The sequence below is a fragment of the Dama dama genome, chromosome 9 (assembly GCF_033118175.1).
Source record: "Dama dama isolate Ldn47 chromosome 9, ASM3311817v1, whole genome shotgun sequence".
NCBI classification, from domain to species: domain Eukaryota; kingdom Metazoa; phylum Chordata; class Mammalia; order Artiodactyla; family Cervidae; genus Dama; species Dama dama.
Window position 1 is genome coordinate 104,007,441 of NC_083689.1, and position 72,089 is coordinate 104,079,529.

Here is a 72,089-nt window from a genome sequence, read left to right on the forward strand (position 1 = left end):
CAGGTGGCCAAAGTATTGGAGTTTCAGCTTCAGCATCAGTCCTTCCAATGAACACCCAGGACTGATTTCCTTTAGGATAGACTGGTTAGATCTCCTTGCAGTCCAAGGGACTCTCAAGAGTCTTCTCCAACACCACAGTTCAAAAGCATCAATATTTCAGTGCTCAGCTTTCTTCACAGTCCAACTCTCACATCCATACATGACCACTGGAAAAACCATAGCCTTGACCAGACTGACCTTTGTTGGCAAAGTAATGTCTCTGCTTTTTAATATGCTGTCTAGGTTGGTCATAACTTTCCTTCCAAGGAGTAAGCGTCTTTTAATTTCATGGCTACAGTCACCATCTGCAGTGATTTTGGAGCCCCCAAAATTAAGTCTGACACTGTTTCCACTGTCTCCCCATCTATTTTCCATGAAGTGATGGGACCAGATGCCAAGATCTTAGTTTTCTGAATGTTGAGCTTTAAGCCAACTTTTTCACTCTCCTTTTTCACTTTCATCAGGAGGCTCTTTAGTTCTTCTTCATTTTCTGCCATAAGGGTGGTGTCACCTGCATACCTGAGGTTATTGATATTTCTCCCAGCAATCTTGATTCCAGCTTGTGCTTCTTCCAGCCCAGAATTTCTCATGATGTACTCTGCATGTAAGTTAAATAAGCAGGGTGACTATATACAGCCTTGATGTACTCCTTTCCCTATTTGGAACCAGTCTGTTGTTCCATGTCCAGTTCTAACTGTTGCTTCCTGACCTGCATACAGGTTTCTCAAGAGGCAGGTCAGGTGGTCTGGTATTCCCAACTCTTTCAGAATTTTCCACAGTTTATTGTGATCCACACAGTCATGTAATCAAAGAAACAGAAATAAACTGTCACTCAGACTAATGTTAGTATAGAAAGGTTCTCTCTCCCCAACCATGTTCTTAGATTGCAGAGAATCAAATACAGTTCTTGTATTCCAAAGAATATTAATTCAGCTATGGATGGGATTGCATATATATAAAGCATAAAGTTATGAGCTAAGTTATGAGCTTAATTTACTCACTTTCTTATTCATATGTATCATGAATCCAATACATGAAACATGGAAAATTAAGCAAAAGACAAACTAGGCAATTTGGAGGGAGCAAATTAAAGTGTAATGACAACTATGTAAATTTATTTTATTTGTAAGTTTTGCATTAACTCTCATTACCATTTGTAATATAGCAATCCCCTTAAAACTTTACCTAACCTTGTTATGAGTCTCTGGAATATATATTAATTTATCTTTAAAAGATATTTTATCTTCTGAGTTTTAAAACAAATATGAAATAGAACCCACTCTTCTCTGGTCTTCCTAAAAGTTTAGCCTTCTCTTCTATAAGTGATTAAAAATAGTTTTAAATAACAAAGCTGACCCAAATAATTCATCTTTTTACATGCCAAGTTTCTTTAAAGCTAAATTGCTTTTAGTAACAGTTGATTTCAATTACAAATTAACTTTGATTTGTTGCTGTTCTTGTCTATGGCATTTGACAGGAATGAATAACTGGTCTATAAATTCTAGTCTCAAATCTGCATCTGTCAAATCATTAGACATTATCTTTAAGAGATTCAAGAAAACCTAAGAAGAAACAAAAATAATTCTTCCATGAAATCATTCTTAATTCCAAAGGCATAGTTCAGAAACAAATTATCTTTTTCATATTTTAATTTTAACTAAGAAGTGATTAAAGTAAAAACATATTCATTTTTTGTCCTTTTAGTACTAAAATAGAATTCCATTTAAAAAAAAATTGTAAAGCTAAAGTGCTTTGCACAATTAATAAATATTTTAGTCATTTATACCTTATAGCCTTTCCCCACAAAAACTGTCACCAGTTGACCTTTTCAGCTTCTCATTTAAAAAAAAAAAAAAAGAGAAATGCAGCCTTGCAGTCTGTGTTAGAATAAAAGTAGTTGAATTCTAAGTTATATCTTTAGGTTGGAAATAGAAACTATCATGTAGGGATTATTCAGGGAAGTTCACAGAACTATTTTTATTTCTTTGGACTTATCTATGTGATTATCTTCACAGGTTTAGAATCCCTTTAAGGGCAACAAGCTAGGTTATAGAGGACAGTTTATGTGGGTATATGCACTAATACTAAAACCTGCAATGTAGGCCAAGCATTCCCATGTACTGGTGGGAGCACGGAAGAAAACTAAAGTCAGCATCAACAATGTCATATGCCTATATTTAATCAATGCATTTTCCTTGCTGTCTGAGATTTAGAGATTCTCAAGAACTTCAGCTTCAACTATCATGGCCCCTCTTCTTCAGTAAATCCTTCCCACGGTGAATTCTTAGATTTGCCTGTACATGGAAGTATCTTAATTCTATACCCTTATAGCCTAGTAAATAATTCTGTGCCTCAACATTATACTCTCTTCACTCATGTTGTTGCAAATTACAGATGATTATAAATCTTTGAATATAAAGTTCATCCAATCTCTCTTTTTAGGATTACATTATCTTGAATGGTTTTAGTCTTCTTTCTATACATCCTAGATAATCAAGATCTCTTAGCCAAGAAGAATCATAAAAGTGGTCCTTTTGTTACATTAATCCTATAGATCATTAAATTTAGAACAGTAGAACACTGCTTTCTCTGTTCCTACATTTGTGATGCTAAGCTGTAATAAATAAAATCAGCCGGCATGTAGATTGCTCTCATTATATTTTACGGTCTCCAGCCTTCGCAGAGTGAGCCTTCAGCCCCACCGGTCAATCCTTTCAAGAGCTGCTTGTCATCCCTTTCTGATTATTCAAAGAAAATCACTAGACTGGAGTAACTGAAGGATGATTACCATGCTCTGGCCCTTTTGTATCTTCAATACACAGGAATGCTTGGCCTATACTATATGAATGTACGAGTTTTCCAAAAGTAAGATCTCTTTCCAATTTTCCAAGTCTTCATTTCTTTTTCAAGCACTGTCAATCTCAGCAGCTGAAATGTGAGACTTTTCAAGGACACTTACCAACAATAATCGGGTACTACTTTTTCCTGGCAATGCCTTAAGTATTTTGATATTGCTTAATACTCAACAGTATTTCTCATGAAACATAGCCTATTATTCACTTTTACACTTGAGAGAGATAATTGGGCTTTTGAGTAGCCTGCCCATGTTTATACAGCTAGAATCGGGCCTGATGACATGTCTGGGACACCAGGTATGAATGAGATAAAGTTCTGAATCTTAACCAAGAAAATGTCTCCACCTCCTGATCACTCTCTTACCAATTATTTTTCTTATATCGTGAAAATTTCATTTCAAATTTAAGATTATTTTGTAACCCTGCTGTAGTGAAAATGTTATTTTCACGTATGGAATGTTACTCAATCTTAATTGTGTACATTATGAAGTGGAGAGGTGTTTTTCCTTTTCCAAGTAGATAATTAACTGGCTAAGCACCATTTTTTGACTAGTCCACTAATATAGAATGCTAAATCTCACTCAATTAAGTCTTTCATATTTATATGGATCTGTATGTTCTCCATTATGTTTAATTTATTAATTTGTATATTCATATCTTAACACCCTGCCATTATAATTATTAAGCTTTATACTATTTATTTATATGTGGTAGAATATATTCCCTCATATTGTTAGACCTCTTCAACATTTCTTGGCAATTAATTATTCAAAAAGTAATTATTGCATTGAAACTTAGCCAACTCATATGGGACATCTTCTAGCACTAGGGATGAGAAGGAACATTATTTTTTCTAAGTTTAGAAACTACAAAAATCTCATGGATTTCAAGATTCAAATTAAACTTGAATCATCAAAGATTCAAGTCTAATTTATTCTTACTAAATCACAGCATTTTAGACATGGAAGGACTTTTAAGGATCATTTGGTTGAACTCATCTCTTTTATCTGAGAATACTGAGACCTGGAGAGGTAAAGTAATTTGCAAAATACCACACATTGAGTGGTAGAGAATATATGAAAATTATATCTCTTAGGTAAGTAAAATAAAAAATATTCTAATTCTCAAAGTATTTAAGCTAGCTTTGATTTTTCCTGATTCTAGAATTTATCAATCAAAGTCAGTGATAATTTAATGTATAATCACAAAATGACATTGGTTAGCTAATAATTCAAAAGTATACCATTAAAATAGGTTGTTGTGTATTTGAATATTTGATTTTGAGTAGCTTAGTGTGAATTGAACATCATAGAAGGGAAAATATAGTAGGAATTCCACATCTAGCAAAGGAGGACTAGCTATTTCTAGACCAGTATTTTGTGTTTGCTTTCTGTTTTTGTCTTTGCTTTTGTTTATAGCACAGACTAATATTGTCAATCAATAAGAAAAGTTATATTTGGATAAATGAACAAAGAACACATCAAACAGAAAAAATGAAGGAGCTAAAATACAATGTGAACTTGAGGGGCCAAATGTACTACAGGGAAGAAAAGGAGAGAAAGGTAAAATAACATTTTAAGTCACATTTCTTGGCATCTGCTGAGTCCAAGGGAGCAGTCGAAAGACTAGAGCCAAACAGAAAGTGGCTGCTCAGGAACTTTAGTTAGAGCAGAGTTTCTGACATTCTTAACAGGCCAGGATGTAAATTTTCAAATTTATGGCCCTGCATGAAGGAGGAACATTGGTACAAAGCCCAGGATTTCACAAGTAATCCCTAAAGTGCTGTACTCTGTAAGGATGAATTTGAATTAGACAACTCTTCTCCAAGACTGACGCTCAGCTTCAAATCAGCTCAGCCTCTGATCAAATGAAGGCAAACTGCCTTTGCTTGGCCAGAGGAAAAGTAAATTGTTCCTGAAGGAAGATGACACTAAAATCGGCTCTTCAAGTTTTCATGTAAGCTGGAGAAGCTCAAATACAGACCACCAAATGTGTAAATAGAAAAATAATGACTCACCGAATGGATAATAGAGATATTAGAAATAGACTCACAGGAGATTCGTAGATGTTATTAGATTCGGATGTAACTAATGCCTTAAAAAAATTGAGTAAAAGCATAGAGAATTTTATCAGACAACAGAGAACCATAAAAATAATCCTAAACAAAATTATAATAACAGTATAAGTAATCAATGTATCATCTTAACAGCAAAACAGATATAGCATAATGAAAGATTAGTTAATTAGAAAGCTGAATAAAAATATTCAGACTGAAACATGGAGAGAAAAAAGAGGAAATCACTCAGAAATACTAGAAGTAAACATAAGATTCAGTGAAAACATCTAACTTTCCTTTAAGCAATGCCCCAGAAGGAGAGAACAAAGCAGAACTGATACTTCAAGAACTTGTTTAGTCACTAATCATGTCTGACTCTTTGTGACCCCATGGACTGTAGCCCACAGGGCTTCTCTGCCCTTGAGATTTCCCAGGCAAAAATACTGGAGTGGGTTACCATTTCTTCCCCAGAGGATCTTCCTGACTCAGAGATCAAATCCACATCTTCTGCATTGGCATGTGGATTCTTTACCACTGAGCAACTTGGGAAGCCCCACTTCAAGAAACAGAGATGGATGATTTTCTAAAACTGATACAAATAACTCTAGCAACAGATTTAAGAAAGATTACAATTCCAAGCAGTATGGATTCAAAAGAAACATGATAACCATTGATGGTCAATTTGCTTAAAGATAAAATCTAAAACATGTTGTAAGAACCAGAAAAAATCAAAAGACATGACAACTTAAAACAGGACACATTAATGCCAAGTTGATTCTTCAATGCAGTTAATAGAAATTAGAGAAAAGTGGAATGAAATATAACAGGATAAAAGAAATGGCTGCTAGTCAAAAGTTCTTTTTCTAGTGAAAATTTCTTTCAGTGATGAAAATACAACAGTTTAGAACAAACAAGTAAAAAAAAGAAAATAACTGTCAAAAGATCCACAGTAAATGACTTCCACGTGTAGAGGAAAAATGGTCTGATGAAAACATGGAGATATAGGAAGGAAAAAGTGGTGACTTAATAATTTTTTTTAGTAATAACTTAATGAATGCTGAATTTATAAAGTAAAAAAATTCTTATGGAATTCATAAGTTTATAAAAAAGTAGAGGATAAAGTGCAGAAGGGAGTAAAATGGAAGAAATATAATGTATTTTCTCAGTGTTTAAATTATATCTAACATTATAGCATCAACACTTTTGTATTTCTATAAATGAAAAAAAATGAAAATCTATGGTGGGAGATTCTAATATACCTCTGTTAGTAACTTAAAAGTATTGCAAGGAAGTTGAATATTTACTTCACATGATTAACAAAAGGGGATAATAGAAAAAGAGATCCTCTCAAAAAAGAATAAAAAGTGGAAGAGGCATTTTATTTGGGAAATACATTTATAGTATTTCTGAACTCTGCCTAGGTCGTTCTTGGAAATTGGGGTTGCAGAGTCAGAAATTGATTTAGTCCTTTAAATTCTATGGAATAGCACAAATTCACTGAGAAGGTCTTTCTCCATACTTGGCCCTGAAACACTAAAGAGCAAGTCCTTGTGATTTTTCCTGTCAGCAAGCGTCCCTTTAAAATAATGCCTTCTACCCCTTGAAAGTATACCCTCTTCCTAAAGGCAGCTTGCTTAATACTTTTCACAGTTGGCTTTGAATGAGCGCATAGCAGCTCTATTCCTTTGCTCCTCTATGAGTGTAAAACGAAACACAGAGTACTCGGAAAACTATTTTTAAATAAAATTTCACTACTTCAGCAGCCTTTGGATTTCTCTCCTGTATAAGTTGCAACTAGCTGATAGGCTAAGGTTTGCAGCTCTTGTTTTATATACTGCTTTTTCAACCTTAGCCATGTTGAATTTAATCACTCTCTTTGCAAATTGGTGTATTTATCTTGTTGAATTCCCTTTAAGGTTTAACTCAAAATTTTATACACTTAGAAAAATTTCATTTAATAACCTTTTATATGCATATATGTGTAAAAGGAGTATAATTTGGGGAGCATGAGCTAATTTACTTTATGCTTAATAATGCCTAATTCAAAAATCATTTCAAAATGTTTAGACAGGAGACATTATTACCTGATTAAGGCCATAGCAATCCTTTTATACTGTAAAGAATACTAATTTTGATGGCTACTTCATGTCTCCAGAAGCGAATGTGAATTAGCAGAAATCAAATATCACCTCGCCTATACCGAAAGATAGAAAAGAATAAAATTGTGAGAACGATGTTCAGCTTTAAGAAACAAAAGTATGAGAGACATGCGGTGTATCAGGTGTGGTGGGATAAAGCAGTAAGTTTCTATCATACATACAGCAACTACAAATATTGCACCAAATGCTAAAGAAACTAGCAAACAGTCACCCCCACCCCCATCCCTAAACACTCTGAAAGAGCTCTGGAGAAAGAACAAAAACAGGTACATTTTGGAAGTGAGTTAAAACCGAAAGAGGATAGCATGGGGTAAGGTTTTTATAGCTTTACGTTGATGGCAGTAGAAGACATACCATCTTTCTGGCCTGAAGAAATATACTGAAAAGGAGCTGAGCCAAACCACAGCAGCTATAGCATCAGAGGACAGGGGCATCACTGAGAAGAGAGAGGCTGATAAGGGAAATCTCAAATTCTCTGTATACATTTTACCCCAGTTTTTCAAGCCGGTGAATCACTTGTGTACCGAAACAGAATGGACCTACGTTAAAAGAACTGAACTGAGATCGGAGTTGATGCCTATTGCAGTTGTGACCAAGTTGGCAGTTTGCATCAAACTAAGTTAATTGCTTCCTAAAATGCAATTAACAGGGACTAAGACACAAAGAATCTTGTAAAGAAAAAAAATATTCATAACTAATGTAAAGATGGAGATATAGGAAATGTGCTTTTTAAAATGGAAATCCTAGAAATGAAAAATACAAAATCCTAAATAAAAATTGTCTGGAAGAACTTAATAGTGTAATGAAGGTAATGGAAAAAAAATCATAAATTTGATTTAGATCATCAAAAGTTATCAGAGAATTAACAGGAAAAAAAGATTGGATAAAATAAGCAGAGCTTCAAGGACTGTGCAACAGTAACAAAAGTCTAACATATGTTAGCATAGATATCAATATTGAGGTAAATAAATATTTGACAAAATGATGGCCAAATACTACTGAAACTGGTGAAATTGTGTTTTATACAGTCAAGAAACTTTGTGAAGCCAAACAGGATAAATACAAACATATTCACACCTAGGTACATCAAAGTTAAAGTACTGAAAAAACAACAATATAGAGAAAATCAACTTTGAAATAAACCACAGAAAAACAACAATATTGTGTACATCACATCTTAAGTAGAAAATACAAAGGAACCTACAATGTAACCTCATGAGTAAGTGAATTCACTGAAATACATGCTTGATCTATAAAACCCAGAGTAGCAAAATTTGAAAAAAGAAATTTCCAAGAATTCTATTTACAATTGTGTCAAAAATACACTTGTAGGAAAAAATGTGAATGGATGGTATGGTAAACCATAAAGCATTGCTGTACCTTATTAAAGAAAATAGAAATAAATGGAAAAATATTTTCCTGGATTGGAAAATTGAATATCAGTTAGATGTTAATTACACCTAAATTGACTTGTAGGTTTGCATATAACAACTGACAAAATGACACTAGACTAAAAAAGAAATGACAATCTATTTTAAAACTTATATGGACAGTCACACAAATAGTAGTCAAAGAAATTTAAAAAAGAAAAAAAATCAGTACTCAGGATACTTGATTTTATGAGCTACTAGTAAAAGACATAACCAAGACAGTGTGATTGGTGCAAGCTTAGGCATATAAATCATTTGAAAATAATAGATTGTCTAGAACTACAACTGCTTGTATAAATATATATATATGTATATATTTGATTTTTCAAAGATGTCAAGATAATTCATTGATGAAAAGGAAGTCTACATCAAATTTTGTTAGAAGCACTGGGTGCCTGTATAGAAAAATTTTAACATATAATCCTAACTGAAAAGAAAATGGACCAGAGGCTTAAATATAGAGGCTAAAATTATTAAACTTACAGAAGGAAGCACAGGAGAGAGCCTGCGTGACCTTTGGATTGGCAAGTACAAAAACACGTCACCCACAGTAAATGCACAATAAAGGGAGAAAATCGATAATTTGGACTTCATCAAGATGAAAAACCTGCTCAACAAAAGGCATCATTAAGAAAAAGAAAAGTCAAAGTACCGATAGAGGAAATACTCACTATTCATATATGAGGCAAAAGACTCGTAACTGGAACATAAAATATGTTCTTAAAACACAATAGGAAGACTAATAAGCCAGTTTTGAAAAGTCAACAAAACCCTCGAATGCCACTTACTAAAAGAAGATACATGAATGACCGATAGTCACATAAAAAGCTGTTCCACGTCATTGGTCATCAGCTAATTGCCAGTTAGAACCACATGAAATAATTCTTTATGATCATGCCTGTATGTGCACCCCCCCACCCACACACAAACACACACACATACATGCAAGCTAAAATAACTACATTTTTTAAAAAATTGAATATCTTAAATATCACAGAGCTCTTTGAATAACAAGAAATTTGAAAAATTATTGGTAAAAATATGAAATATAATTGCCACTTTAAGTATGTATATGTATGGAATATATGCCACTTTATGTGTATATATAGTATGTAGTAGGTGTGTGTGTGTGTGTATATGTATATATATCTTCCACATACACTAGCTATCAACCCTAAATATCCAAGATTTTAAAAAGTATATATGGTCCCAAAGACTTATGTATCAATATTTACAGCAGTTTTAATTGCAATACCCCAAAGTTCTAAGGTCCATCTAGTCAAGGCTATGGTTTTTCCAGTGGTCATGTATGGATGTGAGAGTTGGACTATAAAGAAAGCTGAGTGCCGAAGAATTGATGCTTTTGAACTGTGGTGTTGGAGAAGACTCTTGAGAGTCCCTTGGACTGCAAGGAGATCCAACCAGTCCATCCTAAAGGAGATCAGTCCTGGGTGTTCATTGGAAGGACTGATGCTGAAGCTGAAACTCCAATACTTTGGCCACCTGATGCAAACAGCTGATCAATGGAAAAGACCCTGATGCTGGGAAAGATTGGGGGCAAGAAGAGAAGGGGACAACAGAGGGTGAGATGGTTGGATGGCATCACCTACTCAATGGACTTGGGTTTGAGTAAACTCTGGGAGTTGGTGATGGACAGGGAGGCCTGGCGTGCTACAGTCCATGAGGTCACAAAGAGTCAGACACGATGGAGCGACTGAACTGAACTGAAAGTTCTAAGCACTCCACATGTTCGTCAAAACAGAAACAGAGAAACAAAACGTGGTACAAGAGAATACGAGCCATCTAAGAGGAGTGAGGTGCTGACATACACAACCTGAATCAACATCACTGAGATGAACGAAGCACATACAGTGAGCACATACGGTAGGATTCTATTTAAATAAAAACTCTGGAAAATAGGTACCACTCTGCAGTAACGAAAGGCATATCGGAAGTCCAGAGTCTTGAGGAGATGGAGAATACTGGCCAGAGTACCCTTTTGGGAATGATGGTGATGCTCTGGACTGTAATGGTGGATGTGAATTCATGGGTGTCTATTTTTGTCAAAGTTCATGAAATTGAATGATTTAAATGGGCATGTTTTCTCGTATGCTAACTATAAAATCAGATGTATTGATATATCAATATCTGCCTTAATACGTGACTTAAAGGAGTGATGATAAAAACATATTGTCCTTAAACTCCTGATAGTTTAAGAATATGTGAGGCTTGAAGTCCCATCTTTTATTTTATGGTGTGGTAATGACACATTTACAGAAGAAAATATGTTGTGGACTGCATGGACTTTGACATCAAAGAGACCCATGTTTCAGTTTTATTTGGATAAGTTCTTCTTAGACTTTGTAAGCCTCAATTTCCACACCTATAAAATAGAGGTAGATGATACTACTATGCTGTAGAATGATGTTAGTTCAAACAGACCTCAGTTTTAATCTTTAAACTACCATCAGAGCCTGTGCAAATTTCTTCATCTGTCTTTTTCTTGAAAATAAAAATGGCCATAACTCTGAGTCATAAAATTAGTCCAAGGATTTATTGAGCTGGCAAATGAAAAACAACTAATAAAATGTCTGGCACAATGCAAGGGCTCAATAAATGTTAGTTTTCCTCTTCGCTTTTCAGTAATACCAAGAGAACTAAAATATGATATGAAACAGTTGGCAAGATGTTAATGTTGGAAAGAGATTTCTCATAGTGTAGACTAATGTATTTTCATATTTTCAAAGAATAACAGCTAAGGCTTCAATTGTTGAATCTCAAATTACTTTCCTAATTTACCTAAAGGTTTGAAGAGCAGACTTCAAAGGACACACATTCCCTAAGATCAAATATTTAAGTAAAGGTTATCTGAAATACCTAACCCTTTGAAAATATCTCGAAGGGGAATTCCATTTCCAGCAATATGACAGAAAGATATCCTGAAGGGACTTCTTACTATAATACCACTTGATCCTAGATAATTTACAGCAAATACACTTTTAAAGCACTGTTGTAAACAAACGAAATGTCCAAGGACAAATAATAGTAAAAATAAGCCAGTGAGGTAAAACTGACACTTGAAAACTGGTGCACTAAAAACAAGGTTGCATGCATGAAAAATGGCAATGTCAGATCGGAAATGGAGAAACTCAGACTGGTATTCTCCAGTAGACAGACAGCTGGCTGACTCTGAAATTGTCCCATGGATCTACAAACATCCAGGAGAGTTAAAGTAGGCTCAATTACTAGCTTTCCCTGGAAGAGAAACTTCAGATGCCCTCAAGAGTGAGTGAGTAAGTGAGTGTGCTCAGTCATGTCTGTCTGACTCTTTGCTACCATATGACCTGGAGTCAGGCAGGCTCTTCTATCCTTGGAATTTTCCAGGCAAGAAAATGGGGATGGGTTGCCATGTCCTACTCCAAGTGATCTTCCCAACCCAGGGACTAAACCCACATCTCTTGTGTCCCCTGCATTAGCAGGCAGATTCTTGACCACTGCACCATGTCACGAGAATGGCACCACAATTTGACTTTTTAAAAATCCGATAGTTTCAGCAAAGCCCGAAAGTTGACTCTGGCAAAAAGACTAGTAAAAAGAGAAAAACATTTCTGATGAGAAATGAAAGAAAGGAAAGAAATAGCACACAAAAATAATACTTGGAATTGAAAAGAGGACATACTATAGAAACAGCATGGATTAAAAAGTTATTGAGAGTCTTAAAAAACCTTAGTTCCAATAAAGAGTAAAATGTTAGACTTAAATGGACAAGTACCCAGAAATAGGTAATTTCATAGCACTAAATCAAGAATACAGAGGAAACATAAATTATCTGTATTGACTATGTAAATAGAATCTGTGGTTTAAAATTTCTAACGAAGAAGACACCAGGCCCAGATGGTTTTACTGGTGAGTTCAAGCAAAAGTTTAAGTAATTTATAGTTACAACCTCCAGCAGGTTCTTAAAGAGAATAAAGGGGCGGGGGGAGAGATCCAGTTTAATATTAAGTCCTGTTGTCATAATCAAACCTTGATGTCAAAATTAAATAAGGACTTTGAAGAGATACAAAAATCTAAAACAAAACACTAGCAGCAAAATATAAAAAATTAGGAGTATATCCTAGGAATTCAAGAAGGCTTTCACATTATAGAATCCATAAATACAATCCATCTCAGTAACAGGCTATAAAAGAAAAATCCATGCTATCACTTCAACAGAATCAGAAAAAGTACATGATGAAATTTATGACTAATCAGTGCATAATCGCCTATCAAACTGGTAGTGGGAAGAAGCTTAACTTTGCAAACTCTATCAAAACACTCAATAAATGTAATTTCCTCTGGCAAAATGCAACAAGTATTCCTTTTAGATCAGGAGCAAGGCAAAGAAGACTATCATAACAAGTTCTATATCAAGAAGTACTAGAAGTCTTAGATGGTGCAAGAAAAAAGAACTTTGAGAGGATAAAGCAACTATTTGTGAATTATATGGATATTTATATAAAGGCTCCCCATATATATATATATATATATATATATATATACAAAAAAAAAATTGTCATTGAGTTTTGTAAGAACTTAGTGAAGTTGCAGATACTAGTATAAACAATGAAATGTATCTGTATGTATCAATAAAATAGTTATAAAACATTTTGAAAACTATGTTTAACAGGAATAACAAAACTGTAAGTAATCAAAAGATGTGCAAGAACTTTGAAGATAAAACATGGAACATACTGAAAGATATTAAAAGTTCTAAATAAATGAAGCAACGTAACCTATCAAAGACAAGTATAGTCAACCCATAAAGATTAATCTATTAGTACATTTATAGCTAAACCAAATCTAATAAAGTTGAGACAATGGGTTATCCAAGTAGAAAATTTGAAATGTAATCCATACATCAACTATCCACAAAAATTTGATATGGACTAAATATTTCAGAGTGAAAAATGAAATATTTCACCATTTTGAGAAATTCAGGAGAATATTTTTAACCTTCATGTTAGGAAACAGTTTATTTTATTGAAAAAAGAAAATAAATATAAACTATAAATGAAGATTAACAAAATTTAAGTTCATCAATAAAGTGAGGGACATGCAAAATATATTATGGAGTGGTAGTTATCTTAAATTTCTAGACAAGCTTAAATTTATAAATTTAAATTCCTACAAGCTTTATCAATCTACCACTATCATTCATTTAATTTTTCACACTGAGTTTGCATCTTGAGTTGCGATACTGAGTTCCTGTTTACTTTTCAGCATGCATGCTCAGCTTACATCCAATCCAGTGATGTCTCTGGGCTAAAAGATACAACATTTGGCATGTGGATATCCATGCACAGAATACATTGCCAGCACCAGCAGCTTGCACAATCTGTGCTTGGAAGTTTACATTGATCATAATTACTATTCCACCTGTATTAAATAATGCCCTGCTATCCTTGGGAATTTCAAAAATGGTTTCTCAAAGTTGTCTGTGGTAACACAGTAAGCGCATGTAAAGAAATGTGGAACAATAAAGCACTTTTCAGCACAATTTCAATGAAAATTGTATAACCTGTACCTTGGTGAGTTTGTAAAGAAATAATTTGGTTCTTGAATTATTTCTGGTGCCCATATTCAGTCATGCAATCAGCACTCATTGGGCATCTCTTTTGTTTCCAATAATCAGGGTGCTATGTACTAATATAACAGATACGAAAACCTGGTGTGCACTTTTGAGTACCCCTTAATCGGACAAAGGGCATGAGCACAAACTACTTTTGTTTTTCTGAGTAGAGATTAAATAATAACTTACCGTAAGTTATAAGAAAGATTCAAATCAGGGCAAATTTCTCATTAGATTTTCAGTGCTACATATAAAGACATATATTCCAAAATATTAGTTGTATTCTGGATGAAACTCAGTGCATATGTTCTCATTAAAAAGTTAACATGTTGGTAGATTATGCTTATTCTAAAAGATCAAAGAGTTAGAACTCATGGTTGCCTAATGCCTGTTTTTCCTCTATCTTATCTATGTTTTCTGGCTTTGAAGTAGGCCAGGAATAGCCAGATAATCCGTGGGTGGTACAGATCCCCTGAGGAAGGGCGTGGCAACCCACTCCAGTATTCTGGTCTGGAGCATTCCATAGACAGAGAAGCCTGGCGGGTTACAGTCCGTGGTGTTGCAAGAGTCATACATGACTTAGTGACTAAAATCATCAACTACTACATCAATGATTAAGTAGTTTACAATTGCATTGTAATGTCTGTTTTCACAAATATGCAGCAAGCTTCCTTAAAATAGTGAACAATTTGCTCATTTCTTCTTCTCTTGTGATCTCAATGCATGAAACATAATGGATATTCACTAAATACTGATTGATTATATTTTTCCAAAGTCATGCATAAAATGATTATATATATATATATCTTTTATATCCTCCTTGCATAGGGGTTGCTATTTAAAAGTAAATGGTGGATTTTGTTGATGGTTTTTATCTTTACAGTGCTTTGGAAGGAGAGTGGATGCTTTCATTATGAGTTACATCTCTAGAAAAAGTGTTCAAGTCACACAGATTAATACCTCAACATAGGGATACCACTGAATCGCTATTCATAACAAGTACCTTATTTCCAACCTTTAAAAAAAAATGAGCAGAATGCATCATTTATTTATTTATATTATCAAATAACAGTCATACAAATGTATCTAGTTTCTAGTCATACATTGTATGTAGTTTCACCAAGGTAGGGGAAGAGATTTAGAGGACAAATTTTCTTTGAAGAAAGTACCTTCAAGGACCCAGCAGCAATTACTGGGTTAGGGGTTAGACAAAAATACAGAAGTCAAGAGGCTAGGTGTTACTAATTATGTTTACCATTCCATGCTGTGTACAGCTTAGATCTCAATTTCTTTGCCTCAGAAGAAAAACAACAATCATTATTCAAGTAAATAATACTTATTATGATAGATTCACAATTTTTCATATAAAGATCCTTAAAAAAATACTTATTCTTACTAACTAGAACAGATCCCTGGGTTGGGAAGATCCCCTGGAGAAGGGAAAGGCTACCTACTCCAGTATTCTGGCCTGGAGAATTCCACGGACTGTATAGTCCATGGGGTTGCAGAGCCAGACACGACTGAGTGACTTTCACTCACTCACTCAGAACAAATCAGAAGATGAGGTATTTTTTCCTGAAAGTTATAAAATTCTAAAGGACTTCTTAGTGGAACTTCAATGGATACAGTTGAACAGAATTTTGTAGGTAGTCAGTCACTTGATTGCTTTCTCAACTAAAATTGTTACTCTCTTATAGAATATTTCTCCTTCATTTTCTCTGATTTTGTTAAGTAATATGCTGTAGCTGTCTATTGTGTCATAAAGAATAACTAGTTTGATAGAGTATCTTTGGGTAGGTCACCAAAGGTTGAGTTCTCTGTATATTTGGCTTTAAAGTGAAAAATTCATGAACTAGAACATTGCTATGTTCTATAGGAAGTTCCTATAAATTTTCATACTTGTAAGAAATTTTTGCATAGCCACAATAATAAAAATAAAATATGCCATTGAAATTTTAGGTCCTAGCATATAATTATGTTTCCTCATCCCATGAAGTAAGAAAGTTTATAATTCCATTTACTGCCTTTGGGTTTCAGACTCCTGCTGCTGAAAGCAATCAAGCAAACAATGCAGGTAGTGCTGGCATTATTAATCTTTTCTTGGCAAAGGCACTTTACTTCCAATATAACAGGAAATATCACTAAAGCTACTTAGTTTGGCCAAGAATGCAAGTTTTTCATGTGTTGTAAATGTTTTAGAGATTAGATTTTTTTCAAAAGCAGTTTTTGTTTGTTCAGATGAAAGCACTCGAAATATAGTTACTACCAAGAGTAAATTATCAATTAAATTAAAACTCAAGTAATCTCACCATTTTGTCACTTTAACATTGTTATCTTCAGTCTAGGCAATGCCTTTCAGTCTGAAAGGACCCCAAGTTCTTCATAAAATTTCCATGGTATACAAACTGCATCATGACATACAGACAGCCATTGAACAGGAGAGAAAGACAATTATAGTCACTATAATCAGGCTCAGAAGATTTGGTAGAGAAGATGATATTTGATTCATAAGAACTGTAAGGCATTTACTGAGAAAAATGGTAATTAATGATGCTGAATTCAAGTGAATACCTTAAGTTATCTAGATGAAAGTGTTCTGGACTCTTCCTTGATTCCATCATTATCCAGACTTTGTCTCTTTATATACACCAGGTATGCACATTCCAAGCTATCTTTTCCAGTGTTAGACCTAGATTACACATGTAAACTTTGTATTTGGCCATGAGCTTCTCATTTATGCAGAAACAACTTCGCAGTTATTTGTTACACAAACCTATTGAGAGCATGCGAGCCTGCTGGCTTGTGTGAGCATTTTGCTGAACAGCTGCTCTGGCTTTAAAATTTGGACTTTCCAAGCAGTGTTTGAAATACCAACAGAAAATGTGGAAGGTTCAGGAAAGAATTTTTGCTTACATGTCATCATTTCTAACTTGATATTTATATGGTTTTTTTTTTTCTTAATTATATTAGGAGAATAGACACTCAAGTCAAAATACAAAAATAAAAGATACCCAGAAATCTTTGGAATCATAACATTTAAAACTGTATGAAAGGATTGTGTGTGTATACATAAATAATAGGAGTAAAATTAGAAATGCTAACTAGAAAATAGTAGAAATTGCACATTTGAATGATTATAAATTATTAAAATATTGAAGACTATAAATTAGCAAACATCCTTCTGGATTTTTGTGAAAATATCTATACAGAAGGATGTTGCAGGGTTTTAAAAAGTCATTTGTATAACCTGAAAGTTTATCAAATCAGGTTTGTTTAAACCTTCAGTGCTTTTTTTTCTAATAACAGAAGTAGGCTATTGTGCATCCATACAATGGAAAATTGCGTAACCATTACAAGCAGTGTTGTGAATCCATTTTTATAGGTGTGAAAAATTTCCACACTGAATTATTGAGTGAATGACTAAGTTACAAAGAAGTGATTCTAATATGATGCCATCTATATACCAGCACTAAAGCCCTCTGTGTGAATGTATGTGTGAAGATGTAGTGTATTAATTAGGATTTGGAAGTAGCAAAATGACCCTCACATTTCAACGGTTTCTTTATATTCATTTCTTGTTCATGCTCTGTGTAGGTTGCCATGGCCTGGTCCCTGTAGATTTGTGTCATTTCACTATTGCTATGTAACACATTACCACTAAAGTAGTGTCTTAAAACCATACTCACTAAGCACGTCACAGTCTGAGGTCCCAGGGGGCTCTCAAGGCCCAAGTCAAGGTCCTGGCTAGTTTGGGCTCTCATTTGGAATTTAGGGGAAAAAATCTGCCTCCAATTTCATTCAAATTTTTCGTGTTATTCAGTTCCTTGCAGCCAGACAACTGAAGCCCCCTTTTTCTTAAAGGCCGTCAGCCTTTTTCTTACAAAGTATCAGGGATCAGTTACCTCCTACAGTCTGCTCTTGGGTCCTTTCTCTGCAGCCTCCTGCATCTCAGCAACAACGAATCTTCCTTGCAATGAATTTCTCTCCTGTTTTCAGTATCTCAGATTTCTTCTACTTCTATGTCAGAAAAGAAGCGTCTTTGTTATTACAACACTCATGTAATCTAGGTAATCTGGATAACTTCCCTGTCTTAAAATCAAGTGATTAGAAGCCCTAATTACATCCACAAAATCCCTTTTGGCTTGAGATAAAACACAATCCTGGGAGTAACGTGAGGAGATGGAGGTCATAGGGTCATTGTAGAATTCTGCAGGGCACAGGCTCTGTTCTATCTTCTCCGTAGACCAGCCTCAGGGACCCAGGCTGAAAGAGCAGCCCTCGTACAAGACGCTGATGTTCCCCTCACAGGCCACGGACCCAAGCAAGTCACGTGGGCCAGCATAGTGTCAGTGAGCAAGGAGGTCTACTTTCTCTCAGGAAGAGTGCAAATAACATGGCAATTTGACTTCTACAAGGAGGAAGATAAGTAATACTCAGAAACAGTAATTCAGCCTACTGGCCTAGGGAGAGAGATCTAGAAATATGGTTACTATAGTGGTTTGGTCTTCAGTCATGATGGTATAAACATGATTTTGTTTTTATTTTCTGTTACTATATTATTTACATTTTTCAAAAGTTATATGACTTTCTCATCATTGAGAAAAAGAAAAACATTTTATCTTGAAAGATTGTAAAATATAAGTCAGAGAGTTTGGGATTTTTCAAATCTGCTTTATAGATGAGCAGAGTTAGTCAATGAGAACCTGTGTCCATTTAGTTAGAAGTAGTATTGATAACCTGCATTTTGCTTTTAAAATATTTCAAAATATATTTTTAAAGTTCAGTCTTTGATTAATCTTACATAAGAGTTGCTATTATCTTTGTTTTATTTATGGGAGAAAATGAGGCTCAGTGATTTTTAATGAAACTTCCATGCCCAGAATTGGAAACCAGGATTTTTAGACTGTGGATTGATTATACGCCCTCTGAAGTGCCATGATACCTCTTACTTATATATACATCAATAACAGCTTCTAATATTTATGAGTACTTGCTACATTCCAGAATGTACCATGGTATCTAGTCCAATAATAAGTAAGAGGTCCGAAATGCTCAAATATAAGCAACAACATTTTGCTTTGTACTTCAATTACAACTTAAATAAAAGGCTACAACAGCATGAAATGTATATGTTGGTTATAAAGCAAGAAAAGTTGATATTATTTTTTAACAGAATGCATACATACTAGTTATGCATCCTGATGGATGCTACACCCCTACCTTTACAACTGTCTACAATCTATACCAAGCCAACCATCTGATACACTTGCAAGAAATGCAAATTATATTATGCTTTGATGATGACTTCCTTTCTTCTCTTCTGCTAAAACCTATGATTCTTATATTTCTCCAAATATCAGGGGCATCTCTGTGGTCTTCTAAATTAAAGAGCCCCACCTTTTTTTTTTTTTTAAATCAAAACTTTCATATGAGTTGTTTTTGGTGATGATCATGGTGGTGATTTGGTTGAGGGTACTATCAATTGAATTCCCAAATTCATGATAGTCCTTAAAATATATGGCTCTGTAAATGTGTAAATCTATTCTCACTAGCTTCTTCCTGAAACTTGATTAATACAGGGCTAAAACTGAGGTAAGTGTGAATCAACTAACTAGAATGACAGAGGCGTGTGTGTGTGTGTGTGTGTGTGTGTGTGTGTGTGTGTGTGTGTGTATGAGTCGGACTGAGAGACTTCTGTTTGTAGGAAAAAGAAGGGATGTCTCCATTTCCCTAGGTCGTTGGCTCAGAGGATACTAGAAAGTAGACAATAAAGTTAGTAAGGAACTAAAATACCCAGCATTCGGAAATCCAGATTTTTGTATAAAATGCTTTGGGAAATGGAACTAGTTGGCTGGTCAGTGGTGACAAAATGTCTCTTTAACACAACACAGATCCTGCCAGGATATTCCCCCTGGCCTTAATCATCTCTTTACACATGTTCCTACCCCAATAGCTAGCTTAAACATCTTTCTGTCATGGAAAACCTCTAGAGCTGCTTCTTTCCTTTTCTAAAAGCGTTTAATAGAATGCAGTTGCTTTACGATGCTCTGCTAGTTTCTGCTTCCACAGCAGGGTGGAACAAGCAACATTGAACAGCAAAGTGCGTCAGCCACATGTACACGTGCATCCTCTCTTTGTCATCGCAGAGCATTGGGTAGCGTTCCCTGTGCTAGGTTCTCGTTAGTACCCCTTTTATACATGGCAGTGTATAGATGCCAAGCCCAATCTCCCAGCTCATCCCACTTCCTTTTCCCTGCCTGGTGTCTGTACGTTTGTTCTCTGTGTCTCTGTCTCTATTCCTGCTTTTTGGATAGGTCCATCTGTACCATTTTCCCAGATGCCACATATATGCATTTATATGTGATATTTTTCTCTTTCCAATGCACTTCACTCTACATGACAGTCTCTTGGTCCATCCTTGTCTCTGCAAATGGCACGACTCTGTTCCTCTTTCTGGCTGAGTAATATTCCATGTATATACGTGCCATATCTTCTTTATCCGTTCCTCGGTTGATGGACATTTAGATTGCTTCCATGTCTCAGGTATTGTAAATAGTGCTGCAGTGAACACTGGGGTGCTTGTATGATTTGTAATTTTGGTTTTCTCTGGTGTATGCCCAGGAGTGGGATTGCTGGGTCATATGGTAGTTATATTTTTAGTTTTGTAAGGAACCTCCATATTGTTCTTCATACTGGCTCTATTAATTTACATTCCTACCAACCGTGTAAGAGGGTTTCCTTTCCCCCATATCCTCTCTAGCATTTATTGTAGATTTTTTTGATGATGACCATTCTGACCAGTGTGAAGTGATAGTTCATTGTAGATTTGATTTGCTTTTCTTTAATAATCAGTCTCCATTCTGATGTCCCTTTTTGTGGTAGAGATAATAGTTCAACTCCTGACTGTGCTTATTATCTCTCTTAATATCATTTATTTACACCTTCAAAAAGTAAATATGAAATTAGTACTGAATACACGGTGATGTTACTCTTCACCTAGGATAACATTTGGCTTCTTTTTAGCCAGTCTTAGTATCTTTCAAGAAGGTAGACGCACAGACTGTTATTGGGATCCTAGGTCATTTTCCTTTACCCATTTACTTCTGATGGTTGAGGGATGTGTAACTGATTCACTTTGGGGTTAATATGTTTAATTTCTATAAAGCATTTTGTATTGAAGTATTTTTTTATTTAAATAAGAATTAAAAAACACAGAAACCCAAAGTATTTGAAACACACAGATAGAAAAAGTAACATTCCTGCATTTTCACTAATTTTGTCCTTCGGAGAGCAATTACTATACAATGCAAAGCCATGAGAGCATCTGGCTCCTTGGCAAGTCCCGAAGACAACTGGCAACCTGAGGTACCGAATGGCTGGCAGATGGTTCACGTGCCATGGGTGAGCTTCACGTCGCAAGTCATCTGCGACTGCCCCCATTCTTTATATTAAATATGTTCAGGTTCAGTATAAAATAAGTGCATGATTTATACACCTACATATGTATATCTGAATACACATTTTTGTCTTTTCCAATAATGTAATTCATTTCACTTGTCTGTGATCTTGGTCATTTCCATATTTTATTTTTAAAGTATAATGTCTCTCTGAGTGGCCAAATTTTAATGTATACTCATAGTAGTGACACCTTTAGGCAAGCTTCTTTTTTTTTTTTTTTTGTATATATTCACCACAATGATGAAAGCCTTTTGTTTGCCTCAGAGTACGAGTTTGATTATTTTAGGACAAAGCCTTCCAAAACTGCTATGTCTCATATTCTTGTAAAGACCGTGGATTTGTTTTTTCTAATAAGTAATTTAGATTCCAAATCCCTGGACCAAGTTGACTGTGACCTTCTTGCATGTCTGCCATGTGGAAATCACCACGGGAACAGACTGCTGAACCAAAGGCAAACAAACAGATCTGGATTGCTGCCTCCTCATAAATCTGAACTTGCGGTCAGCGTGTAACAGCCAAGTCATGGCGTGTATTCAGACAGGATGTATGGCAGGCAGCTGAGATGAGAAGATGGTCTACTCTAAATATTATACAAAGTTTTAATTAATTAGAAGCCATAATATTTACAGATGCTCTAAAATAAACTGGCTTATATAAAAACCATAATTTTAAAATGCCTTATTGAAAATCCTAAAAGAAATAATCACATCAGCTTCATTTTGCTGTGGAGGTTTTCTTAAAAATCTGTTTTATATTTTTTTCACTGTTTATTTTATTTTTTTCTACTATTCCTTAGCAGTTTATATTTCAGACATCATTCTATGATGGTTGGAAGCTTTAGCTTCTATTTACTACCCTCAAAAAGCATAATTTTGCGCTGAGACTTTAAACATGTATCATCTTGTCACATCTGATGTCAGGATTGATCCATCAGAAGTGGCTTTGCCTATGTTGAAATTGCAGTGTAATTTACTTTTAGTTTTGGGGGGAAAAACTTGTATAAATGCTTTATTTAGTCTTACTAAATATGCTGATCAACTACTTTCCTTTAAGACTTTATATTTGAGGCACTAAAAGTCGGATTTTTCAGTACATATTCAGTTTGGGACATATGTCATACTAAACTCTCCGGATAGATTGTGAATCTACTTCACGGAATGAAGACATCAAAAATTAAGTAACCTCAGATTAGTTAGCTCAGCGATTCTCAACTTTAGTGCAACATCCCATGCATGGTAATTGACTTAATTTTGAAGCATTTCACTCCATTACTGCCAAGTAATTCATGAGATTGTGGATTTTATTTTGTTTTGTTCACTATTTTGTCTCTAGTGCAAGGACTAGGACCTGGTATATAGGTGCTCAGTAAATAAGAGGCTTTAAATTTAAGGCTTGTAAGATAAATGCCAGTTGTTAATTTGTTTATGCATTTCAATAGAAGCTTTTAAAATGCAGTATAAGATTTTTTAAAATTATGCTGAGAAGTTATTAAGAGTGACATCTGAAATTTTAAGGTAGAACTGAAGATAGCCCACACACAAAGCATAAGCCCGAGAAAGAAACTGAGAAGTAAAGAGTGTTGACAACATTCAGATTGTGAGAAATGGCGAGGGCAACATCATTTTAGTCTCAGAAATTTAAAGTTGGCAACTCCCTGGTGGCCAGTGGTTAGGATTTCCACTGCCAGAGGCCCAGGTTTGATCCCTGGTTGAGAACTAATCCCACAAGATGTACAACTCCCCCCCCCACAAAAAAAAAAATAGTTATTACCTCTCTTATTTAAGAAATATGATTTTATAGTTAAACATAAAACAACAACAACAACAAATAAAACCCTCCACCAGATGTATTGTCCTTCTGACCCAGTGTTGACCAAAGGGAGGCATCACATGGGTGATACGTGAGATAGTCCTCTGGGGAACACTCCCAGAGCAGATTCTTGTAGCAGACTCTTGTAGCCTACTATTTAATTTTCGAGGGAGTCTCTTAGCCTGTACAAAAGGAGAGGAACCATTTTGATCTCTGTTATAAAAGTGATAAAGGCCTCTAAGTGATCTAGAAGCAAGATTTTTAACATTTACCTCCATGGTTATCCCCTATGGACAGTTCATGGGAAACATAGCTGTCAATTCTATTTTTTTATTTTTAAACCAAAGAGTTATGTTTTAAAGGTTGCATCAGTCAAATTCTTCTCAGGAAAATAAAAACTGGGGTGAGTAGTTAAACAGAAAGCATAATTTAGAGAATTCATGGAAAAGGTATTTTAGCTGTAAGACCAGAAAAAGCCAAAGGAACCCTGATGTAACATAGCAATAGAAAATTCTGGAAGCAGCTAAAATCCATGGGGTTAAGTGAAGTGTTAGTCTCTCAGTCATGTCCAAATCTGTGCAACCTCATAGACTATAGCCCGCCAGGCTCCCCCATCCATAGGATTCTCCATGCAAGAATACTGCAGTGGAGTGCCATTTCCTTCTTCAGGGGATTTTCCCGACTCAGGGATCGAACCTGGGTCTCCTGCACTGCAGTCAGATTCTGTACCGTCTGAGCCATCAGGGCAGCCCACGGGGTTAGGAAAATGACTTTCGGGAATTATCAGAATTAGAAGCATGGAGACAGTGCACCTTGGAGTTTACTCAAGTCTCTGAGAGGAGGCCAGGGGCCAGCGGCTTTTGGCATTCCAGGAACTTAGAGAATACCAACTACAAAGCCCAGAGACTTAGACCTCTGGGGAGGGTGCAGCTAAACCGACCCAGACAGCAGAACATTAGAACCAATTGTTTTTTCAAGTTCTGTTGATGAGGGTGAAGCCATCCCTCAGGGCTTCAAGGAAACAGGAAGTCAGTCTCTTCTTTCCATTTCTGACTCTGAGTCTGCCTCTAGTAGCCCCTGGTGGAGAATCTGCTGATAGACCAGCTAGTGCAAAGAAAATCAGGTTACACAGTTCCAACAACAGCACAACATTGTCAAAAAACACTGTAAAGGAATGAATTTGAGGCTTAGCTTATATTAGATTAATAACTGATACAATAGCTTAATAACTGATACATTAGCTTAATAACTGATACAAAATTTGGAAACTTACAGTTAGCAGTTTCTCCTGTTCTCTAGAGGACAACCCAAAAGCACAAGAGAATAAGATCCAAAAACCAGCTCATGTTCAAAGAAATAAGTAACTGAACAGAAATAAGGAAACCAAACTTTCCTAAGAGTGGTGGTGGTTTCAGTGGGAAAAGAATGGAACTTTGTTTTGGTTGCAGTTCTCAGAAAAGTCTGAAAACTGACAAAGTAGAATTTTACCAAATGAGGGATAGCCAAAACATTCATTTGCAGTATTGGCAGATTCCCTGGGACTTGAAATATACTAGGGAAAAAAAAAAAAAGATATGAAGAAGTAAAGTGGGGAAACCCTTCAGACAGGTCACAAATATAATCAGAATAACCACGTGGCACTAAGAGTAGTGTGAACGATGAGGTAAGACTTCACTTATCAATAAGTACTGCTTTGTATCTGCCTCTGTCTATTGACGGGCAGAAGTAAGTACTAAAAATAAAAATAAACAAAAACGCATACCCTGTTTAGGAGTAAGGGTAAGCTCTTGCCCTGATGGATGTCATTGAAGAAAGGGCTCCTTATTCAGATAAGTAACCAAAAGGAAACCAGCATAGGGTATTTCCTAAAAATAAAGAAGAGGAGCCATTAAAAAAAAAAAAAAAAAACCAACAACAAAAAAACACATAAAAGACGAATTCTTATAACTCACATTCACATACATAAAATTTGAAGCAATATAATTTATAAAAGGCTTCCCAGGTACCTCAATAATAAAGAATCAGCCTGCCAGTGCAGGAGACACAATTTCAATCCCTGGGTCGGGAAGATCCCCTGGAGAAGGAAATGGCAACCCACTCTAGTGTTCTTGCCTGAAAAGTCCCATGGACGGAGGAGCCTGACGGGCTGCAGTCCCTGGGGTCTCAAAGAGTCAGACATGACTGAGCGACTGAGCACACACATGTTATAAAAAGACTAGTAAGCAGAGGCATAAGGACTGAAATTTTAGGAAAAAACGAAAGGCAAGAAATAAAACTGTTTTTAGAATTATGTAGAGGTTTATTTGAAAGACCCAGGGTGGAGGGTGGGTGGGGGGGTGGTGTGGAAACCTGCTGAAAATGAAGTAAGGGATTTAGACAATGACAGAAATGAAGAAAGTAGAATTAAGTGGAAATGTATAAAGAGTTTAAAACTCTCAAAGAATGACAGCTGTTGAATACATTCAACAATCTAAGATGTTCATTATTGATTTTCCCAAAGAAGAAATTAAAATAATTAAACATAAGTTAATAAATATAATTCAAGAATATATTTTCAGAAAGAAAAGGTTACTTAGATTTGCAGTTTTTAAGTACATACCATGGGAAAAGTATATTTGGCTCAAATGATCAATGCTAGCATATACATCCTAAAATTACTTACTTTCTAAAAAATCCCTTGTTTGGTTAAACAAGCAATAAAGTCAGGACACGTAAAGACGAAACAAACAGACTGACTTATATTACTTTACATGGACATTCAATGATTAAGATAGTGGAGCAATTCCTTAAATACATTCACAAGAGAAAGCATAGCCCACGTATTTTATGCCTAAATAGTCTTTAATTCTAACATAATGCCGACAAATATTTTTGAACATATTAGAAATCAGGAGTGACTTCGACTATGAGACCTTCCTTAAAAATTTAGATAATGAAAAATTTAAAAACTTTAAATAATTTGAGGTTAACATGGGTTGCATTTTTTTTAAAAAAACTAAGGTTAAAAAATATGAGTACATAGTACAATTTCTTGCAGCAAATGTAAAATTTGCATATTTAATTTGGAAAGGGAAGGAGAAGAGAGGTTATTAATTACTATATTATCACTTCTAAAACAGATTAGGGTTAGAGATAAATCATGTGTTAAAGACAAATAATCAAATAATGGAGTTTTAAATATATTTAACAACAAAATACGATTTAAAATAATATAATTATCTAAATAGCACTGAAGAGGAGAGAAAAAGTTCAGTTCAGTGGCTAAGTGTCTGACTCTTTGCAACCCCGTGGATTGCAGCACACTGGGCTTCCTGCCCATCACCAACTCCTGGGGTTTAACCAAACTCATGTCAGTGAGACCATCCAACCATCTCACCCTCTGTCATCCTCTTCTCCCTTCCTCAATCTTTCCCAGCATCAGGGTCTTTTCCAGTGAGTCAGTTCTTTGCATCAGGTGGCCAAAGTATTGGAGTTTCAGCTTCAGCACCAGTCCTTCCAATGAATATTCAGCACTGACTTCCTTTAGGATGGACTGGTTGGATCTCCTTGCAGTCCAAGGGACTCTCAAGAGTCTTCTCCAACACCACAGTTCAAAAGCATCAATTCTTCGGTGCTCAGCTTTCTTTATAGTTCAACTCTTACATCCATATGTGACTACTGGAAAAACCAAAGCTTTGACTAGACAGACCTTTGTTGGCAAAGTGATGCCTCTGCTTTTCAATATGCTGTCTCGGTTGGTCCTAACTTTTATTTCAAGGAGAAAGCATCTTTTAATTCCATGATGCAATCACTATCTGCAGTGATTTTGGAGCCCCCCAAAATAAAGTCTGTCACTGTTTCCACTGTTTCCCCATCTATTTTCCATGAAGTGATGGGACCAGAGGCCATGATCTTCGTTTTCTGAATGTTGAGCTTTAAGCCAACTTTTTCACTCTCCTCTTTCACTTTGATCAAGAGGCTCTTTAGTTCTTCTTCATTTTCTGCCATAAGGGTGGTGTCATCTGCATATCTGAGGTTATTGATATTTCTCCCAGCAATCTTGATTCCAGCTTGTGCTTCTTCCAGCCCAGCATTTCTCATGATGTACTCTGCATATAAGTTAAATAAGCAGGGTGACAATATACAGCCTTGACTTAATCCTTTCCCGATTTGGAACCAGTCTGCTGTTTCATGTCCAGTTCTAACTGTTGCTTGCTAACCTGCATACAGGTTTCTCAAGAGGCAGGTCAGGTGTCTGGTATTCCCATCTCTTTAAGAATTGTCCACAGTTTGTTGTGATCCATATAGTCAAAGGCTTTGGCATAGTCAGTAAAGCAGAAGTAGATGTTGTTTTGGAACTCTCTTGATTTTTCAATGATCCAACATATGTTAGCAATTTGATCTCTGGTACCTCTGCCTTTTCTAAATCCAGCTTGAACATCTGGAAGTTCATGGTTCATGTACTATTGAAGCCTGGCTTGAAGAAGTTTGAGCTTTACTTTGCTAGCGTGTGAGATGAGTACAATTATGCAGTAATTTGAACATTCTTTGGCATTGCCTTTCTTTGGTATTGGGATGAAAGCTGACCTTTTCCAGTCCTGTGGCCCCTGCTGAGTTTTCCATAATTGTTGGCATATTGAGTGCAGCACTTACACAACATAATATTTTAGGATTTGCCATTGCTCAACTGGAATGTTTGGCCTCAGATCAGACAACAGAGAGGGAATGCAGCCCCACCCATCACCAGAAAATTGGATTAAAGATGTATTGAGCATGGCCCCACTCATCAGAGCAAGACCCAGTTTCCCCCTCAGTCAGTCTCTCCCACCAGGAAGCTTCCAAAAGCCTCTTATCTTCTCCATCAGAGGGCAGACAGAATGAAAACTACAATCACAGAAAACGAACCCATCTGATCACATGGGCCACAGCCTTTTTAACTCAGTGAAACTATGAGCCATGCCTTGTAGGGCCACCCAAGATGAGGGGTCATTTTGGAGAGTTCCTAGAAAATGTGGTCAACTGGAGAAGGGAATGGCAAACTATTTCAGTATTCTTGCCTTGAAAACCCCTTGAACAGTATGAAAAGGCAAAAAGATAGGACACTGAAAGATGAACTCCCCAGGTTAGTAGGTGCCCAATATGCTACTGGAGATCAGTGGAGAAATAACTGCAGAAAGAATGAAAAGACAGAGTCAAAGCGAAAAGAACACCCAGTTGTGGATGTGACTGGTGATAGAAGCAAGGTCCGATGCTGTAAAGAGCAATACTGCATAGGAACCTGGAATGTTATGTCCATGAATCAAGGCAAATTGGAAGTGGTCAAACAGGAGATGGCAAGAGTGAACATCGACATTTTAGGAATCAGTTAACTAAAATGGACTGGAATGGGTGAATTTAACTAAGATGACTCATTATATCTACTACTGTGGGCAGGAATCCCTAAGAAGAAATGGAGTAGCTTTGTAGTAGAGTCTGAAGTCAGGCAGGTTGATTCCTCCAGTTCCATTCTTCTTTCTCAAGATTACTTTGGCTATTTGAGGTTTTTTGTATTTCCATACAAATTGTGAAATTCTTTGGTCTAGTTCTGTGAAAAATACCGTTGGTAGCTTGATAGGGATTGCATTGAATCTATAGACTGCTTTGGGTAGAATAGCCATTTTGACAATATTAATTCTTCCAATCCACGAACACGGTATGTTTCTCCATCTGTTTGTGTCCTCTTTGATTTCTTTCATCAGTGTTTTATAGTTTTCTATGTATAGGTCCTTTGTTTCTTTAGGTAGATATACTCCTAAGTATTTTATTCTTTTTGTTGCAATGGTGAATGGTATTGTTTCCTTAATTTCTCTTTCTGTTTTTTCATTGTTAGTATATAGGAATGCAAGGGATTTCTGTGTGTTAATTTTATATCCTGCAACTTTACTATATTCATTGATTAGCTCTAGTAATTTTCTGGTAGAGTCTTTAGGGTTTTCTATATAGAGGATCATGTCATCTGCAAACAGTGAGAGTTTTACTTCTTCTTTTCCTATCTGGATTCCTTTTACTTCTTTTTCTGCTCTGATTACTGTGGCCAGAACTTCCAACACTATGTTGAATAGTAGTGGTGAGAGTGGGCACCCTTGTCTTGTTCCTGATTTCAGGGGAAATGCCTTCAATTTTTCACCATTGAGGGTGGAACAGAATAGAAAGCCCAGAGATAAATCCACGAACCTATGGACACCTTATCTTTGACAAAGGAGGCAAGGATATACAATGGAAAAAAGACAACCTCTTTAACAAGTGGTGCTGGGAAAACTGGTCAACCACTTGTAAAAGAATGAAACTAGAACACTGTCTAACACCATACACAAAAATAAACTCAAAATGGATTAAAGATCTAAATGTAAGACCAGAAACTATAAAACTCCTAGAGGAGAACATAGGCAAAACACTCTCCGACATAAATCACAGCAAGATCCTCTATGACCCACCTCCCAGAATATTGGAAATAAAAGCAAAACTAAACAAATGGGACCTAATGAAACTTAAAAGCTTTTGCACTACAAAGGAAACTATAAGTAAGGTGAAAAGACAGCCCTCAGATTGGGAGAAAATAATAGCAAATGAAGCAACAGACAAAGGATTAATCTCAAAAATATACAAGCAACTCCTGCAGCTCAATTCCAGAAAAATAAATGACCCAATCAAAAAATGGGCCAAAGAACTAAACAGACATTTCTCCAAAGAAGACATACAAATGGCTAACAAACACATGAAAAGATGCTCAACATCACTCATTATTAGAGAAATGCAAATCAAAACCACAATGAGGTACCATTACACACCAGTCAGGATGGCTGCTATCCAACAGTCTACAAGCAATAAATGCTGGAGAGGGTGTGAAGAAAAGGGAACCCTCTTACACTGTTGGTGGGAATGCAAACTAGTACAGCCGCTATGGAAAACAGTGTGGAGATTTCTTAAAAAACTGGAAATAGAACTGCCATATGACCCAGCAATCCCACTTCTGGGCATACACACTGAGGAAACCAGATCTGAAAGAGACACGTGCACCCCAATGTTCATCGCAGCACTGTTTATAATAGCCAGGACATGGAAGCAACCTAGATGCCCATCAGCAGATGAATGGATAGGGAAGCTGTGGTACATATACACCACGGAATATTACTCAGCCGTTAAAAAGAATTCATTTGAACCAGTCCTAATGAGATGGATGAAGCTGGAGCCCATTATACAGAGTGAAGTAAGCCAGAAAGATAAAGAACATTACAGCATACTAACACATATATATGGAATTTAGAAAGGTGATAACGATAACCCTATATGCAAAACAGAAAAAGAGACACAGAAATACAGAACAGACTTTTGAACTTTGTGGGAGAATGTGAGGGTGGGATATTTCAAAAGAACAGCATGTATACTATCTATGGTGAAACAGATCACCAGCCCAGGTGGGATGCACGAGACAAGTGCTCGGGCCTGGTGCACTGGGAAGACCCAGAGGAATCGGGTGGAGAGGGAGGTGGGAGGGGGGATCGGGATTGGGAATACATGTAAATCCATGGCTGATTCATATCAATGTATGACAAAACCCACTGGAAAAAAAAAAAACAAGTAAAAAAAAAAAAGAAGAAATGGAGTAGCCATCATAGTCAACAAGAGAGTCTGAAATGCAGTACTTGGATTCAATCTCAAAAATTACAGAATGATCTCTGTTCGTTTCCAAGGCAAACCATTCAATATCAGAGAAATCCAAGTCTATGCCTCGACCAGTAATGCTGAAGAAGCTGAAGTTGAATGGTTCTATGAAGACCTACAAGACCTAGAACTAACACCAAAAAAGATGTCCTTTTCATCCTTTTCATCATAGGGGATTGGAATGCAAAAGTAAGAAGTCAAGAGATACCTGTAATAACAGGCAAATTTGTCCTTGGAGGACAAACTGAAGCAGGTGAAAGGCTAACAGAGTTTTGCCAAAAGAACACACTGGTCGTAGCAAACACCTTCTTCCAATAACACAAGAGAAGACGCTACACATGGACATCACCAGATGGTCAATATTGAAATCAGATTGATTATATTCTTTGCAGCCAAAGATGGAGAAACTCTATACAGTCAGCAAAAACAAGACTGGAAGCTGACTGTGGCTCAGATCGTGAACTCCTATTGCCAAATTCAGACTTAAGTTGAAGAAAGTAGGAAAAACCACCTGACCATTCAGGTATGACCTAAATCAAATCCTTTATGATTATGCAGTGGAAGTGAGAAATAGAATCAAGGGATTAGATCTGATAGACAGAGAGCCTGAAGAACTATGGACAGAGGTTCATGACATTATACAGCAGGCAGTGATGAAGACCATCCCCAAGAAAAAGAAGTGCAAAAAGGAAAATGGTTGTCTGAGGAGGCCTTACAAATAGTTGAGAAAAGAAGAGAAAGGCAAAGGAGAAAAGGAAAGATCATCCTTTTGAATGCAGAGTTCCAAAGAATAGCAAGGAGAGATAAGAAAGCCTTCCTCATATGGAATTTAGAAAGATGGTAATTATAACCCTATGTGCAAAACAGAAAAAGAGACACAGAAATACAGAACAGACTTTTGGACTCTGTGGGAGAAGGCGAGGGTGGGATGTTTTGAGAGAACAGCATCGAAACATGTGTATTATCTATGGTGAAACAGATCACCAGCCCAGGTTGGATGCATGAGACAAGTGCTCGGGCCTGGTGCACTGGGAAGACCCAGAGGGATCAGGTAGAGAGGGAGGTGGGAGAGGGGATCGGGATGGGGAATACATGTAAATCCATGGCTGATTCATGTCAATGTGTGACAAAAACCACTACAATATTGTAAAGTAATTAGCCTCCAACCAATAAAAATAAATGGAAAAAAAAAAAAGAAAGAAAGCCTTCCTCAGCATCAATGCAAAGAGATAGAGGAAAACAATAGAATGGGAAAGACTAGAGATCTCTTAAAAAAAATTAGAGATACCAAGGGAACATTTCATGCAAAGATGGGCACAATAAAGGACAGAAATGGTATGGACCTAACAGAAGCAGAAGATATTAAGAAGAGGTGGCAAGAATACACAGAACTATACAAAAAAGATCTTCATGACCCAGATAACCAAGATGGTGTGATCACTCACCTAGAGCCAGAATTTCTGGAATGCAAGGTCAAGTGGGCCTTAGGAGGCATCACTACAATCAAAGCTAGTGGAGGTGATGGAATTCCACTTGAGCTCTTTTAAATTGTAGAGAAAAGCTGAGAGACATTAATTTTCTTTTGTACTCATAGAAAAGATTTAATAGACACTTTTTCAAGCAACATAGGAGATATACAAAGCTGTAGAGTTAATACAGGCAATAAATATGGACAAATTCAAATTAATCAAAAGAATATGTATTTATGCTATGCATTTATGCATGCACTCATAGGAAAATACAAAAGTAAAATTGCTTGGTGCCATGAAAATGCACAGCTCAAGAAAATATGAGAGGATAAAGAATACAGGTAGCTGGCCTATCAGTAATGAATACAGACTGTAAAACCACTGAAAGAAAAAATTCTTATTAGATAATAAAACTTTAAAACTTTTATAGTACTAAAAATGTGACGTGTACTGTTTTAAGGGCTTTACTTCATTTGAGTGTAATTTCGAAAATGAAAACAAAAAAGCAAACAAAAAACAAAGAAAAACTTTTATGAGGTGTTATTGACCTTTTATTTCTACCTTTATAGTTCGAAGACTCTAAGGCACAGTGAGCTTAAGTAAGTTGCCCAAAGTCAGATAGCAAATCAGCAGTGAAAAAGAGGCAAATTTCCAGCAAATAAGCCACGTATAAATAGGCATTATTTTTACAAAGTCCAAAGATTGTCTTTTTTTTTTTAAATATTGGAATGCATGAATTCAATTTTTTTCAATGTTTAGTTTTACTGTTTTTTTTTTTTTAACGTGAGTAATTTTTTGTACATGAATATATTACTTTTTGGATCTACCTAATGCATACCTTTTTAATACATTATACTGAATTTTAATATTTCTAATATATTTTAGATATACAAAGCTTTTTAACAAAGTAACCTTCTAATCTCAAAGATTAGGGAAATAAAACAGTAAAAAATTGAATTTGATCCCATTTTAAGATTGAGCTTCCCAACAAAATATATGTTTTAGGAATGATATAGTATATTTGTAACCAGAGCCCAGTGTCTTACCTAAGAAGCCTCATTATTTTTCATAATGCAAAATCCCACTCTGGGCTTTGTGCATGTCACACTTCTAAGCAATTTATTTAGAAAAAACACAGATAAAATAAGAGGCTAAGTTCTCTGAGGTAGGTACAAACTAAAAAAAAATAGATTGTGCCCTTAATTCCTGACAAGATTGAATTTAGAAAAAAAAAAATCACACATTAATGTCTTTAATTAAAAGCTGATTACTTAATTTTCAGGAATTGTGTCCAATTTTAATACTACTAAAACTTAATTTCTGTAAACTTGTGATTTAATAAATTACGGTGGTAAGGCACTCGGGGACCCCATGGACTGTAGCCCGCCAGGCTCCTCTGTCCACGGGACTCTCCAGGCAAGAACACTGGAGTGGGCTGCCTCGCCCTCCCCCAGGGGATCTTCCCGACCCAGGGATGGAGCCTGCGTGTCTTCTGTGTCCTGCATTGGCAGGCGGGCTCTTTACCGCAAGCGCCACCTGGCGAGTTTAATACATGATACTCAAAGTGTAGGGCAAGTGCCTGCCTGCCTGGGTTGACACTGGGTTTCCGGCGGTTGCAGGTCTTTTGCCCACGTTGCTGTGGCCCAGGCTGACTGGCCCTTCTGGGTTGTGAAGCGTCCTGGCCCCGCTGGGGCGCTAAGGCCCCGGCCAGGGCTGGGTATTCCCTCTCCTTTCCCCAGGAGTGGGTCTGGGAAGGACCCCGAGCTTAGGAGGAGCTTCTGTTTGTGTGTTTGTAACCCCGCCATCAATGCCCGCCTGGCATTCTTGGGCATGCAGACAGCAGTGGCGGATTTGGGCCCCCATGCGGGGTTTCCGGGCTGAGACCCCGGGAGGTGGCACTCTCTTGCCTGAGCTTGCTCTGTAAAGAGGCAGCCTTTGTGCAGTTTACTTACCGTCACACTTTTCACTTTCTTTTTTTTTACTTTTAGTTGGCAATTTTGCTGCTTTATAATGATCCCCAAGCACGGTGCTGAACCTAGCGTCTGCGTTCTAAGGCCAAGAAGGCTGTCATATGCCTTACGAGAATAATAGCCTGTTAGATAAACTTCATTCAGGTATGAGTTATAGTACTATTGACTGTGAGCTCAGCGTTAATGAATCAGCGACATACATTAAATAAGGTGTTCGAAGCAGAAACACATGTATAACACGGTTAGATATTGATCTATTGATGGAGCCTCTTGACCAGAGGCTTTCAAGAACCTAGCCCCGTATTTCCCCTAAGTGTAATGGTTCAGTTTTCACCAATGCAGTGGTCATGTGGCTTTGTAGAACTTGACTATCATATATAACAAGATGCAACTGTATATGAATATAGCCAAACAAAGAGACTGGAATTACAAGAGGACTTTTTTTTTTTTTTTAAACAGTCAATTGATTTTTGACCAAGATTTTTCAATGGAAAAGCTAAAATTTTTTCAGCAAATGGTTCTGGAACAGTAGAATATCCTTTATTAAAAAGTATATTTTTCAATAAACTGGATGAACCTGGAGGTCAGTAGGCTAAGTGAAATAAGCCGGAAACAAATGCTATGTAATACCACTGATGTGTGGAAACTGAAATAATCAAGCTCATAATAGAAGTGGAGAGTGCGAAGTGTAGTTGTTGGCAGTCCCTGGGGGAGGGAAAACAGGACACCATTAGCCAAAGAATACCAATTAAGTTACACAAAATAAATAAGTACTAGAGATCCGTACAGCACAGTGCCTACATTTAATAATATTATATTACATTCTTAAAAATTTGCTAAAAGTGCAGCTCTTTTGTAATTGCTTTATCACAAAGTAATAATAATGATAATAATAATATTAAAACATAGAAGGGCAGGCGGAAACTTTGGAACGTGTCAGATATGTTTATAGTGTAAATTTTGGTAATGGTTTTGCTAGTGTATAGTTATTTCTACATTCATCAACTTGTATATATTAATTATATGTAACTTTTGGTATGATGAAGAGTTTTAAAAGTATACTTTCATATGCCTAAGATTTGTTATGACTATGTATTTTTATTAGTTTAATCAAGAAAATATAATAAAATAGCTATACATATACAAATATTTTTAATCCTACCTCACATCATGCACAAAACCAATTTGGGATGGATATTAGACCTAAATGCAAAAACAGAAACTATAAATCTTCTTAAAGGAAACTTAAAAGAATATCATCATGACCTTTACCAAGCAAAGATTTTTTTAGATAGAACCCAGAAAGCACTAATCATAAAAAAGGAAAAGTAAAATAGACTTGAATAGATTGAATTATTTTCTGAAGACTCAGTTCAGAAAATGAATACTAAAGACATAAAACAGGAGAAATATTTGAAATATGCCCATGTGGCAATATATAAAGGATGATAACTCAATGACTAAAGTAACTAAAACAAATTAAAAAACCACCAACAGCAGCAAATTAAAGATGAGTGAAAGACTGAAGCATCCACTCAAACAATTGAACATTAGAATGGTCACAGCACATAACATACATTTCACATCATTAATTATGAAAAAAATGCAAATTACAACATAGTACCATTTTAGACTTCATAGAATGGCTAAATGTAAGAAGACTCGAAAAACAATTGCTTCAGGATTACAAAGCAATTACATTTTTCATAATTTACTTATGAGAATGTTAAAATTATGCAACTTCTTCAAAAATTTGTTTTTCAGTTTCTTATAGTTATACACTCACCCTCTGACAAAGCAATTACATTCCTAGGCATTTACCCCCCAAAAATTAAAAAATCCAAAAAATTATTATGCAAGAAAATCCACAGCATCTTAAATATTAATTGCCCATAATTAGAGATATCTCAACTTTCCATCAACAGGGAAAGGAATAAACAAAATTTGATTATACATATATATGTTACTATTATTATGTACAGCATATGTAATATTATGTAGAACATATATAATATATAAACTGCTACTCAGCAATAGAAAGGAATAAACTGATACATGCATTATGTATGGATTGCAAAGACATGTTAAATCTGTTCAAAGAACTGACTGCATTTGTATGAAGTTCAAGAACATGACAAATGCATTCATGATGATAAAAATTGAACAGAAGTTGCATCAGGATGTCAGGGAAAGGGTTAATTGGCATAAGTTACCAGATACATCTCTGGGTGATACATGATCCATTACTTGATTAGAACCTGAATTATAGTGGATCAGATGGTAAAGAAACTGCCTGTAGGGCAGGAGATGCAGGGTCTATCCTGGGTGGGAAGATCCCCTGGAGAAGGGAATGGCTACCCACTCCAGTCTTCTTGCCTGGGAAATCCATGGACAGGGAAGCCTGGTGGGCTTCAGTCAATGCGGTTGCAGAGTCAGAAATGACTGAGTGACAAACACTTAACACTACATGGGTGTATATATTAGCCAAGACTGACTCAATCTTACAAACCACTGCATGTGTCCATTATTATTTTTGCCTTATTACAACAATTTGAACTGTCTCTGTGGCTTTAGACTTGAAGTCTTTCAAATCTATTTTCAACAAAGAAACCTCAATGAGACCACACATCTGTTTGTTGAACCAAACCAAACCAAAATTTTTCTACAGAATGTTTATATTCCTACATCTTCTAGTGAGATTTCTCTCATAACATGCCGATTATTAACACTTCAGGCATCCTTCACACTGGACCAAGTCTCCCATTTGTGTTTTAAAAATTAAAAAAAACAAAAACAAAAAACTACTTGAAGTACCTGCATTTTCTATGATGCCTTCAACTGAGTCTTTGCCCATGTGGTTTCTTGGGTCTAGAATTTCTTCCTTGGTTAGTACCTTTTCACCAACAGGACTGCTTCTCATGTTTTAAGTTTTAGCTCAGGAGTCAACTTGGGGAAGTCAAATTAGTCTTTGAATGAATAAGCCTCCAACTAATAAAAATAAATGAAAAAAAAAAAATAGAGGGTCCTGCCTATCCTCCCAGGGTATTTTTGTCCCCAAGTACACTGTGAATTATGGAGGAAAGTAATATATTTTATTTTTATTTCTAGAATTTCAACTGCATATAGCTTCTCATAAACAAAAATGAATAAACCCATTCCTTTGTATTGCCTAGGTTCTTTGGAGCCAATACTCATTTCAGGTTACGCCGGAGACAATCACTGAACTTTCTACTTTCAACATTTCTACTCTCTTCAGCTATGCAATGCATTGTCAACATTCTTCATTCGACTACCCAACAAAAAATAGAGTAACAATCTTTTATATCAAATGCAAGATGTAGGATCAAATTTTGGTGTTCTTTTCCCTTATTTCTTATGGTCACTCTACAAGTGAGCTCCTCCTCTGACCTTAAATACTATATATACTCTTATTCCTCCAAAATTTTTATCTCTAGTCTCATGCTTCCTATGAGCTCCAGACTCATATCGAACTGACTCTTAAACACCTTGACTAGAAGGTATCTCATTTCTTGTTTGAAAACACAGCCTTACTGTGTGAACACTCTTGCACAACCTACTTCTCACAGAGAGTTCTCCATCTAGATAAGGGATTCCGCAATTTGCACAGTGTTCAGCTGTAAAATCTAGGTGTCATGGTGGATCCCTCTCTGTCTACCATTCATATCAAAGTCACCTTCAAGCCCTTTTGTCCCAAGTTCCAAATTCAGAACCTAACGATTGATCAAAAAATCCACAACTCCTTCCTTAGCCCAAGCTAGCTACCATTTCCTTCAGTTGAAACTGCAGAAATAGCCTAGATCCCCTGGCCCTACCAACACCCTGCAATCCCATACGCATAGACCAGATAAAGTAACCTTTTTGTAAAACATAAGCCATGTTTTGTCCTTCCAGTTCTCAGTACCATCCGAGTGATTGGCATGGCTTTGCATGATCTGCTCTCTGCTTGGTTTTCTGACTTAACCTTTTTTTTTTTTTTTCTTAACTCTTATATTAGCTCACTCCCCAATAGGCATGCTGGTTTTATGGCTGCACCTTAAATATGCCATTCAAATTCCATCTGGAATATATTTACTCATAATTTGTTTAGCCCATTAATACTTTATTAAAGTTTTTGTGGAAATGTCGTCTCCTCAAGATTTTCTTTGTAGCCTCTCTGAAACAGCTCTTCTGCAAGCTTATTTCTAAGCAGTGTTATAAAATAGGAAATTATATTATTTGATTTATTTGCATGCTCATATGTTTTATGGTCTCATTCTAAGTTTGAGAGCAAAAGCCAAGACTTTAGCCATCTGTGTGTTAATGCTTACCTAGTGCTACAGCCAGGCCTTACACAGGTGAAGCTTCATAACTGGACCTTCTCATCCTCTGATCATGCCCAGTAATTAATATTTCTTCAACACGCTTTGATTGTATTAGGTTATATTTCCAGTCCATGTAGAAAGTCACTGTGATAAATTTTACCGTATACTATCATCCATTGAAAAATATCATTAAAAGATGAACCCTGCAAGAAACTCAATTGCTTCAAAATACTTGTGTAAAATAAGATTTTGAACTACATTATAATAATACACTAACCCCAGTATAAAAAAATATAGTCCTGTGTCCTAGAGAAATTATCAAAATTCATTAGAAAAAAATGTTAAAATTGGATCTAGAACAGAGGTTAAATGGTTATTAAGATCAAAGTTTTCGGTGATTCTAATGCCAAGCTTTATGCTCTTAATATCATTTTTCCCAAAACAAATGCTGATAATAGTTAAAATATACTTCCATAAATATTTTTTCATAAATATTCTTCATAAATGAAAACTAACACAGATTTAGATATTTTTTTACACAAAGAGGGTATATAGAAGTAAAAGATACTCTCTTCCACTATATCTTTTTGAATATTCATATCTTGCAGATTGATATCCTTAGTGTTGACCTCCTTACTCTCCAAAGGTAGCCAAAATGTCTGTCTCTGTAGTACTTTGCCTGCTTGTATTAGGGTATCATGGATTGCTTGAATAGTGAAATGTTCATCGCTCAGTCATATTTGATTCTGCAACCCCATGGACTGTGTGGCCTGCCGGGCTCCTCTCTCCACGGAATTCTCCAGGTAAGAATACAGGAGTGGGTAGCCATCCCCTTCTGCTGGGGATCTTCATGACCCAAGGATCAAACCTGTGTCTCCTACTTGGCAGGCAGGTTCTTTACCCCTGAACCACCGGGGGGGGTCCCTATTTTGTATACAGTAGTGTGTATATGTTAATCCCAGTCTCCCCATTTATCCTTCCTCCCCATCCCCTGGAAACTATATTTCTGTTTTGTATATTCATGACTCTACTTCTGTTTCATCAATAAATTCATTTGTAGCCTTACTTTTAGATTCCGTAGATAAACATTGTCATATGATATTTGTCTTTTTGTGGTATTTTATTTGCTGATCCCTGAGAAAGTATGTCTTTACTTGAAATAGATGATTGATATATTTTCCCAGTTGTCACTTTCTTGCATATTTTTATGAGATTTGTTTCTATCTAGAAAATTTCATTATATTTTAATTGCCTTTTTATATTTTATCATTTCAAGGTTGGGGCTTGTTTAAAAAGTGTTTCCTTATTCCTAATATATGTAAAATTAGATACCACAATATTTTGTTCTAGCACTTTTATTGCTTCATTTTTAACTTTTGGATTATTATCCACCTAGCATTTCATATTGTATAAGAAATGCAGTAGGTGTCTAGTTATATATTTTTTAAAAGAACAATGTTTTTATTTCAGTGTGATTTAGAAATCAAACACATATTTTGACATTATATTCCAGCACCAATACTGTTCCAGAATGCAAAAAAAAAAAAAAGAGACATTTTATTTATATTTTTTGTTTCTTCATCTATCAAGATCCATAAGGCTGAACCTCATGTATTAAAACAACCCATTTGAAGTGGGTTCCCTCCAGTTTGAAGTAATCTGATATTCAACTAGTGCATCCATATAGGAATGTCATTTGTCTCCTGTCCCTGCATTCTGTTTCACTGGTCTTGCTGTAAAATCACAAAGGTGATAGGAAATGACTTAAGATTTAACTTCAAATCTGACTTATGGAAATGCAAGGCCTTATTAAGCATTCTTACATAATAGAAGTATTTTTAGATCATTTTTGGGTGTTTATTTTTATATATTCTTTATTATTTTCTATTTTAATTTTTTCCAGTTTTATTCAGGTATAATTGACATACTGCCTTGTATAGATTTAAGATGTACAGAATGTGTGTGCATTAGTCACTCAGTTGTGTCCAAGTGACCGTGTCCCCATGGACTGTACCCCACCAGGCTCCTCTGTCCAGGGAATTCTCTAGGCAGGAATACTGGAGAGGGTTGCCATTTCCTTCTCCATGGGATGTTCCAGATGCAGGGATCTAACCCAGGTCTCCTGCATTGCAGGCAGATTCCTTACCATCTGAGCCATCTTGACTTATATACATCATAAGGCAATTATGAGAATAGTTTTAGTGAACCTACATCATCTCATTTAGATATGAAATTAAGGAAATAGAAAAAGTATTTTCCCTTGTGATGAGAGACTCTTACTATATACTCTCTTAACAAATTTCATATATAACACATAGCAGTGTTATTTGTATTTATCAAGTCATATATTTTATTTTAACTGGTAATTTGTACTTTTGACTGTTTTCCTTCAGTTCACCCCTCCTACCTCATGTTTCCCACTTGGCAGGAGATTAACCTCTTTTGTTCGGAGAAGGCGGTGGCACCCCACTCCAGTACTCTTGCCTGGAAAATCCCATGGATGGAGGAGCCTGGTGGGCTGCAGTCCATGGGGTCTCGAAGAGTCAGACACGACTGAGCGACTTCACTTTCATGCATTGGAGAAGGCAATGGCAACCCACTCCAGTGTTCTTGCCTGGAGAATCCCAGGGACGGGGGAGCCTGGTGGGCTGCCGTCTGTGGGGTCGCACAGAGTTGGACAGGACTGAAGCGACTTAGCAGCAGCAGCAGTAACCTTTTTTGTTAACCACAAATCTCTTCTCTTTTTTTTATGAGCTTAGCTCATTTGTCTTTGAAGTGTAATTGACCTGTAATATTATGTTTGTCCCTGTAACACAACAGAGTGATTAAATATTTCTTTACAGTTCATGATAATCACCACAATAAGTCTAGTTACTATATGACACCAAAGATATTACATAATTGTTAACTATATTCCCTGCACTAACTGTTGCATACCTGTAATTCATTTTCCATATATTCATTTGTATCCTGAAAATTTACTGAATTCAATGATGAGTCCTTTTAGCTTGTTAGTAACATCTTTAGAATTTTCTACATATATACTGTTTCATCTGCAAATAGTGACAGTCATGTCTTTCTTTCCAATTTGAATTATTTTTACTTCTTATTGTTGTGGCTAAGACTTCTAATACTATGTTGAATAAAAATTGTGAGTGGGCATTTTCATCTTGTTTCTGATCTTGAAGGAAATTACTTTAGATTTTCACCATCAAGTGTGGTATTAGTTGCTGAATTATCATATATGGCCTTTATTATGTTGAAGTATGTTCCCTCTATACTACTTTGTTGGATTTTTGTTAGAAATAGATGTTGAATTTTGTCAAAAGCTTTTTCTGCATCTATTGAGATGATTGCTTCATTTTTATTCTTTAATTTATAAATGTGTATCACATTGATTGATTGATGAATATTGAGCCATCTTTGTGTCCCTGGTGTAAATCCCACTTGATCATGGTATATGATCCTTTTAATTTATTGTTAAATTTGATTTGCTGACATATTTTTTGAGGATTTTTGCATCTGTGTCATATTGACATGTAAAGAATCTAAACATAACACTAAAGATAGCCATGTAGTTCTTTTGCTTCCTGGTTCAATGTAACCATATTCAGTATTAACTATTTCAGCATCTGTGCCTCAAAAGAATTTATATTTCATGTGTTAATCATTATGGTGTCTGTGTGTTTTGTTTTGCTTTTGGAGATACTTGCTTGTTGGTAAAAATATATGAAAAATCAGTATTGATGAGGAAATTAAAAATTCAGAAAGTAAAATGATCAAAAGATTCATTACTATATTATGGGAATATGTCCCCAAACTTCATTTGTCCTTTTTGTTCAAGAAATACAAAAATCTGCTTTTTATTTCTAATCTAGGGAGTCTAAGGAATTTTTTGTTTTTTTTTTCATTCTAGCTCAAAAGTTATAAGAACAAAAGACTTTCCCATTACAGAGGAAACAGGGTAAGATAAACAGGAAGTCTGAGAAAGTGTGTCTGCCCAATAACAGAAATTGGGAGAGGGAGACAGAGGGGCAGGAAACTATTGTGGCTGCAGCTTCTAAATTGAGCTACAATGCCTATGTGTCTTTTAATTACTGTTTTTTGAAATATTCTCCATCCCTTGAAAATGCTGAACATTTTGCCCAAACTTGAGACCTTTCATTCATATCGTGGAGGGAAGATTCTGGGGCTTGATGCTAATCCTTCTTAGGAAAGAATAAAGACAGTGGAGATAAATCAATTTTGAAATCTAACACAACAAATCATAGAAAATTGCCTTAGTGAGTTCAGGAAGAACTTGATGGTTATTTAGTGTAGCTCTAGACAAATGATAACTTGCCACCTTAGAAGCAGCGACTGCTTCCTCCCTTCCCAATCAACTTTCCTTTTGATTTGAACTTTCCTGGTTGTATCATCTTACTTCTCCCTATTTTCTGCTAATGATATATTAATTTAATATAATTTTGACTGCTTTCATTTTATGGTGTCTAGTGTCAAAGGAGTGTGTAATTTCCTCAGTTCTGTCTTACCACAGCAAATGTTTGAAATGGTGGACCAGTGTTACAGTTCAGTTACAGCTCAGAGTTTTATTTGGCAAATAAAGGATAGTACACGCTTGAAGCATGAGGGTGGGCCAACCCCAAAGGAGAGTCCTCAATCCCTCTTGGCTTTCTCCTTTTATGTTTGTCTCATCCCCACCTCGAGCCTGCCCTATGCAAAATGCACTAGCCAAGAAAGGGGCGTGTTAGTTTCACCTGAAGTTCTCACTCTGGTCCCCGGATTTTCTTGTGTTCCGTTTTCATGGGCTTTTCTCTTTCTTTGTCTTTTAACCTCTGCCATTTTGGACTCCTTTTTCCTTTCTAACTACCTACCACTAGCATAAACAACATTACAAAAAAGCAACAATTGTACCAGATAGAGTTAAACGGGCAATGGAGACTTTATTCAAGAGTATTGCGATAAGGGAAAGATTCTAGAACATAGTCTGAAGTCAGCTTTAGAGAAACAAAACAAAAAACAAGAGAACTATTGATTTTTAAGAGCCTGGATGGGAGCAATCATAGGTTACCTGTGTTTGCTAATTGACCTTACTCAGAGGAAAAGTAAATGTTCTCCTGTCTTCTTGACAGGAGGTAGTTTTAAAACTTGCAGTAAGGTCAAGTCAAAGTTAGGCTTTTACACTCCCACAGAAACTTGGAAAGAGGAACCCTAACTTCTTTAATGATTACGTTTCTAAAAGATGGCTTCTTGATACTCCAGAAAGATATTCTTGGATTGTAAACCTGGCTAGAAGCTTTCAAAAGATTTATTTACATCTCAAAGACTTAAAGAATTTGTAATTACATGGTTTTGTCTAAAGTAAAGGAGGAAAAGAGAGATCAGAAGCCTAAAGTCATGAAGAAACCTGTATAAAATTTAGTGAAGCTAGAGGGAAATATTAAGGTCCTATCTGTCAGGAGGCATAATCTCTCAGGGGTATTTATCTACATAGGTTCGTTTTTTGATGATTTACTTTCACATTGGTTCAGGGCAAAAAATTGATCATATCATTTTCCTATCTGGAATCATAAAACATATGTGTTATCATATTTTATAATCTAGCACACATCAAAGAATTATATTTCTTTTTCTCCGTGATATCAGCATATGCATGGAGTCTCATGGTGAGAAAGGTGAAGAGGCACTAAATTAGGAGAGCGTATGTAGCAATGCAGAAGAGACTCATGCATTTTGCACACTGGAGGTGCAAATACAGGAATTTGTCCCTTCTTTCTGTTTAGCTCCTTCCTGTTTTTACCCCTTGCTGTCTGTGCCATTGTCCTGCCTCTTTGTCTGTCCTGCACGTCTCAGGTTTGAGTGATAATGCAGGTGATGGGATGACACTGGCTTCTCACTGGCTAGTAGCACGTGTTACCGTTGAGCAGACTTCACGTTAACCCCTGTGGGAGGCTGAAGTTTGTGTCTCCAGCCTACAGATGGCAGAGTTGGAACCAAGAGTTAAAGCCTTGTTGTTATCCAGCTGCTAAGTCATGTCTGACTCTTTGTGACCTCATGGGCAGTAGCTTGCCAGGCTCCTCTGTCCATGGGATTTCTCAGGCAAGAATGGTTGCCATTTCCTTCTCAAGGGGATCTTCCTGACCCAGGGATTGAACCCGCTTCTCCTGCATTGGCAGGTGGATTCTTTACCACTAAGCCAAAAGCCCCTCTAAAAGCCTAATGCTGAGCAAAGCTACTTGCAATTTTCTTTGCAAAGCCTAGGACAGTCTTCTCTAAGCAAGACTGTTGTCTTTATAAGGACTTACCTACTTGGAAGGGATTAGAGCTTCGGCAGCCTTTTAGAGTAATAGTTAGTTGTCTAAAATTCATTTTAAAGATAATGTATACCTGCACATAACCTTCCTAATATTCATGAATTTTTACTTTTTCTTGCTTGTTATTAATAAAACCACACCCAGTCTGGAAAAATAATACTATCAACATCACCAGGATACATCAGTTATTTAGTTTATTGGCCTAACTTCTAGAGAATCAAGCCACAGACAAGGGAATCATATTATATGAACCTATATGTACCTGGTTTAGCTAGAATAAAAATTTGTGTTCCTAGTATGAACATTGTATGCCTACAATCCAGTAATTATAATAAGACTTTTCATAGTAATCACCTGAGTAAAATCCCCAGTTACATACAGCTGACTGCCATTCCTGGTCTTCATAAGAATGATTTTTAGTGGAGTTCGTTGTGTTTTCAAAATTCCCTTGGACTATGATAATGTATGTCCCTTGGTTAGGAATTGCAATACTATTTTAAATTGGTATTTTGCATAAGTACTTATGCGTGAATTTGCTAAATAGTAGTCAGTGGTCACTGTGACAAGAAATCAAGTGAAAGTCCTTTGCTTCCTACACATTCCCTTAATGTCCATATATTGTAAATCAAGATACAGTCATTCAAGATACCATCAGGAGGGAATTCCCTGGACCTTCAGTGGTTAGGACTCCACGCTTCCACTGTCAAGGGCCCAGGTTCAATCCTTGATTGGGGAATTATAATAAGACCCCCATAAACTACACACAATGACCTCCCACCCACCCCCCCCAAAAAAATCAGGTTATCATAAGAACATATTAGCCCTCAAATATATCTCTCCTACAGTGATTTGGAATCACAAGCCTATTGAAATTGCTGTATTTTCTTTAAAAGAAAAATGCAAACATTGCTGATTAAAACTTGAATGAGTAAAGAGGTTATAAATCAATCACAGTTTTTCACAAAAATTTTGGAGAGCACTCTGAAATGGAAAACATTTATGAATGGTTGTATGAAATAGTCCATTTTTTTCTTGTGTATAAGAATTTTAAATTAAGTTTTTTTTGCCCAAGCCCAAAGATAACTATACTCATTTAAATTAAATGCCTAGAGATGAATGTCCCTCTGTTGAAACAAACACAAGAATAAAATAAGATTGGTAAGCAGCATAAATAATTCATGGACTCATTTATCAATAAGTTTTTTAAGCACTTAGCATACACAGATCACTAAGTAAAATTGTGTTAGATACTCACTACTACCTACTAAAGGTTTACAACTTCTGCCTTCAAAAGCTTATATTCTAGAAAAGTAGTCATATTTTCACATTATAGCATCATACAGTTGATAATATAAAATAATGACATTATCAAGTATAAAAACAATAGATATATATTGTAGCAGTCAGTTTTTTACATACACTTTTCATGACAAAATTATAAAGCAAGACTCCCGCTGAAGAATGAAATAAAGTTTATTTCTTATTACAGAAGCAGTTAGGAAAAATATATAATTTTAAAAATACACAATTTATACTGTTTCTTATTGTTATATTAACTACAGTTTATGCAACTGATACAGCTAAAAGTTGCAAGAAAAGAAAAGGTACCATAAAAGTATTTATACTATATCTATCAAGGATAATACATGCCTAGGAAAAAATTACTAACTTGAGAATTTAAGTTTCAAACTGCAATACATGTTGTCATGTAACCCTTACGCTGATTTTCCAGCAGTAAATGAAGATTTTTTAAAGGGAACGAATGCCCATTTGCCTGTGAGTCAAAGAACTATCAGAACTTTATAACTTAAAACAAATCATCTCCAAAATGTTTTTAGTTATAGAACTTTTTTTTCCCCTAATCTTCAATCACCCCATTTTTCTGAATCATGATTATTCTTTTTTATTCTGCAAATTTGAGTGAGTCTTAAATGAACATACTTAGAATATTCAGCGTTTTTCAATTTCCACTCTGCCTGCTTCTTTTCCCTGGGCTAAATTTGCATAAGTAGCTGAAACACTGTTCATTAGAAACATTTTTTATGAAAAAGAAATATTTTATATTAAAAAAATGAAAATGTCTACAAAACCCAATTTTTTTCTTAAAATGAACATAATAGAGTTTCAATGTCACTGCTCAAAAAAATAATGATACTGATGATATTGCAATTTGAGTGATGTCTTGAATTACTTCCATAAATTTCAATCTAAATGTAAGTATCAGGCCACAGAGTCCTCAAAATCAATTATGCCATGAGAAGTCCCTTGAAATCTGTAAATAAAGAGCCTACATTTTCTAAAAGAGATTGGATAGGGAAGATAAAATTCAAAGGAAAAAGCATCAAGAAAGTAGAATTCACCTATCTGAAATGAACAAGCTAGGCAGAGTAGTCTCAAGGAAAGAGACAATAATAAGGTGGAAAGGAAGGTCCTACAGTCAGCAAAATTAACACAACTTGGAGATTAAGATTGCATAGCTAAAAATTTCAAACTTGGCATTCTCTCAAAACTGAACCTTAGTAGTGAGCATTATAGATATATACCATGAGTATTAGTGCTTTTGAAAATTAAAGTTTATACAAGGTCTTCCAAGGTTAGGTAGAAAAATCTTTTATTATCAATGAAAAGATCCCTGAAATAAGTGTTAATGGCTCAAATCCAATCTCGATGAAAAAGAGAAATTAGGCAGTAATAGAAGAATTATAATTCAAGAGTTAGTTTGATTTTCTCAGGTCAGTGGCATTTATTTAGGCACTGAATATAAGATGTCTGGATTCTTTAGCTAGTTTTCTAAAGTAACTCTCCGGCTTTCTCCTCTTGATGCTTTTCTGAGACTCATTTTTCTTTCCATGACTCTGACTTACATTGCACATTATGTCTGGATTAATCTCCCTTAGGTCCTTTTATTCTACTAGTGTTCAGAAATCTACAACAGCTCCCAATAGCCTTCCTAAAGAGACTGAAACTTCTCTTCTTGTGAACTTTTTTTCATATTCCCTGCAAGTTTCTACCACATGCTTGGACAAGGTTGTTTTCCATACTCCCAACTGTGGAGCTTTCTCTGGAATCAGTATCATCATTTATTTGCATCATGCACTTACCTATCATCCTAACATCAAACAAGCTACTTCCTTCCTGAAATAGCATCCTCTCTTCCCACCAGCTAATATCCTTCCGATCCACTCTCTAAGCTTCAGCTTAAATCCTGACTTATAGATACTTTTCCTATTCATTGCTTACTTTGGTCTATACTAATCAATCCCAGCTCTAAATGCTTATAATGGCATTGTTTGTTCCAATTAGTTTATAATTTATGTTTCTGTTGTTTTATGTTTTTTTTGTTAACATTCATGGGCATTAAGTCTTAAAACAACCATCAGTTGGGAAGCTACTCCAAAGCATGAATCAAATCATAAGCTTTTATATTACAGGATAGATGGTGAATGGATAGACAAAGGAGTTCTGGCTCACTTCATGAGAAAGTGGAATTCAATTAAAATATATATCATAAAATGAGTGAACAGAAAACAAAAATAAGTGAAGGAATTGAGTATAAAGGCAGTGTATTATTTTCCTAGGGGTATCCAGCTGCCAATGCAAGAGACAAGTTCAATTCCTAGATTGGGAAGATCCCCTGGAGAAGGAAATGGTAACCCACTCCAGTATTCTTACTGGAAAATCCCATGAACAGAGGTGCATGGTGGGCTAGAGTCCACGGGGTCCAAAATGTCAGACATGACTTATCGAGTAAACAAGAGCAACATTATTTTTCTAGGTTACAATGACAAAGTGCTACAAAATGGATGGCTTAAAACCATAGGAATCTATGATCTCACAGTCCCGGGGACCAAATCTGAAGCCAAGGTGTCAGCAGGTCCATGCTTCTTTGAAGTAAAATCCTTCCTTGCCCGTTCCTAGTTTCTGGTGGTGGCTGTCAATGCTTGGTATTGCTTGGCTTGGAGCTTCCTCACTCTAATCTCTGCTGCTGCCGTCAATGGTGTACTTCCTACCCGTCTGTGGCTACACATTCTCTCCCCTCTCTTTATAAGGACACCAGTCATAGTGGATTAAGGGCACACTCTACTACATCTTAACTAATTAATCTCCAATGACCCTATTTCCAAAGAAAGTCACATTCTCAGGTACTGAAGTTTAAAGCTAACTTGATAAAACTTTCCTGAGCAGGACACAAATCAACCCCAAAGAGGCAGCAAAACAAGAAATGCAGAGTATGAATTCACTACATAGAATACATGTTGAGAGGTCTAACTTGTTTGCAAGAAATAGGCAACCTATTTACCTCTAAAAATAATGAGAAAACATTATCACTTGATTCAGAGTTTGTAAAATTTAAGGCAAAAATTACAAAAGGAGAACACACATATTTGTGCATTGATCACAAAGGAAATTTATCCTAAGAGAGCTGATGAAATAGAATAGCTGGTGATCTAGAAAATATTATCATCAATAAAACTATATACACATATATGATTTTTACAGCAATCTAATTAGATTTGCTTCCTCAAATTTATATAGTTATGTAAGCTTAATCATGGGCAGGATGGGAATAATAATCTTGGGAAATTTGACAGTGTCATTGTATGCAGTTTTGAAGCTATACTTTAATCATGAAATCGATATTCTTGGATTCTGGACTATCTATGACAAATTAGAATATCAAATTTAGTGTAGGAACATCAGGCAAAAATATTTTTATGAGCTTTAAAACTATTCTTAATTTGAATCTTGCATTTTCTGAGCACTCTGAGATATTTCTTTTGTTACATGCTATTCTTAGAAGAATTACATATGGTATGTGAATTCTAAGAATTCCCTCTGTAGTCTAAACTCATATATTCAACTTCTTACTTGAAATCTCCACTTAAATGTAAAACCTTAATGTCCCTAAGGCAGCTATCTCACCTTGCTTCCCACAGTACAGAGAGTTTATCTTTTTGTTCTCCCATGAACTTTCCCTGTGTTGCTCCATACGGGGGAGAGGGCAAGAGGAAAGCTATCCAGCAAATCATATTTGCCAGGCTCCCACACTAACTGGACTTAGTTTAGGTACCTTTTTTCTTTGCCTAACTTCCATTTTCTATTACCATCTTAACTATCAATTATATATATATATATTTCCTGGTAAAGGTCAGATATTTTTTTTCCCCCTGCAGCTGCTTTTAATATTACCACTTTTTCTTTGGTTTTCAACAATTTGATTACACCTAGGTATTGTTTTTCTTTGTGTTTGTTCCATCCGGATTCACTGGCATTATCTTTCAACTTATATGGGAAATTATTTTTTCCAAGCTTTGTTTCTATCCAGATTCTCTGTCTTCTTTCTCCCTTGCAGACTCTTTTTTGACCAATTTCCTTGTGTCCCCTATGCTTTATTTTTTTCCCTTATGTTTGTCTTCTTTGTTCTCTGTTTAATTAGCATGTATTTTCTAATAGTGTATTTCTGCATTCAGTATATAGCCTATCATATGTTTGGTCTGCTTTTAATCATTTCCATGAGATCCAATTGGTGCTTCTTTGTTTTTTAATTAATTAATTTATTGTGGTACACTGGTTTATAAAGTTATATGTTTCATATATACAGCATTATAATTAAACTTCTGTGTAAACTCTACAGCATGAAAGAAGTGAAAGTGTTAGTCACGAAGTTGTGTCCAAGTCTTTGTTAGTCCATGGACTGTAGCCTGCCATGCTCCTCTGTCCTTGGAATTCTCTAGGCAAGAATATGAGAGTGGATAGCCATCTCCTTCTCCCGAGGATCTTCCCAACCCAGAGACTGACCCAGGTCTCCCGCATTGCAGGCAGATTCTTTACTGTCTGAGCCACCACGCTACAGCAAACTCACCATCAAAGTCTAATTTCTGTCCCTTAGTGTAAAATGTATCCCCTTTACCTATTCCTCCCATCATCACTGTCGTTTCCTTCTGGTGACCATCAGTCTATTCTCTGTATGTATTTGGCTTGGTTTGGTTTGGTTTGCTTTATTAATTTTTATTCTACACATGAGTGAACTCATATGGCATGTGCCATTCTCTGTCTGACTTGTTTCACTTAGCATAAAGCCTTTTATGTCCATCCATCACAAATGGCAACATTTAATCTTTTTATAAGATTGGGTAGTATTCCATTGTACATCTTTGCTACATCTTTATTCATCTGTAGATGCACACTTAAGTTGCTTCCATATCTTAACTATTGTAAATAGTGCTGCCCTGAAGATAGTGGTGTGTGTGTATTTCTTAATTAGTATCTATGCATACTTCAGATAAATACCCTATAGTAGAATTACTGAATCATATGAAAGTTTTGGTCTTAGCTTTTTGAGAAATCTCCATACAGTTTTTCATAGCGGCTACACCAGTTTACATTCCCATCAACAGTACATGAAAGTCCCCTTTTCTCCACATCCTCTCCAACACTTAATATTTCTTGTCTTTTCATAATAGCCATTCTAATGAGCATGAGGTAATATCTCACTGTGGTTTTGATTTGCATTTCCCTAATAATTAGTGCCACAGCATATTTTCTTGAGCCTGTTGGCCATCTGTGTATGTCTTTGGAAAACTGTCTACTCAGATTCTCTGCCCATTTTTCAATCAGGTTGTTTGCTTTTCTTGTTGTTGTTATTGAGTTGCATGAGTTCTTTACATACTTTGGTTATCAATCGCTTATCAGATATATGAATTACAAATACCTTTTTCAATTCAGTAGGTTGCCTTTTCATTTATTGATTATTGTCTTCGATATGCAGAAACTTTTTAGTTTGATGTAGTCTCATTTGTTTATTTTTCCTTTTATTTCCCTTGCCTAAGGAAACAGAACAAAAAAGACATTGCTAAGACTGATGGCAAAGAATGGACTGCTTATGTTTTCTTCAAGGTATTTTATGTCTTAAAGGCCTTTCTTCCAGGTCTTACATTCAAGTCTTTAATCCACTTTGAATTAACTGTTGTGTGTGATATAATCTAGTTTCATTCTTTACCCTGCAGCTGTTTAGTTTGCTCAGTACCATTTACTGAAGAGACTTTGCTTTCTCCATTGTGTGTTCTTTGCTTCCTGTGTTAAATTAGTTGTATATACATGTGTGGCTTTATTCATGGGCTCTAAACACTGTTCCATTGATCTATCAGTCTTTTTATGTGAATGTTATGCTGTTTTGATTTTTATAGCTTAATATAATTTGAATCAAGGAGTGTGATACTGCCAGCTTTGTTCTTTTTTATCAGAATTGCCTTGACTCTTCAAGGTCTTTTGTGGTCCCACACAAATGTTAGGATTTTATTTTGTTTATGTATTTGTTTTTGCTCTATTTCTGTGAAAAATATCTTTGGAATTTTGACAGGGATTGCATTGAATCTGTAGCTTGCTTTTAAGTAGTATGGTCATTTAACAGAGTTAATTTTTTCAGTCCCTGAGCAAAGTGATCAATCTTTCCATTTCTTTGTGTCCTTTTTAATTTTTTCCAGCAACATCTTATAGCTTTTAGGTCTTTCACCTCCAGAAGTTCCAGATGAGGAAGGAAGAGATAGAGAAATAGAGAAAAAAGTTTATATGTATATCTATATCTATCTGAACGTCCCAGGTCACTCAATGGGTAAAGAATCTGCCTGTAATGAAAGAGCTGATCCCCAGTCTGGAAGATGCTCTGGAGAAGGGTATGGCAAGCCATTCCAGTATTCTTGCCTGAGAAATCCCATGGACAGAGGAGCCTGGTAGGGCTACAGTTCATGGGGTCGCAAAGAGTCAGATACTACTGAAGCAACTGAGGACTCATATCTATCTATCTACCTACCTGTGTATCTGTCTGTATGTACATATATACATATGAAAACAAAAGCAGGAGCAAAAAGTAAATATTAAAAATTGTAAATACTTTTCTGAAATAAATTAAGACTTATATCTTCATATTGAAAGATAATACTATGTCTCAGAGAAAATTTGACAAGCAGACAAAATCAAGATATATTTTAAACATTGACCTAAGCTCAGCCTACTATTTTCATAAGTGAGTTGCTTTAAACAACTTAAAGATAATCCCAGTATTACTTAAACTATTGTAAAGGGGAAAAACTTCCAAATTCTTGTTATAAGGTGAGTGTAATATTATAAAATCTTATAGACTGCACTGCAAGAGCCTACAAAATCAATTATGCATGTGATTATCAGTAAAAGTCTTAAATTTGCAAATTTAATGATTGCAATAAAAATATCTTTTTATTTTCTTGAGATACAAAAGTTAATTATAACATCACTATGAAAAACAGATAAGAAGGAATAGTAAAATCAATAAACCATAAACAGTATATTTTAACCCCCCACTCCATATGAAACGTGGTTTATGTCCTCTATAATTAAGAGAGTTAGATATCATAATATGAATGGGCCAAAATGCAAAAACTGAAGATAGACATACTTGCAAAGAAAAGCTTAGTATATTATAACCATAACATCAGAAATCAGTGAGCAAATAATATTGTCTATACCTAGTAGTGTTGGAATAGTATCATAGCTCTATGAAGAGAGGACAAGAAGATACTCCACACCACAAGTATCAGGGGAAAAACAAAACAAATGTGTCAATGCATGTACAGACTTGAAAGTAGGGCAAAGTCCTAGCTGTGAGTCAGAGAAGAGAGTCAGTAATGGGTAAAAGTAATAATGCTATTTATGTAATTTGCCTAAAAAACATTCATGACAAACATCATAATCAACAAACTGACAAAACAGTAAAATCTATTTTCAGTGATAAAAGTTTAAATGATGTTAGATCTATTCAATAATAAGAATTTTAAGATGAGGTATATTTGAGATATAAACCAAGCCAGATATTCAGATATATCCTTAATATCATTTTTATAAAGATAAGCAAAGCGTCACTTTAGCAGCACAAATACTAAACTTGTAATGATGTGGAGAGAGCTTGGATCCTGTGGAAGGATGACATGAAAAATTAATTAAGCATTACATATTTTTCTATATACTTAAAAGTGATATTAATTTTATATTATGTATATTTTACCACAGTAAAAATAAATAGCCATGAAGATGTAAATGAAAAAATTTAAATAATATGGCAAGTGAAAAGACAAGGACATTTTAAACTCAGTAATCCTAATGTTTGTAAAAATATTATCATTCTGAATTAATTTTGATATTGAAAAATGAGGAAAAGCTAGCTGGTTAGAACAAATTTGATCTACTTTCTATAATAAAATGTAAGTATATCTTACAGGAAATAAATAGAATGGAGCTCATGTTAAGTGACACAAAGGAATACAATAATCAAAATCTGGAAAATGCAAAATTATTATGTAATCAATGCTCTTGTTTTCTTTATTGAATAAGTTATAAGAAAAAAGTTGGGAAGCCTACAAATTAAAAGCAACTTGAACTACACTAATAAAATACAGTATGCACTGTTTCCTGATTCACACAAACTTATTGCAAATTAAAACTTCTATAAGTTATTGGATGAAACATGAATACTGTGCTTTATAGCATTAAGAAAATTGTACTTAATTACTTTAAGAATAGTAAAAATATTAGAATCATGAGTTGTAAAGTATCTTAAATACGTACGTACTGAAGAATCTATGCATGCAGTAATTGATATCTACGATTTGACTGAAAAAATAACTAGGGTGAAGTTTGGGATGGAGTTTAGGTATTGACTTAGAGAAAAACTGACTGATTGTATTGAAATTGGATATTGGATCAATGTAGGTTCATTATCTGAGGGGTCTCCAGGTCCTGGTGGGCCCAAGGTTTGTTTAAGCCCTCTGAGTGTCTCTGGTGGGTATGGGGTTTGATTCTAAACGCTATTTTGCCCCTCCTACCATCTTGCTGGGGCTTCTCATGTGCCCTTGGACGTGGGGTATCTACTCCACTGAAGAATTAATGCTTTTGAACTGTGGTGTTGGAGAAGACTCTATCTTGATAGGTGTTGAGAGTCCCTTGGACAGCAAGGAGATCCAACTAGTCAACCCTAAAGGAAGTCAGTACCAAATATTCATTGGAAGGAGTGATGCTGAAGCTGAAACTCCAATACTTTGGCCACCTGATGCGAAGAACTGACTCACTGGAAAAGACCCTGATGCTGGGAAAGATTGAGGAAGGGAGAAGGGGACGACAGAGGATGAGATGGTTGGAAGGCATCACCGACTCCACGTACATGAGTTTGAGTAAACTCCAGGAGTTTGTGGTGGACAGGGAGGCCTGGCGTGCTGCAGTCCTTGGGGTCACAAAGAGTCGGACACGACTGAGGGACTGAACTGACTAAGGTTCATTATGTTACTTTTTTCTTTTTTATGTTTATACTTTTACATAGTATTTTTATGAAGTACCAGCACTGATACCACAGACAAAATATTGATGAGGGAAAAATTATTTCAAGTTATTGACAGGACTATGGCTGGATGGCATCACCGACTCAATGGACATGAGTTTGAGTAAACTCTGGGAGTTGGTGATGGACAGTGGGGCCTGGCGTGCTGCAGTTCATGGGGTTGCAAAAAGTCAGATGACTGAGCGACTGAACTGAACTGAATTAATGAGAAGGAACCATGACAAAGAACCCAAGCTTATACATACTTACATTGCTTCAATCTACTCTCCAATGGGCTCATGTTTTCTTATTTTAAAATGCATGTGGTTGGACATACAGAAAAAATATTGCAAATTCTTTTGTAATAAAGTAGCATGTCTTGACTTTTTTTTTTTTTTTCACATAAAGTATCTTAAGGATTAGGCATTAAACACCTAGTACTTTGTAAAGTACATTTGCTATTTACTCTTCATGAGGGAGAAATCTGACCTCATTCCATGTTCTAAATAGCACAATAGTGCCCTGGTGATTAGTATATCAGGTCAGATGAGAGAAAAACACATGGCTTTGCACTTTCAAAAACCTGCTCAACCTTAACCAGTTACCAAGACTTAAAGGCAAAGTATAAGAGAAACTGATTGATTAAACATGCTTGGTAATAAGTTAAACTATATTCATGTTATTAATACAGAAGTAACAGTGTCCTTCATTTTAAATGTGTAGTTGGATAGACTGGGGACAACAGTCATTTAAATGCCCCAAGTGTCAAGTTTTAGAACACTCTCGTCACCACAAAAATCCCCTGTGTCCCTTAGCAGTCAACACCTACCCCCATCTACCCTTGCTTCTGAACAATCACTGATCTGCCAGGAAGCAAACTACAGTTTTGCCATCTCTGGAATTTCATATAAACTTCAAACCACAGAGTGTGTAGTCTTTAGTGAGTGCCTTCATTTACAATAGTGCTCCATATGCAATATTAGAAAACTCATCGGTATCATTTCTGAGTGGCTTTTTGATATAATAGAGACAGCACTGAAAAATAGGGCAGAAGACGTCACTTCTCTCTCCCACCCCAAGCTGTGAACTAAAGGTATGTGTTTTAGCTTCTCTTACTTGGCATAGGTAAGATGAGGAGAAGAGTGCTATTCTTTCCTCCTCAAGGCTGCTGAGTTGCATCTAATAAGAGATAACGTGTAAAGTGCTTTTGAAAGTGTGACACATTATGCAGATGAATACACAAGAAAAGGCTGTCATAAGTAAGGGAAACGCCAGCCTTTTGAAAAATGTCATTAAACAAGGCTAAATGTATATTAAAGTATAAAGTTTAAAAATTATTTTTTCACTGCAGAGATGGGAATCAAATGGAGGAAGGCTATACATGGATTTTATAAAATTTGAATAAAGTGGAGTGGGAAAGGTAAAAATAGAAATTATAAATAGCAACAGTATTAAACCTATCAAAATAAAGAAAAAACTTGCATTTTTTAAGAAATAAATTTTATATTTTCAATTATTTTCTTCACCAGCATCAAGAATTAATTCTACGTAGGACACAGTATCTGATAAAGATATAGTTATCATATAAAGTATATAGTTCTTGTCTTCCAGATTCATCTGCTTCCCTTGCCAGCACTGGAAAAGGGCAAATAAAAGGACTTTTAAATGAAATTTAGGGACAAGGGAAGGGTACCCTTCCGCCAAACTAGACCAGAAATATTTTGTGACTGCTGACATTTCTAACTTAATGACAAAAATATTAGATTTTAAAATAAATTTCATTGCTTTATCTGATGTCATGAAAGGAGACAAGGACGTTCTTTCATCCACATCGCCATGCGAATCACCTCCTCTGAACCATCTCCGAGGCCTGAAGTTCTCCCATCTCTCTCTGTATCCTAGGGAAAAGAAAGCAACCTCACTGTTTAGAGGTTTGAAAATTTCTTAGACAAAAGAGGAAGCTGAGGAGATCTTATGGTCCACCAGAAGCTGTAAGGGACCATGACTCTTGGAAAGTGGTAAAGAGTGGGTTATAGCAGAAGACAGCGCCTCTGGGTTGGTCAAATTTTGACTGTTCAAGGAAAATCCAAGGGGAATGCTGGAAGATCCAGTCTGTGTGGCAATTTTAGGTAGACTATAGATGTAATACTTGACTTTTTGCTTCTTAGTATTGGATAAATTGAGGAGGGCATGGCAACCCACTCCAGTATTCTTGCCTAGAGAATCCCCATGGACAGAGGAGCCTGGAGGGCTGCAGTCCACGGGGTGACAAAGAGTCAGACACGACTGACCAAGTGAGCACATGGCGCCTTAGGTGAATTACACGGGACTGTGGCAAAGGGCAGACTGAACGCTTTCCAAGCACCTATGTGCTCTTATACAGTAAAGAAAGGGGAGAGCCTTCAACCCCAGCCACAAAGTCAGGTTCCACTAAGACATCTGACGTGTCCTCATCAATGATGGTTTGAGGATAAATAAAATGAGACATTGTCTTAATCTGGCTATTTAAAAAAATAAAGCTGATTCCCCTCAGTTTGGTCACTGTACTCTGGGAAAAAGACAAATATTAAAAGGTTAATTAAATTTCAAATTACTGTTTAGTATAATAAGTATAGAAGTAAATGGCATACTGAACAACAATTTTATTAGTAATGAAAGAAATAGTGATTAATGAGGACTGAAACTCTCACACATTTCAGAGAAAAGAAGTCAGTGTACATGATGACCATTTAAATTAAGAGATTAATAAAGTAAAAACCAAAATTATGTGTTCCAATTTAGTAGTAAGCATTCATTAAATCAAAGCTAGATATTTTGACTATGAATGAGTATTCTACTTGCTATAAAAATTACACCTCCTAAAATAATAGACATGTTTTCATTTCTCTGTTCCATAATATTTATTGCATGCCTGTGATGTAGTAAGTGGCTGATGTAGCCGCTATACATAAAACAGTAAGCAAAACAAAGCTACGAAAAAAATAAAGTCCCTCCTTTCATGGAGCTTTTATGCTAAAGGGAGGATATAGGGCAGAAAACAAACAAATAAAATTAAGCCTTGATCACTGCAGGTGTTAGGAGTACCAACACCCACACTGAGTTGAAAATCCATGAATAGCTTTATATTAATAGTTGGCCTTCAGTGCCTGCTGTCCCACATCACTGCATTCAAACAACTGCAGATTGTACATTTTGTTTTAAAAAGTCTATGCAAGTGGAGTCATGTAGTTCAAAGTGATATTGTTCAAGAGTCAACTGTATATGGCATATTGTCATATAATGCTGTGAGAAAGGAGAGAGGATCATAATTTTAATAGGTGGCTAAGAAAAGCCTTTCTATGAAGGTAACACTCAAGGATTCGTCTAAATGAGGTTTTTCAGGTAGAGGAATCTGTGGTTGCAAAGACTCCAAGGTGGGAATATACAAGGCATGGGAGATAACTGGAAAACAGTAGTGTAGCCAGAGCAGAATAAACCAGAGAAGGCATTTAGATCTGTTGGTGAAGTTTATGCAGTTCATGTATTTATAGTTTAAAATATTGAAATATGTTCTTCCGGTTTGAAGGGTACTACTTACTTACGTAATAGTATGTAGGAAGTGCTACACAACAAGTGGTACCTAGTAAAAAGTAGGAAAAGTTCTTCCTCTTTCATAACAAATGCCTAATAAAACCAAAAGACAGTGCTTATCAGACTAAGCTCGAAATATTATAGCACAGTTTTCTTCTATACAAGCTTCTGATTTCTTACAGTTTGGTTATATCATCATATTCAAAGTGTATGACAGAACCTAAAAATATTATCAACGTTTTTTCTATATCGAAAGATGAATTCATTATTCATGAATAATGAATAAATGAATGACAGTATTGGTTAGCTGTTCATGTATAACAAAACATTCTAAAACTTAGTGGTATATGCTAATAAGTTTGATGACAGACAGAAGAAAATTAATGTAAATAGACACAAATGACCAAAGCTTACTCAAGAAGAAATAGAGCTCAAATAGTCCTAAATCTACTAAGAAATTGTTTTTTATAGTTTTCCCAAAAGGAAAACTTATGATTCATATGACTTTATTAATTAATTTTATAAAATATTGGGGAAGAAATATCAATTCTTAAGAAAAAAACTTCCAGAAAATGAAAGAAGGTATGTCTCCCAATTTCTGTGCTTAGGACAATATTATAATGATACCCAAAACAGATGATATCATGAGAAAATAAAATTGCAGATCAATATCCCTCATGGACATAAGTGTATAAATCCTTGAAAGTATTAACAAATTCAGTTCAGAATGTGTAAGCAGGATCATATATCATGAGCAAGTGAGATGTATTCCAAAGGAGATTATCATTTAGCAGGCTGAGTAAAGCAGATTGCCCTTCCCATTGTGGCTGGGCCTCATTTAATCCATTGAGGGTCTGCACAGAGCAAAATGGTAGAGAAAGGGAGAATGCACTCTCTAATTTTAACTGCTAAGCTGTGGTATCAGTCTATTTCTGCCTTGTATCTAAGGATTATACATCATAGCTGCCCTGGTCCTCAGGCTGTCTGATTCAGAGTGAGCCACACAGCTGACTGTCCTGGGTCTCCAGTTTGCAGACAGAAGATTATGGGGCTTTTTTAGCTGCATAGATGTGAGTGAGTAAGCCAATTTCTTAATAGAGAATTTATAAATAAATCTCTCTCTCGGTCTATATCCATATCTTTACCTGTATCTGTATCTGTATCTCCAACTTCTACTGGTTCTATTTCTCTGAAGAACCTTGACTGATACAAGAATTCATTCAAACTAATATTTTAAAATAGGAAAATTTATCTATTTACTAAATATCTGAAAAACATTACAAAGTTCAGCAATATGTGGCAAAATTGCTCCACAAACTATGACTAATACTACCTCAAGAGTAAAGCATATATATTAATAACTAGAGCTAACATCATACCTTGTTGTTAAGGACCAAATGGTTTCCCTCTATGGTTAGGTTCGAAAAAATAATTTCTACTCACACTACTCCCATCTTACAGTATGTGTACTGGTGCAATAAGACAAAGAAAAGAAATATAAGACATGCAGGTTGGAAAGGAAGAAAGGAATCTTTATTCATAGAGTCCATGATTGTCTACATAAAGAAACTCAAAGAACCTATTAAAATAAGTGAGTTTAGTTGGTTACAGAAAACAAAGCATACTAAAATCAGTGTCTTTAAATATACCATCAATAAAAATAGATACTGAAATTTAAAAAAGAATACCATTTATAATACCACTAAAATGTGAAATATGGATAAATCTTAAAAATGAGCACAATTTGAATAATAAAAAATACACCGCATTGCTGATAAATATCAAAGACCTAAGTGAATGGAGAGATAGATAGATAGATGTTCACTAACTGGAAGGCTCAAAATTTGTCAAAATGTAAGTTCTTCTGAAATTGCTGTATAGATTTTATATAATGTCAAAGAAAATCCTGTAAGTTGGTTATATATTTCTTGTTGTTGTTACTTAGTCACTAGGTTGTGTCCGATTCTTTTGCAACCCCACCATGTGTAGCTCACCAGGTTCCTCTGTCCATGGGATTTCCCAGGCCAGAATACTGGAATGGGTTGCCATTTCCTTCTCCAGGGGGTCTTCCTGACCCAGGAATCAAATCCACATCTCTTGCACTGGCAGGAGGATTCTTTATTACTGAGCCACCAGGGAAGCCTAATTATATGTTTGGGGAAATCTATAAGCTGATTCTAAACCTACATGGAAAAGCAGATGATGACAAATTGTCAAAACAATTTTGAAAGATGAAAACAAAGTTGGGACATTCACATTACCAGATTTCAAGATTTTCTGTAAAGCTACAGTAAACAGATAGTAGGTTATTGGTGAATTAATAGTCACATAATAATAGAGCAGAATAAAAACGCACAAGTAGTTTCACATGACTATGAGTAAACAGTTTCAACAGAGTTGGAAATGTAATTCAGTAAAAAAATATTTTCTTCATTGATTTAGTGGTACTGAAACACTTGCACATCCATGTACAAGGAAAATAATGTAAATATAAAAGTCAAAGTAAAATTTAAAATTTCTTTCTAGAAGAAAGCATAGGAGAAAATGTGTATGATATTGAGACACACAATTATTTTTTAGATAGATCACAGATATAACCTTTTGTTCTTTGCACAACAGCATTAAAAAAATAAGAAGAAAAGGCAAACCACAGCCTCAGAGAAAACATTTGCAAAACACATTTAATGAAGTACCAACAAGCAGAATATACAAAGAAACCTCAAAAATTACTAAAAAGGAAATAATTTAGTAAATATGGGTGAAATATATGAAAAAATTATTTGCTACAGAAAAGAGATGTATTTAAAATAAGCACATGTAAAGATGATCACTATCATCGGTCACTAAGCTAATTAAAACCACAGTGAAATAATACAACACATCCAATCAAATGAGGAAAAAAAGAAACAAATAAAGAAAGACCTGACAAGAACAAGTGCTGGCGAGTAGGTAAAGTGACTAGAATTCTGATAAGGCATCTGCTAGATGCAAAAAAAATTAAAACATATTTTTGCACTAATGCCCACATACAAAAGTTTATAATTGTTTCATTCTTATCTGCCAAAACCTAAATGTTCTTCAACTGCTTAATGATAAACATTGTATGTCTATACAACATTCAACATAAAATTCACACACGGACAGAAATGAATCTTGGAAGCAATATCCTAGGTGGATTTAGGAAACGACTCAAAAGGACAGACGCTTAAGACAACGGTTTATTTGTGAATGTTATCTCAGGGAGCAAAACCTTGAGATGCTTTGGGTTTCCTCCTTTCCTCCTCATGAGAGGAGGAAAAGCCAGTATAATGCAATATTGTGTTAGGTGCCCGAATAGGTGGTTGACGTTGATATGGTGGTACCTTCAGGTCTTCCTTCCCCTGGGACAAAGAGGGAGGCATTTTACACACTGTTCAATTTGCATGATTAGTCAAGGATAGCTCCAAGGGTGTTAATATCCAGAAGTTTGGGTTGTTTGTGAATAATTACCAATAATTTCCTATAGACATTGTGAGTTGCAAAGGTACAGGAAATAGGCCCAAGAGCAAAGTGAGGTTGAAAGTAAAAGTTGTTCAGTCGTGTCTGACTCTTTGTGAGCCCATGGACTAACACAGTCCATGGAATTCTCCAGGCCAGAATACTGGAGTGGGTAACCCATCCCTTCTCCAGAGGATCTTCCCAACCAAGGAATCGAACTGGGGTCTCCTGTATTGCAGGCGGATTCTTTACCAACTGAGCTATCAGGGAAATTGCATTTAAGCAAAAGTAAAGTCTTGGTAAATCTGGTTCAATTTACAGTGGCTGAAGTAGGAAGTAGGGTTTTGAAGTGGAACATAGGCTCTACATTGCCTTTAAATTTAAAATATAAAAAGGTAATATAAAATGGCCAATATATTTCCATGAAATTCATTTAAAGTGAGAGCTATGATAAAAAAAATATGCATTGGATGCATAAATCATGTTGATTATTAAATGTAAACAAAGGTACATAGTTATTTTCTCATAGGCATTTTTGAATCTCTTATTCAATATGCAAATAGTTTAGAACTAAAATTAATCATGAAATGCATTACCTTATTTATGAGAACTATAAATCAAAGAGAACTGACTGCTTCTTATCAGAAAGAAATGAAAAAAAAAAAGTATGTATTACCTTCAGGCTAAGTGGCTCCACTCCAGAAAATATAGTAGGCTGTATCTTATTTCCAGCTAGAGATAATAAGTATTTTAATACCCAAAGGTGTATTGTTTATTAGTTTCCAAAATGCAAATTGATAAAAGTTATCATTAAAAGAAAGATAATTGACTGCTTCCTCCCCTTCTATGTAGAAAGAGGACCTTTTGGGGACAAGGTATAGAGATGAATGAGACATATCTATAGAGAAAATCCTTCTCTCAGTACATAAAGATGTATTTTATGTAGTAGAGATATACTCTATCAAAGAAAAGAAGCCAGACTTCATTTTCTTTAGACTGCTCTAGACTTTTGAGGAATGGACCTGAGCAGGCATTAACAATAGCTAAGGTCCACAGTCATCTTCAGTAACTAAAGCTGGTTCCACAGTGGATTAAAGGCGCCTTCAACCACAAGGGGCATAAAAACTTCCCCGGGTGCAACATTCTGCTTTAGAGAAGGCAGGATTCTTTTAATTGTAGGTTAGCTTTCTCGCAAGTCATGCTAGTGAATCTTAGGAGAATGAGAATAAAAAATGCTTTCTTCCTAGTTCAGAGTGAGGCTGTGGAAGGTTAGTATCTAATACTTCGGTAATGCTAACTTTCTGCTTGATTGATACGGCCTGGAAAATAATTGATTAAAGAAGTTGAAAAATATCAAAAAGCTAATCAAACTATTCAGGAAAAACACTTCTGTTTTAAAAGGGACAACCAACAATACATGAGAATGGCTTCATTAAATACATCAATCACAAGCTAAAAGCTCCGGCTGTGGTCCTTGTACTTCATGCCAAAAGGCATTCAGAGGCATCAAATGACATTATGTTTTCAATATGAGTGTAATCTGGACTGAGTTCTAGCTACATTCATTTGAAAACTTATTCATGTGTATCCCACACATATTTTTATTTGCCCCAATTATCTTCCTAGATTGTTCTTTCAAAAAGGCTATATTCCTAATGAAAATTAGTTTCCAGCAATAAAATATTCTTCTCATTCTTTCAAATTTCACATTAGGAAATTCACTGCAAACAAATAAAAAGGCCTTAAAAATTTTCTGTTTTGTCTTCAAATTAAGCTTCAGTTAGAACATTGCTCCATTTGTGTTATTAACAATAAGTAGAATTGATAACAAGGCCCTATTTTGTAATGCTAATGTGGCTCCTTCTTAGGGTTTATTGGCTTTTCAATAGATTCTCTTTGTATTTAGATGCAATTTGAAACTGCAATTTGAAATTTTCTGCTTTAAGTACCACAAATGTAACAAAGAGTGACTTTATATTTTGAAAGGCAAAGTACATATTTTTACCTCTCATAAAGGAATTTATGAGAATACCATAACTTAGTGATTGCTTAGAAACTTGAAAAATTATTTGAAGATATATTTATTTATTATTGGCTATGTTTAAGAAATTCCATTTCTAAATTTTAATAGATAACACTTTTTATAAATTAATATGCAAGAAAATAATTTGAGGCAAACATCATTTTTTATAACTCATTTTCTCTCTACATAAGAATCCTTATTTCAGATATAGAATAGCTAGTCCATGACCTCTCTCCCTCTATTTTGGCTTATGGAATACTGTTGTATTGCTTAGAATCTCAGTCATTCTCATAAACATGATAATTTTGGCAGGCTATAAAGATTGCAGTGCTTTAGACCTGAGGTCTGTCTCTGGGTTGGGAAGATCCCCTGGAGAAGAGAATGGCAACCCACTCCAGTATTCCTGCTTGGGAAATCCCATGGACAGAGAAGTCTGGCGGGCTACAGTCTACAGGGGTCGCAAAGAGCTGGATACAACCATGACTAAGACTTTAACTTCACTTCATGTTGACTCAGAGGGTAAAGAATCTGCCTGCAATGCAGGAGACCCAGGTTCGATCCCTGGGTCAGGAAAACCCACTCCAGTATTTTTGCCTGGAGAATTCCACGGACTGGAATTCCAGTCTGGCGGGCTACAGCCCATTGGGTCGCAAAGAGTCAGACATGACTGAGCGATTAACACTTTCTAAGACTTTTAATTATTATGCATTTTCTTCCAGTTATATTTATATAATTGACACTTTATATAATGTCCCACTGTTTGCAAGCCCACGGACTGTGGCCCACCAGGCTCCATTGTTCATGGGATTTTCCAGGCAAGAATACTGGAGTGGGTTGCCATTTCCTTCTCCAAGGGATCTTCCTGACCCTGGTATGGAACCCAGGTCTCCTACATGGCAGGCAGATTCTTTACTGTCTGAGCACTAGGGAAGCCCCATAATTGACACCTATCACTGTATAAGTTTAAAGTGTAAAGCATAATGATTTGACTTACATAAATCACAAAATAATTATCACATTAGTTTTAATAAGCATCCATCATCACATAGATACAAAATAAAAACTAGAAAAACATTTTTTTCTTGTGATAAGAACTCAGGATATACTCTCTTAATAACTTTCATATGTAACATATAACGGTGTTAATTATATTTATCATGCTGTATATTGCACCCCTAGCACTTATTTATCTTTTACTTGCTGCTGCTGCTGCTGCTGCTGCTAAGTCGCTTCAGTCGTGTCTGACTCTGTGCGACCCCATAGACGGCGGCCCACCAGGATCCCCCGTCCCTGGGATTCTCCAGGCAAGAACACTGGAGTGGGTTGCCAGTTCCTTCTCCAATGCGTGAAAGTGGAAAGTGAAAGTGAAGTCGCTCAGTCGTGTCCGACTCTTAGCGACCCCATGGACTGCAGCCTACCAGGCTCCTCCGTCCATGGGATTTTCCAGGCAGGAGTACTGGAGTGGGGTGCCATTGCCTTCTCCAATCTTTTACCTAGAGGTTTGTAAATATCTTTTGACTGCCAACTGCCTTCATCTAATTTTCCCTTTCCCCAACACCCTGCTGCTGATAACCACAAATTTCATCTCTTACTCTATCAGTTTGCTTGTCTGTTTGTTTTTGAAGTGTAAGTGATCTACAACACTATAATAGTTCTTGTTATATATTTGTTATTTTTATACATTTCAGTGAATAATCACCATGAAAATTCTAGTTACAATGTGTCACCATGCAAAGATAGTACATAGTTACTGACTGTTTTCTCCATGCTGTATATTTTATGCATTTACTTTGAAACTGAAAGTTTATACCTGTCACTCTCCCTCACCTATTTCTTTCTTTTCCCCAGGCCATCCGCTCTGGCAGCCACCTATTTGTTCCCTGTACCTGAAAAACCGTTGTCTATTCACTTGTTTTCCTTCATAGACTTCACATATAAGTGAAATCATACAGTATTTATCTTGCTCTGACTTATTTCACTTAGCATAAAACCCTCTAGGTCGATCCATGTTGTCATGAATGGCAAGATTTCATCCTTTCTATGGCTGAGTAATATTCCATTGTGTGTGTGTGTGTGTGTGTATGCATATATATATATATATATCAGTTCAATTCAGTTCAGTTCAGTCGCTCAGTCGTGTCCGACTCTTGGCGACCCCATGAATCGCAGCATGTCAGGCCTCCCTGTCCATCACCAACTCCCAGAGTTTACTCAGACTCATGCCCATCGAGTCAGTGATGCCATCCAGCCATCTCATCCTCTGTCATCCCCTTCTCCTCCTGACCACAATCCCTCCCAGCATCAGGGTCTTTTCCAATGAGTCAACTCTTCCCATGAGGTGGCCAAAGTATTGGAGTTTCAGCTTCAGCATCAGTCCTTCCAATGAACACCCAGGACTGATCTCCTTTAGGATGGACTGGTTGGATCTCTTTGCTGTCCAAGGGACTCTCAAGAGTCTTCTCCAACACCACACTGGAAAAGCATCAATTTTTCAGTGCTCAGCTTTCTTCACAGTCCAACTCTCACATCCATACATGACCACTGGAAAAACCATAGCCTTGACCAGACGGACCTTTGTTGGCAAAGTAATGTCTCTGCTTTTTAATATGCTATCTAGGTTGGTCATCACTTTCCTTCCAAGGAGTAAGCGTCTTTCAATTTCATGGCTGCAGTCACCATCTGAAGTGATTTTGGAGTCCAAAAAATTAAAGTCTGACACTGTTTCCACTGTCTCCCCATCTATTTTCCATGAAGTGATGGGAGCAGATGCCAAGATCTTAGTTTTCTGAATGTTGAGCTTTAAGCCAACTTTTTCATTCTCCTCTTTCACTTTGATCAAGAGGCTTTTTAGTTCCTCTTCACTTTCTGCCATAAGGGTGGTGTCATCTGCATATCTGAGGTTATTGATATTTCTCCCAGCAATCTTGATTCCAGCTTGTGCTTCCTCCAGCCCAGCATTTCTCATGATGTACTCTGCATATAAGTTAAATAAGCAGGGTGACAATATACAGCCTTGACGTACTCATTTTCCTATTTGGAATCAGTCTGTTGTTCCATGTCCAGTTCTAACTGTTGCTTCCTGACCTGCATACAGGTTTCTCAAGAGGTAGGTTAGGTGGTCTGGTATGCCCATTTCTTTCAGAATTTTCCACAGTTTATTGTGGTCCACACAGTCAAAGGCTTTGGCATAGTCAATAAAGCAGAAATAGATATTTTTCTGGAACTCTCTTGCTTTTTCGATGATCCAGCGGATATTGGCAATTTGATCTCTGGTTCCTCTGCCTTTTCTAAAACCAGCTTGAACATCTGGAAGTTCTTGGTTCACGTATTGCTGAAGCTTGGCTTGGAGAACTTTGAGCATTGCTTTACTAGCGTGTGAGATGAGTGCAATTGTGTGGTAGTTTGAGCACTCTTTGGCATTGCCTTCCTTAGGGACTGGAATGAAAACGGACCTTTTCTAGTCCGGTGGCCACTGCTGAGATTTCCAAATTTGCTGGCATATTGAGTGCAGCACTTTCATAGCATCAACTTTCAGGATTTGAAATAGCTCAACTGGAATTCCATCACCTCCACTAGCTTTGTTCCTAGTGATGCTTTCTAAGGCCCACTTGACTTCACATTCCAGGATGTCTGGCTCTAGGTGAGTGATCACACCATTGTGATTATCTGGGTCATGAAGATCTTTTTTGTACAGTTCTTCTGTGTATTCTTGCCACCTCTTCTTAATATCTTCTGCTTTTGTTAGGTCCATACCATTTCTGTCCTTTATTGAGCCCATTTTTGCATGAAATGTTCTTTGGTATCTCTAATTTTCTTGAAGAGATCTCTAGTCTTTCCCATTCTGTTGTTTTCCTCTATTTCTTTGCATTGATCACGGAGGAAGGCTTTCTTATCTCTCCTGGCTATTCTTTGGAACTCTGCATTCAAATGGGAATATCTTTCCTTTTCTCCTTTGCTTTTCACTTCTCTTCTTTTCTCAGCTATTCGTAAGGCCTCCTCAGGCAACCATTTTGCCTTTTTGCATTTCTTTTCCATGGGGATGGTCTTGATCCCTGTCTCCTGTACAATGTCACAAACCTCCATCCATAGTTCATCAGGCTCTCTGTCTATCAGATCTAGTCCCTTAAATCTATTTCTCACTTCCACTATATAATCATAAGGGATTTGATTTAGGTCATACCTGAATGGTCTAGTGGTTATCCCTACTGTCTTCAGTTTAAGTCTGAATTTGGCAATAAGGTGTTCATGATCTGAGCCACAGTCAGCTCCAGGTATTGTTTTTGCTGACTGTATAGAGCTTCTCCATCTTTGGCTGCAAAGAATATAATCAATCTGATTTTGGTGTTGGCCATCTGGTGATGTCCATGTGTAGAGTCTTCTCTTGTGTTGTTGGAAGAGGGTGTTTGCTATGACCAGTGTGTTCTCTTGGCAAAACTCTATACACACACACACACACACACACACACATATATATGTATATATATATCTCTCACATCTTTATCAATTCATCTATTGATGGGTACTTGAGTTGCTTTCCTATCTTAGCTATTGTAAATAATGCTGCAATAAACACAGACGTTCACATATCTTTTCAAATTGAGGTTTTTATTTTCTTGGATATATACCCAGGAGTGGGATTTCTGGATCATATGGTAATTCTATTCTTAATTTTTTGAGGGATCTCCATACTATTTTTCATAGGGGTTGCTCTAATTTGCATTCCTACCAACAGTGCATGAGAATTTCTTTTTCTTCACATCCTTGCCAACAGTGGGTGTCTTCTTTTTGATAATAGCCACTCTGATAGGTGTGAGATGACATTTTGTTTGGTTTTGATTTAGATTTGCATGATAATCAGTGATGTTGAGCATCTTTTCATGTGCCTGGTGGCCATCTGTATGTCTTCTTTGAGAAATAATACTATTCAGAACTGCTGCCTATTTTTAGCTGCTTTTTTCTTAATGTTGAGTTGCATGAGTTCTTAGTATAGTTTGGATATTAATCCTTTGTAGGATATATCATTTGCAAATATGTTCTCCCATTCAATAGGTGACCTTTTCATTTTTTTTGCTAGCTTCCTTCACTGTTCAAAAGATATTTAGTTGGATGTAGTTCCAGTTATTTATTTCTGCTTTTGTTTCTGTTGTCTAAGGAGACACATCCAAAAAGACTAACATCAAAGACACATCCAACAAGACTGATGTCAAAGCACACATGACCTAAGTTTACTTATAGGAATTTTAGGGTTTGGAGTCTTTCCTTTTAGACTTCAATTCATTTTGAGTTAATTTTGTGCATGGTGTGAAAGAATAGTTCAGTTTGACTTTTTTTGCATGTGTCTGCACTTTTCCCGGCACCAATTATTGAAGAGGCTATCGTTTCCACATTGAATAATCTTGCTTCCTTTGTTGTAGACTAATTGCTTATATGTGTGTGGGCTCATTTCTGAGTTTCTATTCTGTTCTGTTGATCTGTGTTCTGTTTTTGTGTCAGTACCAAATTGCTTTGATGGCTATAGTTTTGTAGTATATTTTGAAATTAGCGAGTATGATACCTCCAGATTTCTCTATCTTTCTCAAAGTTGTTTTTGCTATCTGGAGTCTTTGTGTTTTTACACAAATTTGAGAATTACTTGTTCTAGCTCTGTGAAAAATTCTATTGTTATTTCGATAGGGATTGTATTGAGTCTGTAGATTGTCTTGGGTAATATGGTTATTTGAAAAATATTAATTCTTACAATCCATGAACACAGTATATATGTCCCATCTCTGTGTTTTGTTCAATTTCCTTCATCAGTTTTCCAAGTACAAGACTTTTACCTACTTCATTAGATTTAGTTCTACATATTTTATTCTTTCTTATATGGCTATAAATTGGATTGTTTTCTTAATTTCTCTTTCTGATAGTTTATTTTTAGTATATACAAATGAAAAATATTTCTGCATATTAATTTTGTATCCTTCAAATTTGCTAAATTCATTGATCGCTTATGGATTTTGGTGGCATATTTAGGATTTTCTATTTATAATATCATGTCACCTGTAAAAAGTAGCAGTTTTATTTCTTCCGTCCAATTGCGATATCTTTTATTTTTTTTCCTTGTCTGATTTCTGTGGCAGGATTTCTAATGCTATATTGAATAAAAATATTGATAGTGGCCTTCTTTGTCTTATTTCTGAACTTAAAGGAAAGGCTTTTAGCTTTATACTGTTGAAGATTATGTTAGATGTGAACTTGTCATATATGGCTTTATGTTGAGGTATTTCCCTCTATCCATTTTTTGGAGATTTCTTATTATAAATGGATGCTGAATTTTGCCAAAATTTCCTCTGAATTGATTGAGATGATCATATAGCTCTTATTCTTCAATTAGTGTCTGTATCTCATTGATTAATTTGTGGATACTAAACCATAAGAACAGAAATGGTATGGACCTAACAGAAGCAGAAGATATCAAGAAGAGGTGGCAAGAATACACAGAAGAACTGTACAAAAAAGATCTTCATGACCCAGATAATCACGATGGTGTGATCACTCACCTAGAGCCAGACATCCTGGAATGTGAAGTCAAGTGGGCCTTAGAAAGCATCACTAGGAACAAAGCTAGTGGATGTGATGGAATGATGCTGTGAAAGTGATGCAGTCAATATGCCAGCAAATTTGGAAAACTCGGCAGTGGCCACAGGACTGGAAAAGGTCAGTTTTCATTCCAATCACTAAGAAAAGCAATCCCAAAGAATGCTCAAACTACTGCACAATTGCACTCATCTCACACGCTAGTAAAGTAATGCTCAAAATTCTCCAAGCCAGGCTTCAGCAATACATGAACCGTAAACTTTGAGATGTTCAAGCTGGTTTTAGAAAAGGCAGAGGAACCAGAGATCAAATTGCCAGCATCTGCTGGATCATCAAAAAAGCAAGAGAGTTCCAGAAAAATATCTATTTCTGCTTTATTGACTACTCCAAAGCCTTCGACTGTGTGGATCACAGTAAACTGTGGAAAATTCTGAAGGAGATGGGAATACCAGACCACCTAACCTGCCTCTTGGGAAACCTGTATGCAGGTCAGGAAGCAACAGTTAGAACTGGACATGGAACAACAGACAAGTTTCAAGTAGGAAAATGAGTACGTTAAGGCTGTATATTGTCACCCTGCTTATTTAACTTATATGCAGAGTACATCATGAGAAACGCTGGGCTAGAAGAAGCACGAGCTGGAATTATTTTGCCGGGAGAAATATCAATAACCTCAGATATGCAGATGATACCACCCTTATGGCAGAAAGTGAAGAGGAACTAAAAAGCCTCTTGATCAAAGTGAAAGAGGAGAGTGAAGAAGTTGGCTTAAACCTCAACATTCAGAAAACTAAGATCATGGCATCTGGTCCCATCACCTCATGGGAAATAGATGGGGAGACAGTGGAAACAGTGTCAGACTTTATTCTTTTGGGCTCCCAAATCACTGCAGATGGTGACTGCAGCCATGAAATTGAAAGACACTTACT